General features: G+C 48.2%; 8 pseudogenes; 1 reads left to right on the top strand and 7 right to left on the bottom strand.

Moving 5' to 3' along the window:
- Positions 1-3,147: 3,147 nt before the first annotated feature.
- LOC136633859 (5S ribosomal RNA) lies at positions 3,148-3,270 on the top strand (annotated as a pseudogene).
- Positions 3,271-10,884: 7,614 nt separating this feature from the next.
- Positions 10,885-11,007, bottom strand: LOC136633893 (5S ribosomal RNA; annotated as a pseudogene).
- Positions 11,008-11,036: 29 nt separating this feature from the next.
- Positions 11,037-11,159, bottom strand: LOC136633785 (5S ribosomal RNA; annotated as a pseudogene).
- A 16-nt stretch (positions 11,160-11,175) lies between these two features.
- Positions 11,176-11,298, bottom strand: LOC136633892 (5S ribosomal RNA; annotated as a pseudogene).
- A 13,684-nt stretch (positions 11,299-24,982) lies between these two features.
- Positions 24,983-25,105, bottom strand: LOC136633887 (5S ribosomal RNA; annotated as a pseudogene).
- A 29-nt stretch (positions 25,106-25,134) lies between these two features.
- On the bottom strand, positions 25,135-25,257 carry LOC136633739 (5S ribosomal RNA; annotated as a pseudogene).
- Positions 25,258-52,944: 27,687 nt separating this feature from the next.
- Positions 52,945-53,059, bottom strand: LOC136634147 (5S ribosomal RNA; annotated as a pseudogene).
- Positions 53,060-53,280: 221 nt separating this feature from the next.
- On the bottom strand, positions 53,281-53,397 carry LOC136633786 (5S ribosomal RNA; annotated as a pseudogene).
- Positions 53,398-72,089: the final 18,692 nt, after the last annotated feature.

The following is a 72,089-nucleotide window of genomic DNA, read 5'->3' as shown; positions in this document are numbered from 1 at the left end:
CACTGCCCCACCCTGCTGGTTTTCTGGCTATAACTTTTGATAGAACAGAGATATTTGAATGTGGTTTGTTTCATTGCATTCTGCATGAAATTGTGCATCGATTGATATATAACACAATGGTATTATCAGAAAATACCAAGATTTAAAAAATTTTGGCCGGTAGTGGTGTCACGCCCCCCCTGCACATCAGTCGGTGTGGCCTGCACCCCCCAAGTAATGCCACTGCAAAGCAGAGCCCTGTAATCTCAAAGTAGACTGGTGTCTAAATGGGGGGAGCAGGCCCTCTTTTGGAGGATAACTCTGGAGGGCAGCCAGTAGGGTCCAACCCCGGCTTTCCAGGCTCCAACCTGCTCCAAGATCTGGGGCAAGCCTTTCAGCACATTGATTTGCTTGGCTCTGGCATGCCAATTAGATCATCATCACTGCAGGTGTTATTCCTAATGAAATTGGACTCCACATTGATGTTCAAATTCGTTACAAATTGGATCAGGGGAAAAGAGTTAATTACGGAGAAGAATGAGCCAGCTTTGCCTATCCTTAAAGTCCCTGCTTCCAACGTTGATCAGATCCACAACTACCGGCAATGTTAAGTGACTTGCGCTCCCTCTATTCAGCCCTCAAATTAAGATCCAGAGCCATTCTCTGAGGCTACCTCAATTGTTCCTCTACTGTAAGGTATGGCCAGGTAAGTCAAGGCAAGAGATGGTTCAGTTTTGTGGCCCTGCACTATTTAAGAGCCAAAGGACATGTGACGGAATATACACGAGTCGCATCATCAGCTTGGAGATGCTCGTGTGAACAGTGCCATCTACATCGGGACTGTGATGGGGGCAGGGTGCTGCATACATAATTTGGGGCACAATGTAGTAGCCACTTTCTTCATGGCTGATCCCCTGCCACTTCAAATCACACACTTTCCTTCTGCCTATGTGCACTGCCAGACCATCCACGCAGCCAGCTTATGTCAGTTGCGTTGGCCACAGAATGTGAGAGGTGCAAGGGGGCAGTGGATTTGGGGTACCTTTCACCCTAAATCTGCAGCCACTGCCTCTCTTTGACACACCACCAACATAAACTGCTGTGAACGGCTTCTCTCTCACTTGAGCAGGAAGAAGACCATTCCCCTATTGGCTGTGCTCTTTACAGGGACAGACCATGCTGCCCCCATGAATGCAACAGGAAGTCTTGCACTTCCAGATTTCATTGGTCGATCGATGGTAAGGCCACACCTGGAGTATTGCGTCCAGTTCTGGTCACTGCATCTCAAAAAGGACATAGTGGAAATGGAAAAGGTGCAAAAGAGGGCAACTAAGATGATTACTGGGCTGGGGCACCCTCCTTAGGAAGAAAGGCTACGGCGTTTGGGCCTCTTCAGCCTAGAAAAGAGACGCCTGAGGGGGGACATGATTGAGACATACAAAGATATGCAGGAGATGGACAGAGTGGATAGAGAGATGCTCTTTACACTCTCACATAACACCAGAACCAGGGGACATCCACTCAAATTGAGCGTTGGGCAGGTTAGGCCAGACAAAAGAAAATATTTCTTTACTCAGCGTGTGGTTGGTCTGTGGAACTCCTTGCCACAGGATGTGGTGATGGTGTCTGGCCTGGACAACTTTAAAAGGGGATTGGACAAGTTTCTGGAGGAAAATCCATCATGGGTTACAAGCCATGATGTGTATGTACAACCTCCTGATTTTAGAAATGGGCTATGTCAGAAGGCCAATGCAAGGGAGGGCAGCAGGATGAAGTCTCCTGTTATCAGGTCTGCTCCCTGGGGCATCTGGTGGGCCGCTGTGAGATACAGGAAGCTGGACTAGATGGGCCTATGGCCTGATCCAGTGGGGCTGTTCTTATGTTCTTAACTACAATTCCCAGGAAGCCTTGCAGGTCTCTTGTTATCTGGTGTGCTCCCTGGTGCATTTGGTGGGCCGCTGTGAGATACAGGAAGCTGGACTAGATGGGCCTATGGCCTGATCCAGTGGGGCTGTTCTTATGTTCTTATGTTCTTATGGCAGCATGCGAGGAGCATGGTGTTTGAGCTGCTGGAGGATGGCCACCCCCAGGGTGACTGGTTTGAGGGAAGCAAGAGAGGTTACTACTGGAGCCAGAGAAGGTTTTGGCTGGGCTCCCTCCAGTCTTCCAGCTCGTCAAGGGGTCCAGAAGCCTCAGAGATAGGCAGGGAGAGGGGGTTCCATCACCCACTGGTCGTCCATCCTGCCAGCAGCCCTGTTCAAGTCCACTGGCTGGCCAGCATCCTACCTGCTAACCAGCCTCCTCTGGACTGACCTCACCACTGGCCAGTCGGGGGTTATCTGGAGAATCCCTGCCCCCTTGCTCCATCCCTTCTTCCCTGCCAGGCTACAGCAGCCTGGCCTGACAGTCTCCCAGCTCCCCGATCCTGCAAGCACTAGCTGCTTCTGCCTCTCCAGTGCCTGGTGGTGGCAGTTCTACTCCCCTTTGCCACCAATGCCAGTTGCCCAGCTGGACTTCTCTCTTGATTGCAGAGGGGTCAGCTCACCTGCAATCGAGGAAGGCGGGGCGGGGCAGAGGAGGGCACCCCTTGACGGAAGTCACTGCAGAGTTGGTTGCCTCACCACCTGCCTTGCCATTGCCACACCCATCCGCATTCCCGTGGCGGGCAGACCGTGGAGAAGCCATCCCCAGGCCTGGCATGCCCTCCTCGGGGCTGGTCCTGCTGGTGAGGTGAGAATGCCCCCTGTTGCTATCACTACCACCGCAGGGAGGCCTGCTGGCAGGTTGTTCGCCTATGCTGGGCACCCTGGGTGAGCAGGACCCCAGGCCAGATCCCGGACACATGGTAAGAGTTTGGCGAGGGGTTGTAGTGTAGAGATGGTGGACCCAACCTGGCATCAGGTGGCATTCCAGGTCATGCTACTCCTGCTTGCAAGGATAGTGCATTGATAGAGCACCTGCCGAAGGTTCCAGGTTCAATCCTTGCATCTCCAGGTACAGCTAGTGAGGACCCTTTGATATGCCATGCAGCTGTTACCCTGCACACGCCCAATCTCGTCTGATCTGGGAAGCTAAGCAGGGTCAGGCCTGGTTAGTACTTGGATGGGAGACCGCCTGGGATTAATGGGTGCTGTAGGCTTATACCATAGTCTTTCTAGAGTGAAGGTTGCCAACCATCTCCCTATACTGAACACTATCTCCCGATCTTGTCTGATCTCGGAAGCTAAGCAGGGTCAGGCCTGGTTAGTACTTGGATGGGAGACCGCCTGGGAATACCAGGTGCTGTAGGCTTATACCATAGTCTTTTGAGACTGAAGGTTGCCAACCATTTGAAAACCAGGAGAGCAGCAGCCCAGTGGCAAAGATGAGCTAGACAGCAATTTGCTGAAGGGAATTTCATACACTCTTGGGATTATGACTCTGGCAAGCCGGGTGTATCACCAAGAGGGTATGTAACATCAGTGGCGTAACTAGAGGGGGTGCAAAGCACTAAGTTTTGCAGGGAGCCTCACCACAGCATGCAAGCAACCCCCTCCCCTTTGGAGAGATTCCGGGCGAGGGGAGCAAAACTGAGGCGAACACCTGGCTCCAAAGGGGAGGAGGTTGGGTGGCTTGCACACTGCGGTAAGGCTCCCTACAAAACTTAGTGCTTTGCACCCCCTCGCTGTGGTGAAAGCCACACACCTCATGGTGGGGAAAGAACTGCGGCAAGAGCTTTGCACCCCTTCGCTGTGGTGAAAGCCACACACCTCATGGTGGGGAAAGAACTGTGGCAAGAGCTTTGCACCCCCTCGCTGTGGTGAAAGCCACACACCTCATGGTGGGGAAAGAACTGTGGCAAGAGCTTTGCACCCCCTCGCTGTGGTGAAAGCCACACACCTCATGGTGGGGAAAGAACTGTGGCAAGAGCTTTGCACCCCCTCGCTGTGGTGAAAGCCACACACCTCATGGTGAGGAAACAACTGTGGCGAGAGATTCAACCACACCAGTACCAGTAATGTGCAGACCACACCTCGGAGAGATTCCAGAAGAGCACATGGACATTGGGTGATTATTCAGTCTCCTTCAGTCTTATGCTTTGCCATTGATTTGAGATAATCTCATTAGCACTTTGGACATTTATGCGGTGACATCATTTCAACTTATCGCTCCCCAAGGTTTGATATAAGATCAGGGAATTATCATTCATCATGATATTTATGACAAATCTAATAGCGCGGGCTGATTTGTTACAAGATGTGGTTAGTGTAAAGAGTCTCCCTAACACCACAGCCATCCCTTCAGCCGCATCTATCAACTCCTTGCAAAGTTACACACTGGCTCGGAATGCCTGGCTTTAAAAACAGAACAGGTTTTATTTACAACAAAGGTCAAGCTATTACCATGGACACCAAGAGTTTTTTTTTTTATTGTTTTTAATATATGTATATCACGTTTTTAATTTTTTTTAATTGTGAGCTGCCTTGAGTGTCCTCATGGGATAAAAAGGAGGGATTGAATTTACCAGCAGTTAGTTTAATGTCACACTGTCACTGTTCCTGCGCAAGCCCCACAATGGGAATGCCTCATTTAGTACTCGTTCCGGTAGTAAACCTATGGTAAGTTGCCAGCCCAAAGGTCCCCCAAAATAGCCAAGTGCACAAAAAACAGCCACAACTGACAACTCGCTCCCAACACTTGCAAAAAATTAAAATAAATAAAAGAGTTTCTCTAATCCCACCTGGCTTTGAAATTTATTGCCGGAGCATCTCGCCTCACCAGGTGATCTATTGGTCCCTGGGGTCCAGTAAAGCTGCATCTTACCTGCCACTATCCCTGGTGGTGCAAGGAGTCCCACGAAAGTTGGATATTAAATCATATGAGAAATGTCTCCCCTGTGACCACCGGGTGCCATGGGAGGGATGAATACCATGTGAATCTGAGATTGGTGTAGAATTTACAGGGCTCTGGGTGGGGCGGGGGAGGAAATAATTCAATGTATTGCACTTTTTTTTTTTGGAAAAGGAAGGAAAGAACAAAAAGAAAAAAAGATCAGAAATGTTATTAAGAGTGCGATCCTACCTGTCTCTTCAGCCGGCACAAGTCTCTTGCACCAGCCCGGGGGTGTTGCAAAAGTGCCATAAGGCACTTCTGCAATTAATCAGGAACAGGCTGCGCTGGTGGAAGGCTTTTACACTGGCCTGCTCCTGCTGGATCCAGACCAGCACAAGGTGTGTTCAAGCCGGCCTGGGTAGGCCAGCACAGGGGTTTGGGAAGGGAAGGGTGGAACATAGGTGTCTGAGGCAGGAAGGGCAGGTGGGTAGTTGGGTCAGTGGGCCTGGGAGGGGGGTGGGATACAGGCTGGATTCTAAACTTCCCCCCACCCCCAGCAGCCCGGCATTACACCGGGCTGCTCAGATTTGCACCAGCAATTTAGCTGGCACAGATCTGAGTAGCCCCATTGAGGTGCCTGGAGCATTAATTGGTGTAAGGGGACAAGTCCCCTTACTCAGAGTTGTGCTCTCTCCACCTCCAACCTTGTGCTGGATATAACGTAGGCCAGTTGGCCTGCCTGTTCCAGCGCAGATCAGGATTGGTATACTCAGCATCTCTACCTACTACAATTGCGCCCCCCACCCCACGCCGTGAAGCTGCCTTCCCTGCCAAGGCACATTTCTTGGGGCCTTCAGGAAGGGGGGGAGGGGATGCGGCAGAAGGGTCTGCCACCATCTCTCCCTCCACTCACACCCCACATTTCTGAGTGGCAGGAAGGCAGTGGAGGGATGGAGGCAGACGCTTTCCGTGTACTTTTGGGGTGAGCCGAGGGGTGTTCATACATCCCCAAATGGAGTTTGCAGAAATCACACCCACTGGCTACAGCAGGTCACTAAGGGCGCAATCCGAACCAACTTTCCAGCCCTGAGGTCGGGGCAGTGCAGCTCCAAGGTAAGGGAACAAGCATTCCCTTACCTTGAGGAGGCCTCCACGACTGCCCCCCAGCTACAGGATGCAGCACACACCCCATTGGCACAGCTATGCCAGCGCTGGAAAGTTGGTTAGGATTTGGGCTTAAGTCCCACAGCACCTGGAACAGTGACACTGTGATGTCGTGATGTTGTGCAACATCACAAAATCACGACCAGGTCCTCACCAAGCGCAAAGAAGCTACAGCTGTGGCTTCTTGACCCAGCCACCATGCCACCACGTTCTGGAGAGGCCACCACACTGAGCACAAAGGGTTTCCCACCCCCTGCTTGCCTGTCTGGCTATGCGTAGACGCATAGAACCATCGGGTTCAATCTGCCACCTCGACATATTCATCCAAACTTGCACCCATGTCAGTTGTTCCTGGAGAGGCCAGCAGTGTCTCTTCAGGATCCAGATTTCCATTGCGGATATCCTATGCCCACCGGTTCAGTCGAACACGTGGAGGTCAGGGCAAGGTACGGCAGCCACCATCCCAACCCTGTCATGTGGTTGGTTGGCAACCTTCAGTCTTGAAAGACTATGGTATAAGCCTGCAGCACCTGGTATTCTCAAGCGGTCTCCCATCCAAGTACTAACCAGGCCTAACCCTGCTTAGCTTCCGAGATCAGACAAGATCGGGAGATAGTGTTCAGTATAGGGAGATGGTTGGCAACCTTCAGTCTGGAAAGACTATGGTATAAGCCTACAGCACCCGATATTCCCAAGCAGTCTCCCATCCAAGCACTAACCAGGCCTGACCCTGCTTAGCTTCCGAGATCAGACAAGATCGGGAGATAGTGTTCAGTATAGGGAGATGGTTGGCAACCTTCAGTCTGGAAAGACTATGGTATAAGCCTACAGCACCCGATATTCCCAAGCAGTCTCCCATCCAAGCACTAACCAGGCCTGACCCTGCTTAGCTTCCGAGATCAGACAAGATCAGGAGATAGTGTTCAGTATAGGGAGATGGTTGGCAACCTTCAGTCTCGAAAGACTATGGTATAAGCCTGCAGCACCTGGTATTCTCAAGCGGTCTCCCATCCAAGTACTAACCAGGCCTGACCCTGCTTAGCTTCTGAGATCAGACAAGATCAGGAGATAGTGTTCAGTATAGGGAGATGGTTGGCAACCTTCAGTCTCGAAAGACTATGGTATAAGCCTACAGCACCCGGTATTCCCAAGCAGTCTCCCATCCAAGCACTAACCAGGCCTGACCCTGCTTAGCTTCCGAGATCAGACAAGATCGGGAGATAGTGTTCAGTATAGGGAGATGGTTGGCAACCTTCAGTCTCGAAAGACTATGGTATAAGCCTGCAGCACCCGGTATTCCCAAGCGGTCTCCCATCCAAGTACTAACCAGGCCTAACCCTGCTTAGCTTCCGAGATCAGACAAGATCGGGAGATAGTGTTCAGTATAGGGAGATGGTTGGCAACCTTCAGTCTCGAAAGACTATGGTATAAGCCTACAGCACCCGGTATTCCCAAGCGGTCTCCCATCCAAGCACTAACCAGGCCTGACCCTGCTTAGCTTCCAAGATCAGACAAGATCAGGCATGTGCAGAGTAACAGTATTCTTTTTCAATTGGGCTCAGTGTGTGAAGAGGTCTCTCCAACACTTTCCAAGTGGGGAAATTGCCTCCCAAAGACCACATCAGTGATCGAAATTCCAAGAGGAAAATCTTCAACACTGTGTGTTGAGCATAGACAGATTCACTTGTCTCAAGAGAAAATGATTTACAAATATTATGTAGTAGTTTAAAAAAAAAAAAGTCATTAGAGAACAAGGAAATCCAAAGTTTCAAGCTACCTGCTGTGTCAGAGAAACACAGGCTCCTTCTGCCAGAGAGATTAAATCTCAGTTAATTGCACTTATAGAGCCTGATGCAGATGGAGGGAAACCATCTGAAAATGGGCTTTTAACAATCTAATGTTTTATGCCCTAAAAATTACCTAGTCTCTTAAAAACAGAAATGCCTCATTTGACGCAACGAGTCAGACTTCCACAGGGCTGTGGTCTTACACATTCTGGCTTGGGCAGGGAAAGATCCTCAGCAGTGGTGTAGCCAGATGGGGTGCAAAGCATTAAGTTTTGCAGGGAGCCTCACCGTGGCATGAAATCGGCCCTCTCTCTTCCCCTTTAGAGTCATTCAGGGATGTGAGAGCGAAGCAGTGGATTGAACCCTGGACTCGCTGCATGCAAGACCTGTGCCCTACCACTGAGCTGCATTCCCTCTCCAAGTTACTCATGAGTGGATGGATGGATGGGCCTATTGGCAATGGCTAGCAAGCCCCAGGCCCCTGAAGCCTTTGCCCAATTCAGCAAAGTCATGCTTTCCACCATACAACTAACTCGGGATGGAACTCGAGTCAGGTGACTCAAGTCCGAGTTGCAAAAACACACGTTTTTGCTGACTCGTACACTCAAGTCATCCATGTCAATGACTCGGGCGCTGACTCGAGTCTTGAGGCCACTGACTCTCTGACACATGCAGACTGCTGTCTGTGCCTGGGTGCGCTTGCTTAATTTTTTCAGCACCCGAAACACCTCATGGGGCCATAATTCAGACTGGGTGAGCAGCAGCAGCAACGCTCCAGCTAGGAGGCAGGGAAGGATTAATGTGTTGCACTGAGCAGGGGAAGGAGACGGGAGTGTTCGTTTCAGCTGTCCATCCCGGCTCCTCCCGCCTTGCGGAGCTCAGACACCTCCCAGTCCCTTTTGGTCCTTGCCCTGGTGTGCCTGACCCAAAAGACACTGACTCAAGTCAAAATGACTCAGGAGTTTGGGGAAGACGAGTGAGCCAAGGGTGCCCATTAAGACTTACGCGTGCATGAGTCAAGTTGCGGGGGCAGAGACTCAGGGCTTGACTCAAGACTCGCCATGGTGCCAAGTTCTCATCCCTGCAACTTAATTGAAGCACAGTTGGAAGATGACCGTAACACAAATGTGTTGCAAGTACAAAATGACTCTTTGGTTTTTCCAGCTGATAACCAGCTGACAAATTAATTCATCACAAGATATCCAGAGAAATGATTCATTTCCAGTTCTTGGGTGCCTATGGAGATTGGGCTAAGACAAGCATGTCCAACTTCGAACAGGTCGTGATCTACTTTTTCCAGCCAAAAGTGCCGGTGATCTGCCACCACGAAAATTAAGAGATCCTCCCTTATCAGTATGTCTTCCATCTTCCCTGACCTTGTGAGCTGCTCCGGGTAAAACTCTCTAACTTACACCAGATAGTTCACTAATGCAATAAGTAAACCTTTGAACAACAGAAAAAAGCCAAGTACAGCAATATTTGTAACTTAATCTATTTTGGGGGCCTTTGGAATGTTTGGGGGATTTTTTGCTCCAAGTCTCTTACAGACTCCAACTTAATTGGCCTCTCATGGCCCTTGCTAAAGGAAGTTGCAGCCATGAGTTAGAGATTGTTCCCCAGCACTGTTTATTTTCCCACCCAGTAGTCAGTTGCAGGGAAAGCTGCCTATGAAATTAACAGGCTGAAAGTTTAACACAGAATTAAACCTCATGCAGCTCAAACCAACATCCATCTAGCCCAGTGTTTCTCAACATTTGTCCTTCGCTGCAACACTTCACATGGTCCACCTATTTGAAGTATCACCAGAAATAACTGGCAATGACATCATTGCTAGTTACTTCTGGGTTGGAAGGCCAGATGTGACTCAACAAACACCAGGAGGGTGCTTGGACAGGAGGGCTTTTTGGATGCTCTGTAGTTCTACTCATTGAGCCAAGCCTCCTACTACTGTTTGTTGTGTTGTGTTTCTGGTCTTTCTGCCGAGTGGCAGGGGTGGGTCCAGGGGTTCTGCAAGTACCATCAGACACCACCTCAAGTACCACTGGTTGAGAAACAGTGTTCTAGCCCAACTTTCTTTGTTCACATCAGGTGATGAAGACGATGGCTTTCCAGCCAAAACCTCATTCAGGTAATCCAGATCAATTTGCTTAGACATTGAGATCCTATGAAACCCTATTCTTTTGTCTTCCATTAGCTGAATTTTCTTTGTCTGCAATCAAAGATGGGGCCTTTTCAGAGGTGGCCCCAAGCCTGTGGAACTCCCTTCCAACAGATCCAACTAGTCCCCGCACATCTTTTCCTCTTAGGACAGCAGAGTCCTTCCCATTTAAGTAGGGCTTCTCTCTTTGTTGTTACTGCTGTGTTGTTTAGACCCACTGCTTATGCTGACAGTTCAAACAGCTGGCTGTTGTCGTTTCTGTTTTAAATGGTGTTCCTCCACTTAAATTATTTGGCAACCCACCTTGAGATAACTGAAAGGGCAGGCAGAACTATCTTAAATTTAGTTATCCAACTCTGTTAAATATTAATACAAATGAAGCTGTGAGAAAAGTTCTCTTAAGGACTTTGAAAATATTTCTTGAGATGAAAGTTCTTGAGATGACTTGTGGCTCATAATTTGGGAGCTCTGGAGAAGGGGGGGGGGTCAGGGTTTTCCTGAACTGCTTACCTTTGATTGCTGCTTCTACTTACATTGTCCTAGTGGGGATGGTACTCCCAGAATCCTCATTTCCTGGCAGCACCCATTTCTTTCTCCCAGGAGCCCCTGGTGTGATGAGGGCAGAAAGGACTGTCCTCACTCTGATCGACTTCAGAACAATGCTGTGCTTATTAAGACACACACGCACACACCCCAGAGTCAAACATAGGACAGGGATTGATGGGGAGGGGAACTAGAAAATAGGGGCAGCCCCTGGTGAATAGAGATAGCTATATATAGATGTAAAACACTTCAATGACTTGGGCAAATTCCATAAGTACTGAAAAACTGGATATTTTCAGAAATGCAGATGTCACAGCAGAAGCCTAACCAAACTCCACTATCACCTCTGAACAGGTACCTGCAGTAGGTGCTGAACCTGAGAACCTAAAGCAGTGATTCCAAAATATACCCGGCTTATGGTTGGCAACCTTCAGTCTCGAAAGCCTACAGCACCTGGTATTCCCAGGCGGTCTTCCATCCAACTACTAACCAGGCCTGATCCTGCTTAGCTTCCGAGATCAGACGAGATCGGGAGATAGTGTTCAGTATAGGGAGATGGTTGGCAACCTTCAGTCTCGAAAGACTATGGTATAAGCCTACAGCACCCGGTATTCCCAGGCGGTCTCCCATCCAAGTACTAACCAGGCCTGACGCTGCTTAGCTTCCGAGATCAGATGAGATCAGGAGATAGTGTTCAGTATAGGGAGATGGTTGGCAACCTTCAGTCTCGAAAGCCTACAGCACCTGGTATTCCCAGGCGGTCTTCCATCCAACTACTAACCAGGCCTGATCCTGCTTAGCTTCCGAGATCAGACGAGATCGGGAGATAGTGTTCAGTATAGGGAGATGGTTGGCAACCTTCAGTCTCGAAAGCCTACAGCACCAGGTACTCCCAGGCGGTCTCCCATCCAAGTACTAACCAGGCCTGACCCTGCTTAGCTTCCAATGGTATAAGCCTACAGCACCTGGTATTCCCAGGCGGTCTCCCATCCAAGTACTAACCAGGCCTGACCCTGCTTAGCTTCCAATGGTATAAGCCTACAGCACCCGGTATTCCCAGGCAGTCTCCCATCCAAGTACTAACCAGGTCTGACCCTGCTTAGCTTCCAATGGTATAAGCCTACAGCACCTGGTATTCCCAGGCGGTCTCCCATCCAAGTACTAACCAGGTCTGACCCTGCTTAGCTTCCAATGGTATAAGCCTACAGCACCCGGTATTCCCAGGCAGTCTCCCATCCAAGTACTAACCAGGTCTGACCCTGCTTAGCTTCCAATGGTATAAGCCTACAGCACCTGGTATTCCCAGACGGGCACCTCTATCTTAAACCTCATGAAATCTTGCAAGATCCAAGATGGCAGTGCCTGGGGAAAAAAAGGTAGGAGGAGTGACCGGGATCATCCCATGGCACCCCTGTGAGTGTGCCATAACGCCCTGAGGTGTCACGATTCACACTTTGGGAACTCCTGACTAAAGAATACCAGGCCCTGAACAAACTAGTATGTATATTCTCCCTCCTACACTAAAAATTATTCCTGGGGCCAACTGTTTCAGAAATATGGTTCTGTCCCATCCCAGTGAGTTTATGGTTATGGAAGAACCCTTGGGGAGCTGTCCAAAACAGGGTCAGAACGGAGATACTGCAGAATCAGCAGGGCTTTGGGACAGTTTAGGGGGCTGGGCAGTCAGACAATCCGGTTCCAGTTCTACAACTGTATTATCCTGCAGTTAGCTCAATGATCTCCGACACTCTTTCTCTCGATACCGAGCTAAACAAGCGCATCGGTAAAGCAGCTACCACGTTTTCCAGACTCACAAAGAGAGTCTGGTCCAACAAGAAGCTGACGGAACATACCAAGATCCAGGTCTACAGAGCTTGCATCCTGAGTACACTTCTGTACTGCAGCGAGTCATTGACTCTTCGCTCACAACAGGAGAGGAAACTGAACGCTTTCCACATGCGCTGCCTCCGACGCATCCTCGGCATCACCTGGCAGGACAAAGTTCCAAACAACACAGTCCTGGAACGAGCTGGAATCCCTAGCATGTATGCACTGCTGAAACAGAGGCGCCTGCGTTGGCTCGGTCATGTCGTGAGAATGGATGATGGCCGGATCCCAAAGGATCTCCTCTATGGAGAACTCGTGCAAAGAAAGCACCCAACAGGTAGACCACAGCTGCGATCAAAGGACATCTGCAAGAGGGATCTGAAGGCCTTAGGAGTGGACCTCAACAAGTGGGAAACCCTGGCCTCTGAGCGGCCCGCTTGGAGGCAGGCTGTGCAGCATGGCCTTTCCCAGTTTGAAGAAACACTTGGCCAACAGACTGAGGCAAAGAGGCAAAGAAGGAAGGCCCATAGCCAGGGAGACAGACCAGGGACAGACTGCACTTGCTCCCGGTGTGGAAGGGATTGTCACTCCCGAATTGGCCTTTTCAGCCACACTAGACGCTGTGCCAGAACCACCATCCAGAGCGCGATACCAGAGTCTTTCGAGACTGAAGGTTGCCAACAATATAACTCCGCATACAACCTTCATGCGCTTCATGTGGCCCTCATCCAAACACGTAACCCTCCCTTGCCACTTCCCTGTGGCTTTACTGATGCACCATTCAGCATGGCGAACAGAGCACCAGATGTGTGAGCACTCCCCGGTCTACAACGTTACTGCATGTTCCAACATGCCTTTGGGGATCTCTTTTCCTGCTCTGGGAAATATTGACTCAATTACTTACTCGGCTTGCCTGGACGGATTAACAATACAAGCAGAAACCTGGAAGGGCAAACGGAACAAAAGCACTCACCCAAACACAATCCCAGAAGCCACTTGGGAGGGAGCCGCAATTGGAGAGGGTCCCTGTTTGTTCATTGGCTTTTGCCGAATGCCACCCGTCTCCAAAGTTAGAGAAATGGCAGCAAAGGACTCCGGGCAGAAGGAATGCCAGGCCACAAGCCGAACCACCAAGCAGGTCTTCCCATAGCTCAGGAGGAGAGCAACTGTTTTGGGTGTAAAACATCTCAGGGTCAAGCCCTGCTACCTCCAGGTAGCAGGGGCGGCCCATCTAGTAGGCAGAGCCATGCAGCTTGCATCAGTGACATATTACAGGGAGGCAAGGGGGTGGTAGATTTGGGGCACCTGAGACTGATGCTGACTATGCCCCCTACCCCCCCGCCGTAGCCAGCTGAGGATGCATCCTGCACCGATTCACTTTCCACTCACTAAAAGCAAGCAGAAAGAGGATCACCTACCTTGCTACCTTCAAATATAGAAGTGCAGGACTTCTGGCTTGGCTTCTAGAACGAAGGAGCTCCTTCATTTGCATCGTCTCTTTAAATCAAACCAGAAGTCCTGAACTTCTGCGTTTGAAGGAGCTGCACAAGGAAAACGGGAAGTGGCTGTTTTTTTTATGTGCTCATATCATTGTGAAGAGGCAGCAGACCTGAGGCAGCTTTCCAGGTTTGAACCACTGCTGCCATATAGGACAGGGGAACATCCCAGTCTGATATCCTGGAGAGCCGCTGCCTTCAATGTAGGCAATACTAGATTCATGTTTCTCAACCAGTGGTACTTGTACCACAGGTGATGCTTGAGGTGGTGTCCGGTGGTACCCCCAGACCTTGGCAGTAAGACCAGTGACACAACGCCACAAGCAGTGGTAGGAAGCTCATCTAGCTGGGCTGAGCTCCAGCATGCACTTTTTGCACATGCCCGTTCACCCTTAACCTCTTACCGGTGTCGCCTGTGGCCTCCGTATCTGGAAGTAATTGGTGATGACATCATTGCTTCCAATTACTTCCAACAGGTGGACCATGAATTGTGGTACGGTGGGGACAAACACTGAGATATGCTGACCTAGATCAACCATTGACCTGACTCCATACCAGTCACCAGGTGACTTCTGATGCTTTCCTGCTATGCCCTCATAACCCCATAAAGGATGTTTCCCAAGACGTGTTTGCAGCCTACAGAACAATGTATGCATTAGAACTGCCTACTAAATAAGCCAGAGATTCATGTCCTACAATATTAGATCTGGAACAGCAGCCACCAGGTTGCCACTGGAAAAGCTCAAAAGTTTATCCCTTCTTGTTTGCTTTCAGCACCTGATAAACAGAAACTTTGAAGATTCCATTCCTGGCCATCATGCCCAATAGCTATTAATAGATCTGTCCTCCTGGAATTTTATCCACCCTTGCTAACTGGGTAAAACTGGGTTCCTTAAATGTGGCAATCGTCCTTCATCACCCCAGCATAACACATTTTCCAATGGTTATTTGTTGATACACAGCCCAATCCTATGCATGTCTACTCTGAAGCAAGTCTCATCAGAGTCAATGGGGCTTACTCCCAGGAAAGTGTGGATAGGATTGGGCTGACAGTCAGTTCCCATTATGAACTAGGGTTAGGTTCCTGGAAACCTTAGCGCAGTGTTTCTCAAACTGTGGATTCAGCAGATGGGTCACGAGCCAATTTCAGGTGGGTCCCCATTCATTTCAATATGTTATATTTCATATATTAGACTGGTATGTGACTGCATTTGGTGAAATGGTACAGACCTGTACTTTGAACAGGCTACTATATATGCTTTTAACAATGATAGTCACTCCTGGGTAAGTGTGAGTATTCCAGCCTAGGATTGTTAAAAATTGATGTCACTTCCAGTCATGACATCACTTTCGGTGGGTCCTGACAGATTCTCATTCTAAAAAGTGGGTCCCGATGCGAAACACTTGAGAACCACTGCCTTAGTGGACAGCGAATTTGCAGATAGTGAAGCATTGGAGTTAGGCACAAGAGGAACCCTTTGGGGGAAGGGGTACCATCAGAAGAATGCAGGAAGCCAGCAGGGTGCAACAGAAAGTGCCAAAATATCTCTGAATGCTGCAGAGACTTTCAGAATGGTGCCCACAACCAGGGCAGACCGCTTAAAAATGAACAGCAGGAGCTTCTGCCAACCATCTTAAAGGGGTGGTCACCTGCACCATTCAGAAGGTCCCTGCAACCTCCGGAAGGGCTTTGTATAGCGGATAATGAGAACAGAGGCACGGATAATGAGAGAAGGTAGCAATTCTGCCCCTTGTGGATAAATGGATTCATAGATCACAAATCTGCATATAAAGAGAACTGCCTGCAGCTCTCTTGAGTCCTTTTTTAATGGTGTGTTTGAAAGACAGAAACCACTGATTTACCTTCAATATTTGTTTGTTTCCTGAATTAACCACGTTGTGAACTTTTTGTCCAAAAGCAGTATATGATTATTCATCATAACCTTTAAAAAACAATAAATGCTTGCCAAAGAGATCCTCCAGGGAGCCCACAGACAGCATCTGAGCTCAGCTCCACCGGATCCACAGCCCCACTTTGGGCCTCCCAGCCTGATTCATGGCTGCTTTACTCCACACTGTCTGAATAGCCAGCGCAGAGTCGAGTAGCCCCATTGCAGGGCTTCTTACCTTACCTGGGGGAAAGGGATGAATGGGAGCCGTCCATAGGATGCCGTGGCAGCCATTTTGGAGCCACTGCAGCGCTGGGTGCCAGGCAGCTCAGGATTGGGCTGTTAGAGAGTGTTTCCCTTCCCACAGACTTCCTGCTGCTTTCATGGCTTTCTTTGAACTGAACTGAGGCAACTCTGCTTGCTGCCTCCCCAGCGATTGCTGATGCAGACACCCTGCCTGTTTTTCATTGGAAGCCAGTCATGATTGCTGCAAATCAGCTGTTAGCTGCCTGTCTGTGCATTGTAGTGTGTGTGTGTGTGTGTGTGTGTGTGTGTGTGTGTGTGCTGCACTGACTGTGCTAGAGAAGGAAGGAGTGGCATGGAAAACCAAGTTACTTTTTGTTTGCTTGCTGGGACTGGTGAGGCTCTGCCTCTCCTGACTGCATGCCCCTACCACAGACCCATGAGAATGATGTGATGTGGCAAGGCATTTGACATGGCAGGACCTCAGAGGCAAGGCTGTAGTCCCACCCACTCCTTCTACCTACACTTTCAGCATGGCCTCCTTCATCACCTGGTTGAACACTCTCTGGACCAGCAATTTTCAACCTTTTTCATCTCATGGCACACTGACAAGGCACTAAAATTGTCAAGGCACACCATCAGGTTTTTGCCAATTGACAAGGCACACCGTGCTGCCAATGGGGGGCTCACAACCCCATTGGCCCTACTAATCAATGATCTTCCCCCAAATTCCTGTGGCACACCTGCGGACCACTCCCGGCACACCAGCGTGCCACAACATAGTGGTTGAAAATGGCTGCTCTGGATGAAAAGTCCCAAATGCTTACAACTTTCCTTATAGGGTCAATTGCTTTTTCAGACTCCCTACACTTCTATCCAGCTTGTAGCCATCCCTCTGTTTCTTGGCTACTTGCCTTGCTTCATAAACCAAATTCCTCTTCTATCATTTTATTTTCCAGCCTTCTTTGTAAGTGTTTATTTTTCTCCCCATCTACTTGACAAAGTTGTTGTCTCTTCTTTCAACCTGGAGAAGAGCCAACTGCAGGAGAAAAGTTTTTTAAAACCCATGGAAAAAAAAAATTAAATGTACGCAAACACACAGCGGCAACGTTCGAGCCAAAGCACTTCCAAGAGAATTTAAAATTGAAGTCAAATCACAGCAAAATAGTCTCAGAGGTAGAAAAATAAGCACATAAACAAAACAGACGTCAAACGACAGAAGAGGTTTTACGGCAAAGAAATGTCACCAGTAATCCAGGGATATTTCATTTCTCCAAAAAGTTTTATGCTAAAGAAAACAAATGAGTTCCATCATGTTTCAGAAATGAACAAGCCAGACCTAATACGACTTAGAAATTCTAAAATACTGCATTCCTTTCTGACATTTTGGGGTGGGGGTGGAGAGAATTGTAACATTATTTTTTTGTTTCTTTCTTTTGGTGTTCTTTACCTAAGGTTGCAGAGCTTAAAAACTAGTGCTGCATCGCTCTGGGTTCCCTTAAGTTCCTGTATGATTTTTAAAGGGGGGTTATATAAACACCCCATTTCATTTTCTCTATGCTTGGGCTAAGAACATAAGATGAGCCCAACTGGATCAGGCCAAAGGGCTCTTTAGTTGAACGTCCCCTTTTGCATAATGACCAACCAGATGTCTGCAGGGCTCCCCAAGCAGTAACATCACTAGGGACTGCATCAACTCGTGCTGACCTCCTCCCATGCAGTGGGCACAAAAACACCCCAAGCAATTGCCCTGCTCCTTCTGTTTTTTTTTGGCTCTAACTTTTGATAGCATAGAGATAGTTCAACGTGGTTTGTTTCATTGCATTCTGCATGAAAGTACACATTGATTGATATATAACATGATGGTATTCAAAAATACCAAGATTTAAAAATTTTTGGCCAGTAGTGGTGTCACCCCCTCCTTTGCGTGTCACCCGGTGTGGACCGCACCCCGTACACCTCTCTAGCGACGCCACTATCCGCAAACCTCAGGATGACTAAAAATAGCAATTGGAACCCACTTCTGGTTTTCAATCACACTGGCACCTCCCTCCCTCTTCCTGGCTACCATGAAGTGCTTTATAGCACTTTCATGATGGCCATCTCTCTGGCATGGACACAGAGCATGGACAGAATACAGCAGCTTAAAATAAAAAATAAAAAGCTAACTTCTAACATACAAAAGGATAACTCACCAAAAGGGCAGAATTTACATTGCCTGGACTGGTCTTCATCCTACAAAACTATATCTGTCTAAGTAGGTGTCCATCCTGAAGGCATGTGGCGAAGGGGTAGTCTTTATACCTGGATTCCACTCAGCAGCCAATGAGATCATGGAACCATAACAAAGCAAGCCACTTGCTCACAGCATAGCCCTTACAGAATCCACAGCTCCAGTGCATCATCAAGCAATCAAGCTACCCATGGCCAATTGGGCAGGGATGCTGAGAAAAAAATCTGCCACCCAGAGAGCACGCTGGTCCCAGTATCTTCAGATAACATAGTGCTTCTCAGCTCTTGAATGACCTGCTTTCTCACAGCACAGAAACTTCACACAACCAGGGCCAAGACGGCTTCAGGCAGAAGCCTACACTGCTCTTAGACCAGATATACCAATTTCTGTGACCAGCACCCAAATATTAGCCCCTCTTCTTTAAAGCATGCATGCTAACACAGAGACATTCCCACTCCCTTTACCTCCTCCATCTCCACCTCCTTCCTCTTCCTCCTCTGGCCGCTTCCAAAACAGGTGGATGTGGAGGGATGAAGGCAATGGAAGAGTCCTTCTCCGCTCGCAGCAATCTCCATCCCTCCTTGCTTTAGGGGTAGCTGGGCAGTGGAGGAGGGAAGAGGTCATAGTGGTAAAGTGGCATCATCCTTTTCCAATTGTTCTAGGAAAATGGAAGGAAAAGCAGAGAAGAGAGAGCGGCAGGGCCTCGGAGAGGATTTTTATCAGGGTACAAAGTTTCTTTTGGGCCCCTTTGCAAAGGAGGAGGGGTGAAACAGAGTGGAGGAGGGTGGTGATGGGCGAGCAGACTAGGGGCGAAGCAGGGTGGGGGGAGGGTAGAGACAGCTGGAAAAGTCTTTGGAGCCCAGGTCTACCCACCCAGGTGGCATCAGTAGTGCCCCCAGTCATGGTATTGTCCCCAGCATCCCATACGGGCAACAAGTCTGAGTGGATAGGAAAATGTCAGATCCCAGGAAATTTCTGTGCCCCCCCTTTTGGCTCCTGGGCCCCCCTTTTGACACTGGGCCCGGGTACAAATTACCCCCTTTACCCCCCTCTCCTAAGCCCTGGAGAGCAGGATTGCAGCATCCACCCTACCCACTTCTCTGGCAAGCACCATTTTAAAAGAGGCATTCCAGAGAGAGAGAGAGAGAGAGAGGAAACAAAGGTGTGTGTCATTTAAAAGACAAATCCTACTTTGTTTCCCTTTAGAACACTGTTTCCCAACCTGTGATCCATGGACCACAAATGGTCCGTGAGATCCTGAGAAGTGGTCCATGAGGTCTCCAGAAAAAAAATCACCTTTGAACACTTCCCATGTCTCACCAAGCAAGAAATCTCCCATGGACCACCAATGAGGGCAGAGAATGGACTTCCTAAAGCCACAACCACTGAAGTGTCAGCTGTGGCTGTGGGCAGTCCAATCTCCATCCTTTCTGAGAGTCCATGGGGGAGCCCTTGGGAGATGGGCCACCAGAGAGGACTGACCCCCCCCCCAGCAGCATGTGGCCCACAACAATTCCAATTTTTAGCCCAGTGGTCCACGGCTTCCTAAAGATTGGGAACCACTGCTTCAGAATCACTGTCTTTTTCTTAGATCAGAAGTTCTCACACATTTAGCATCGGGACCCACTTTTTAGAATGAGAACCTGTCAGGACCCACCTGAAGTGATATCATGACCAGAAGTGACATCATCAAGCAGGAAAAATTTTAACAATCATAGGTCGCAATCCTACCCACACTTACCCAGGAGTAAGTCCCATTGGCTATCATTGCTAAAAGAATATACATAGTAGCTTGTTAAAAATACAGGTTTGTAACATTTCCCCAGATGCAGTCACATACCATGGTAGCATCAAGTCTAAAAATAAAATATTGAAATGAATGGGGACCCACCTGAAATTGGCTCACGACCCACCTAGTGGGTCCCAACCCACAGTTTGAGAAACACTATCTTAGATCATAACCATTAGCATTTGTCCAATGTTTTCTGAGTGAACCAACAAAACATTTCCCAGGTTATCACCTTGATGCAGGACTTAGAACAACTCTGAGAGGTAAGAACAATTTTCCCATGTTGCAGATAGGGGGGAAGGGGGTTGAGAGAAAGTGACTTACCTAATAAGCTCATGGCAAAGGCTAGAACTGAACTCACAACTTTGAGCCACAGTAGGCCACCTCTAAACAAACGTCTGTTCATTTCTCTGAGGCATTAATTCTGAGTCCATTTTAATTCACAGGCCCTTCCATTGAACAAACTTTGTGTCCCTAATTATACATTTAATAGAAATTCAGAGGCACTATGAATGGGAAGCAAAGAAGATTCTCAGCCCCTGCATTTGGGTTTGAGGTTTTTGTGGGGGGAGGGTTTTTTGGGGGGGGGCATTTGTGTATTTCCATGCCATGCCAATTTCCGCCTTTGTTCCATCTCCCCTTCCATTTAGACATTGTGTTCCTTCTCACTAATAAGCATATTCATGCTTGCTAGTATAATTAGAAAAAATGGGACAGGCAGTTCAGAGCTATTATCGATCCAGCACTTTATTATAAAGTTAGATATGTTTAATTTCTTGTTGTCAGCTTTCATTATGCCAGAAAAATCAATTTGCCACTGTCTCTTTCCCATTATTCAATCTTCTAATGAGCTGGCTTGCAGTCTACTCAAAATCAAATTTTTATGATGAATCATGCAACTCTTGAAGAGCTCACCAACCCAAATAGGCGGTTTGGAAATCTATACTGGGAGGGATGGACAATTGGGGTCCAATTAAAACACTGAGGCCCAAATTCTAACCAACTTTCCAACACTGGTTGCCACATCTCAAAAAGGACATAGCGGAAATGGAACAGGTGCAGAAGAGAATGACCAAAATTATTACTGGGTTGGGGCACCTTCCTTATGAGAAAAGTCTACAGCTTTTGATGCTGTTCAGTCTAGAAAAGAGGCACCTGGGGGGGACAGGACACACGATCGAGACATATAAAATTATGCAGGGGATGGATAGAGTGGCTAGAAGAGCATTCTTTTCCCTCTCCTACAACACCAGAACTAGAGGACATCCACTGAAATTGAGTGTCGGGAGTTAAACAGACAACACAAAATACATGCTGGGTAAAGACCCAGCATGTAATTCATCTGTGGAACTCCTTGCCACAGGATGTGGTGATGGTGTCCGGCCTAGATGCCCTTAAAAGGGAACTGGACTGATTTCTGGAGGCAAACTCCATCACAGGTTACAAGCCATGATTGGTATTTACAGTCTGAGATTAGCTAGTCACTCATCCTAAGGTCCAGGGAGGAATTTTTTGCTGTCATCAGAATTGGCCATGGGTGGCGGTTTTCTTGCCTACCCCAGAATGGCAAGGGAGGGATGGTGTGTTCAGTAGGTTTCATGTTTCAAAAACTGATCACTTGTGTTTAATAAAGTGGCCCATGTTAAACCCAAGCCTCAGGCTGGTGTCTTCACTGGGGGGGGGCATTCGAGGGTAAATAGAATGCCATATGTAGGGGAGGAGCAGCAATTATCTTGTGATGCATTCTGAGGCATCCAGTGGGCGCCTGTGAGATGCAGGAAGCTGGACTAGATGGGCCCTTCATGTTCTTAAAAGCAGCAGCTGAGACCTCTGTAGTTACATGACATTCAGATCCCATCTGAAATGTCATTTTGGCCTTTAAGCCTTGGAAGGGCAGCTAATAAATGTATTGCTGGAAAAAAAAAATAGTAGCAAATACTCTGATCGTTACTGGCCAAGAAGGATCGCCCAGCTTCCACTTATTTACAAATGCTCACAGTCGACTACATCTGTCCTGCCACAGTTGAAGACGAAGCAGAAGGGTTAGCAGGGAAAGAATTAAGCCTCCTATTTTTAATTCTGCATTAAAGAATCCAGCATTGGCCTGGATCCCAAAATGTGCTCGATGAAATATGAATCATGTCATATTCATTTAGTCTTTGCTCTCTGTCACTTGGAGCCATTGTGCTCACGGCACAGACAGAGGTGGCAAAAGATTGGACGGTACCCCTTTAAGACTGCAGGACGAAAGTGTCTTTAAAAATAATAATGCAAACAGCTTGTTAAATGGGAGGAAGCAGAAAAAGGGTGCTTGGAGCCTCCCTTTAGTCTAAGTGGTACAGCCCAGAATCCTACCGCCTCATTCTGTGTCAAGCAAAGAACAGCTCTCCAACAGATAAAGGCCGTCATTTTAATTTTAAATAGAGTGTATTTTGAAATTCTTTTTTTTTTTTAAGTAAGGAAACAAGTGCTCAAAGAAGAGAAGAGATTTAATTATTTCCCTAGGGGAAAACTTAACTGTTGCCTTGGCTGGGATCCAAGGGCAGTGGCGTCACTAGGGTTTGCGTCACCCGGTGCGGGAGGCCAGTGCGTCACCCCCTTGCAGTGGGCAGGGCAACACTCTAGGTGGTGGCCATGGTGATCTACCATTGCCCCGCCCCCACTGGTTTTTTGGCTGTACCTTTAGATAGAATAAAGGTATTTCAACGTAGTTTGTTTCATCACATTCTGCATGAAATTACACATTGATTGATATACAACATGATGGTATTATTCCTCCAAACTCACCCTCACCCTATACAAGGTATAGGATTGTAGCCCTAATGTGGGGCCACAGCCAATGGCCCAATAGTGAGCCACCAGTCAAAAAAGTTTGGGAACCACTGCCCTAGCCAAATAACTCCTCTATCTACCAGCCTTGTAATTGACATTTGATATTGGCAGGCATTCTGTTGGGCTGCCTACCAATATTGATGCAGAATGATAAAAAGCATCATCTTTTTTTAGGAAATAATAAATAAACTCTCTGGAATAGATCCGAAGCACAGCATTGAAAGCCTTAAACCTCCCGTCAAACCCGGTGATAAACCCAGCATGGGAGGAAGGAAGCCGTTCCCCATCACCTTATAGAAACATTTACAGGGCTACACCCCATAACCTGCCTCCCATAAATCAGAGTGCTCATGAAACAAAGCACCACACCATGATTTCAACAGCTTTCTATAGTCCTCAGCTGCACATCCTTGGCACTGCGCATCAATACTCCCGGGGGCATAAAATATTTCAAGCCCACAACTCAAGCAATTGCTCCAAGAACAGTTTTTTGGGAGCGTCCTCTTGTAAGTATTACCTGCTGAAGCTTCCAAAGGGTCCTCGAGCACGATATGGCTGCCATGATTCAAGCTTCCGAAAGCAAGAGGGGTGGACCACAGAGCAAAAGGGGTGACCGCTACAATTAATTGCTTTTAACCATTCTTCTCTGCCTGCCTAGGGCCTTTCGGCAGAGGACAGGTTAGAAGTTAATAACTTCACCACAGGTCTAGCGCTGTGCAAAAGTGTCAGGGAAAATATCTATTTCCAATTGCATTTTCACCAGGATTGGACACAAAAAAAATCCACTCATCTCATTTCTGCAGGTTCAGTGACCTCCCTACATGTCACCCTTGGAAATCCAAGGACAATCAAGCTTACAAAGTCTTAAAACACTCAGCACAGTTTAGGGGGGAAAGAACCACACACAAAAAGATTTTGTGGGTTTTCCTAAGCGGTGATCCGCTGGGTGTGAGCCTGTTACCTGAAAGCCACATCACAGCGCCCTCAGAGCAAGCTGGCCCCATTGTACAAACAACCCACCCCTCTCCCTTCAGTGGTTTTAAATATAATTGATCTTACAGAAGATAAAGCCCTTAAACTGTGGACTTGGGCAACTCAAAACCCATATGACAATATACTACTGATGCATTATGACGTGACAATAATTCTAATGATGGGTAGACGGTCTGGTGGTTGAGCTGAAAGTTATCTGAAGAATGCTAAGCAGGAGTGGTCCTGGTTGAAAGTTGAATGGGACACCGACAAAGCTGTTGTGAGAGGACAGAGCCAGGTGGCTGCATCTTGGTGCCACTCCCCTACACATGGCATTCTGAGGTAGCCTCCTTTTAACACCAGGAGGTTTGCACATACCCATCATGGCTTGTAACCTGTGATGGACTTTTCCTCCAGAAGTCTGCCCAATCCCCTTTGAAAGGCATCTAGGCCACCAGCACATCCTGCAGCAAGGAGTTCCACAGACTAATTACACACTGGATAAAGAAGAAATCATGCTTACAGTGAACTGAGGATGCATTTAGCTTTGGCGTTACCAGTAGGAACAAAAACAAATTAATGGGCTGGGGCGTGCAGGGGGGCAGATCTGTGGATACTGGGGGGGGGGGGCACCTGTAATTAGAAAAGGGTATGCTTTGGAAGGACTTCCATTGCGTGCAGATAGATGGAACATACCATCCTGAAGGTGTCTCTCTTTGCATGGAGACAGGCTGTGTTACAGCAAGTGAGGCCAGAGGCAGGGAGAAATGATAGGGTTGGGGGCAAGCAGGCAGGAAGCACCACTGTTGCCTCATCTCTCACTCCCTTGGGGAGTTTCAAGTAGGGTTGAGCTATAATGCCCCCTTTAAGATGCTGTGAGTCTCATGCCAGAGACCTTGGCAGCTGGGCTCTGTTGCTCTACTCCCTGCACCACCACCATCCAGAGCTATTGGCCTGATCTCTGGTTTGCCTCAGTGCCCCTCCTGAAATGGTCAGAACCGGTATTGCACCTCTTCCCATCCAACCTCAGGAGCCCAGCAGGAGCCCAGCTGGTTCTACAGAACCCTTGCTCCGGTCCAGGGTCCGGTTCCTCAGTCTGAGTAACAGCCATAAAGAGTCTACCTGAGCTCTTCAAGCCAACTCCTTCAGCACCAAAACAAAATGACAGGGAGGGGGGAGAGACTGAACTCCACATAGTGCTTTGAGCGAGCTGGTTATTATTGGTTGGCAACCTTCAGTCTCGAAAGACTATGGTATAAGCCTACAGCACCCGGTATTCCCAGGCGGTCTCCCATCCAAGTACTAACCAGGCCTGACCCTGCTTAGCTTCCAAGATCAGACGAGATCGGGAGATAGTGTTCAGTATAGGGAGATGGTTGGCAACCTTCAGTCTCGAAAGACTCTGGTATAAGCCTACAGCACCCGGTATTCCCAGGCGGTCTCCCATCCAAGTACTAACCAGGCCTGACCCTGCTTACCTTCCGAGATCAGACGAGATCGGGAGATAGTGTTCAGTATAGGGAGATGGTTGGCAACCTTCAGTCTCGAAAGACTATGGTATAAGCCTACAGCACCCGGTATTCCCAGGCGATCTCCCATCCAAGTACTAACCAGGCCTGACGCTGCTTAGCTTCCGAGATCAGACGAGATCGGGCATGGAAAGACTATGGTATAAGCCTACAGCACCCGGTATTCCCAGGCGGTCTCCCATCCAAGTACTAACCAGGCCTGACCCTGCTTAGCTTCCGAGATCAGACAAGATCAGGCAATTGTGTGCATTTCCAGACAGATAGACAGGCAAATATAAAACGATCTGTTCTATATTGATTTTGAGAGGTTCATTTTAGTTACTGATGCTTTGGACAACATGTATTTATTTTGTCAAATCGTAAAGTGGCCTTTCAGCTGGAGATGAACTGAGGGGAGTCTTTTTAAAATCACGGAGCAATAAACTATATAAATTCATTCTTACATTCAGCAAAATCAACAGGCTTTTCCTAGACTGCACCAACTCATGCTGTGTTGGAGGGGGGAGAGGCGGAGAGTGTTGTATGTTTTGAAAGATCCCCCCATTGGGGGCGGAGGACTCTCCCTACCCCAGTGGCATAGCTGCAGGGGGCGGCCTGGTAAGTACTGCAGGCCTCGCAATGCGCCCCCCACTAGCCATCAGTGCCATTCCTGTGACGATGCACAGGCACCCACTGAACCAAACAGCATCTTCTGTGCATTGCCGTTGCTGTCTGGAATGGCTCTGTCAGCGAGTGGGGGGGGGGCCATTTACACAACACATTGCGGTGCCTGCAGTACTTAACGTGCCACGCCCCCACCATAGCTTTGCCACTGCCCAACTTTTGAAAAGTTAGCACATCAGGAAAGAAGGTAAAGAGTCCATTAAGATCCACTTCAATCTTCCGTGAAGATCCATTGTCACCCCAAGAATGGAAAGTGGTGCAGTCCAGGCAAAAGTGGTACAGTCCAGGAAAAGTGGCTTAATTCTGCTGAATGTCTAAACCAGTAGTTCTCAAACTTTTTTAGCAATGAGGCCCACTTTTTAGAATGGCAATTTGTCAGGACCCACCCGAAGTGATGTCATTAGTGGTGTAGTGGTTTGGGAGGTGGACTCAGACCTGGAATATCCAGGTTCAAATCCCCCCTCAGCCACGAAGCTTCCTGGGTGACCTTGGGCCATAAGAACATAAGAACAGCCCCACTGGATCAGGCCATAGGCCCATCTAGTCCAGCTTCCTGTATCTCACAGCGGCCCACCAAATGCCCCAGGGAGCGCACCAGATAACAAGAGACCTGCAAGGCCTCCTGGGAATTGTAGTTAAGAACATAAGAACAGCCCCACTGGACCAGGCCATAGGCCCATCTAGTCCAGCTTCCTGTATCTCACAGCGGCCCACCCAATGCCCCAGGGAGCACACCAGATAACAAGAGACCTGCAAGGCCTCCTGGGAATTGTAGTTAAGAACATAAGAACAGCCCCACTGGACCAGGCCGTAGGCCCATCTAGTCCAGCTTCCTGTATCTCACAGCGGCCCACCAAATGCCCCAGGGAGCACACCAGATAACAAGAGACCTGCAAGGCTTCCTGGGAATTGTAGTTAAGAACATAGGAACAGCCCCACTGGATCAGGCCATAGGCCCATCTAGTCCAGCTTCCTGTATCTCACAGTGGCCCACCAAATGCCCCAGGGAGCACACCAGATAACAAGAGACCTGCAAGGCTTCCTGGGAATTGTAGTTAAGAACATAAGAACAGCCCCACTGGATCAGGCCGTAGGCCCATCTAGTCCAGCTTCCTGTATCTCACAGCGGCCCACCAAATGCCCCAGGGAGCACACCAGACAACAAGAGACCTGCAAGGCTTCCTGGGAATTGTAGTTAAGAACATAAGAACAGCCCCACTGGATCAGGCCGTAGGCCCATCTAGTCCAGCTTCCTGTATCTCACAGCGGCCCACCAAATGCCCCAGGGAGCACACCAGACAACAAGAGACCTGCAAGGCTTCCTGGGAATTGTAGTTAAGAACATAAGAACAGCCCCACTGGATCAGGCCATAGGCCCATCTAGTCCAGCTTCCTGTATCTCACAGCGGCCCACCAAATGCCCCAGGGAGCACACCAGACAACAAGAGACCTGCAAGGCCTCCTGGGAATTGTAGTTAAGAACATAAGAACAGCCCCACTGGATCAGGCCGTAGGCCCACCTAGTCCAGCTTCCTGTATCTCACAGTGGCCCACTTCAGACATGTTCATTCCTTGAGACCTGACAGCACCTTAATTGCCCCCCTGCGCACCCATTGTCACCCTCTCCTGAGAAAAATCACCTTCCCCTAAGACTACTAACCTCATTTAATTTCTCACTTTCTCTTTCTCACAAGGCCAGTCACTTTCTCTCAACCTCGCCTACCTCACAGGGTTGTTGTGAGGACAAAAGGAGGGGAGCAGCGGCGTACACTGCCCTCTGGAGGAAGGGCAGTATAAAAATGTAATAAATACAGCACAGCCATTTTCAACCACTGGTGTGCCGCAAATGGTCTGCAGGTGTGCCACGGAAGCTTGAGGGAGGGTTCCGTATTAGTAGGTCTATTAGTAGGTCCATTGGGGGATGTGAGCCCCCCACCAACAGCATGGTGTGCCTTGTCAATTGTCAAAAAACCAATGGGGTGCCTTGACAATTTTAGCACTTTGTCAGTGTGCTGTGAAATGAGGAAGGTTGAAAATCACGGGTCCAGCATCACGTCTATGAAAAACCACATGCACATTGAAATGAACGGGGACCCACTTGAAAATGGCACACGACCCACTTAGTGGGTCCCAACCCAATGAGAAACACTAGTCTAAACCATCAGCGTTCGGAACTATGACTTCTCAACCCCCCCCTTCAGCAATGGAGGGGATACTTCATGAAAAAGTCGGTCTTTTTTGGCTGTGTTCGTGTTATTTTCAATTTCCAGATTTTTTTTTTTAAGCGAAGTGTTCATTGAGGTGGTAAATTAAAAAGATCCTGAATTTATTGCCTCCAGGTTCATTGGCTGTGTTTTCCAACTCCATCCCAGGCTAGTGCCAAGAAGAATAACTTGTTCTACATATATACATTACCATCGTTCTTTTCTAATGATTGCAGTATGAATGAGCGCAGAAGTACTGCTGGGTCATCTTCCATTAACAAAGGATTGCATGGGGAAAATAAAAAGACCATCACTCCGAGGCAATGACTGCACAGGAACTTTTTAAAAAAACTATTTTCCTAATTCCTGAGGGTTGGACAAATAACTGATTATTTAAAACTTGTTTACTCAGGTTTAACAAATAGGAGTTTTATGCATATCTATTATACTTCAACAAATCCCATGTTTAATAATTAGTTGCTGTTTACTTAGCATGCTGTCCAATAACTGTCTAATTAAATATGGATTTGCAAATCTTAATTTAAACCAAAACCAATACTGACAGTCTTACCAAGCATTTTTCTGTCTCAGTGTCAATTTTGCTCCCTTCTGTAATACTGCCTTGTTTGTTTCCAAAGATTTTTTGAAAAAGAGGATCTAATTACAGCCGAGATGCGTTTGCTCCCCGAAATTGTCCTTGGTGCATGTTGAGATTGAGTCTTCTCTAGGCACGGTCTTCAACACTCAATGACACATTGAATATTCTCCAAATATTTTATACCTGGGTTTGACACTGATAAGTGAGTTTAATATTTGAATCTTTTAGAGCAGTGTTTCTCAAACTGTGGGTCACGAGCCAATTTCAGGTGGGTCCCCCCCCATTCATTTCCATGTGTATTTGATTTTTAATATATTAGGTTTTAATGAAGCAGCTGACAAGCCTAGCTGAGTGATTCCACCTGCTCTTGGTGTGAGCAAGAAGCGTCTTGGCTGCCCTCCATGTGAGAGATGGAGCTGCTTGTCAGCCTGCGTGGGAGAACTGGAGGCCAGAAGTGAGACCAAACCAGGAAGATCCATTCTGAACTGTGGTTGGTTCTTGAAAGAGAGAACCTCTATGATTGTAAAAATCCCCTTGAGGGATTTAGAAACGCCTGTCCATGTAAGCCACCTTGAATAAAGTCAGAGGAATAATCCGATGACCAGAAAGGCGGTATATAAATACCTAGTTGTTGTTGTTGTTGTTGTTGTTGTTGTTGTTGTTGTTGTTAGACTGCATTTGGGGAAATGTTACAGATCTGCATTTTTAACAGACATACTATGTCTATGCTTTTAACAATGATCATCAATGGGGTTTACTCCCAGGTAAGAGTTGATACGATTTCAGCTTTTGGGATGAATTTTTGGGGGAGGGAATTTTTTTCCAAGCAACTGCTTGGGAGGGTTCGGAGGGTTGCTCTTTACATTTTTAAACTTATTGTAAACTTTTGATGTACTTACTTAGATTTGATTTTGTCATATAAAATTGAGTAGATTGAGAGGTTTCAGAGGGCAAAGGGGAGTTCCTGGCTGATGCATTTGCCAAAGCAGAGAGAGAGAGAGTTTCGGAGACTGGCACCAGGTCACTGAGCCAGTGAGTCACAAGAGCAGGGAAAACAAGATAGCCGGTGTGATCCTTCCCAGCTCCGCACTGAGAAGTGGGGCATTGCAGGGTTGAAAGAAGGCACAGCCTGTGAAGTTACACTAGGAGCCTTCTAATGGCATTTGGCTCTCATCCTCCGACAGGTTTCTCCAGCAATTAAAATTAATGACAGGATAAAACCTGGAAGGAGGAAAGGTAAAGGAAAGAAATCTCAAGGACAAAGAGGTGCTAGATTAATGGGGTCCAACACATGCCCCCCAGCAGAAATCCTCTCTCACCAGCAGCCCTGCTTCCCAATGCAGAAACCACCACCAAATAAGCTATAGGGCTGCAAGTGATCATTTCTGTGCCTGGGGCTGCTCCCAATTTGAGACCTCCCCCAGGAACTAGCACTGGGGCAGCTCAAGGAGGGATGCGAGCCTTTCAGGAGACTGCCGCTAAGGGCCAACGTTCTCACTGTTACTACAGACCTAACAGCCTTTCGGGGGGGGGGGTGGCTTTTGTTGTTGTTGCAGTCGTTAAAAAATTGCAAGTCAGAACACTATCTCAAGTTATCTCAAGCAATTTAGTTTTCAACTAGCCAGATATTCAGAACCTGACCTGCAGGATGGGACCCACCTTCAAGAACTGGGTGGGCAAGAGGAGTGGGCAAGGGAGCAGCCGTGATTGGGCTGGGGTGGTGTCGTCTGCCCCCTTCCTTTCTTTCCAGGCCAACTGGCAAGAGAGGAGGGTTAGGGAGTGGCAGGACAGGGGTAGGGGGTACTCCTTTTTGAAAGGCCAGGAGAGACAATGAGGAAGCAAAGAGAGCTGCAGTGAGGACAGCAGGTAGATAGAAAGGAGGCTGGGGGGGACGACCCACTAACAGTTGCGGGTTTTGACCAAAGTACTCCTTGTCAGGAATATGTACAGTTTAGGCCTAGCAGCATGTGGAGCCTGAACCAAAGTAAACCAGTAACAGAGAAGTGGCTTGCAGTTCCTAGCTGCAAGGATGCGAGTAACAACAGCCAATGGAATTAACAACTCAATGGAAGGTGATGATGTAGCACCTGTGCAGACAGAAAGGCGCCCATCAAGGATGGAATGCAGCTGTGGACCTCCAATGGGGAGGGCAAGAACTAAGAGGGCCCCACTTCCGGAAGGTTCTGTCCCCAAGAGTTTCTGATTGGACAGTTTAAACAAGTAGAGTCACCTGCATCCTGAGAAGTACGAGTATAAGAACTCGTATAAGAACTAAGCCCAAGGGGTATGTGGGAGTCTTTGTCTGTTTGGTGGAAAAGGTTGTGGGTTCAACATCCTGCAGGTGGAGAGCCTGGTCCACCAGGGACATGTGGCCTCAGAGGTAACCTGGAGCTGAAAGATCTACAAAAGAAAGCTGACCCAGGTGAGAGTTAGGGAATAACAGAGATAGCCAGTTAGCTTTGTTATTTTAATGCTGAGATGTTTCCTAGAAGTTTTATGCCTCTAGCATTTGCTGCCTTTTGTAACTTTATGTAACCCTATGTACTTAATAAAGTAAAAATCCCTTTACTAAGTTGTTTCATTGTCTATTGGGGACAAAGGTTCGGAATCCTGCCTAGCCGTTCAGCGAGTTACCAAATACTCATTGAGGACTAGTAACTTGAGGACTGAGGCTTTAATTAAAGAAAGTGCTCAGTGCCTGCAAGGGATAAAATTAAGCCTAGAGGGTCTCAGTGTCCCTGGACTGAGACACTGGCACATACAGGATAGTGGCAGTACTACCAAACAGGGGTCCTTGAGGGCTCTAGGGTTCGAGAACCAAGAACTCTGAGCACCCCAAAACCCCAAGAGTGTATTACACTCCTGAAAAACCAACATCTGCAGTGGACCTGACCTCCTCCCTGCCCTGGCTACTGCTCAAACAGTATAGGCCAGAACCTCAAAGTGAAGTGGCAGAGCAGGACTGTAAGACCCCCACTTCAGGGTTTCCATCCACCTGCTGACGGAAGACTGTGATCTGTGGGTCTACTCTGTGGGTCAATTCTAATCCACCTCCTGCCTGCCCCTGCTTTGGAAGTAGCCAAATTCAACCCAGGAACTGCAACAGAACTCCTTGAATGTGGATCAAGGGGCTGGCTTGCCCATGAGGCCAACTGAGATGGTTGTCTCAGGTCACAAAAGAGCAAGGGGCTCACTCCTTCCACCCAGTGGCATAGTTAGAGGGGGTGCAAAGCACCCAATTTTGCAGGTAGCCTCTCTGCAGTGTGCAAGTGGCCACTCTGAGCCATTCAGGATAGTGGGTGCAAAACAGGGGTGTATTGGCTTGCACATCACAGTGAGGCTCCCTGCAAAACTTGGTGCTCTGCACCCCCTCTAGTTACATCACTATTTCCACCATCACAGTATATGAAAAGGAAGGAGCAGAAGAGGACACTCCAGCCCACCACAGTTCTCTCCTCTGGGTAGTAGGCTGATCCATGATTGACAGGTGCCCAAGCCCCCTGGGCTGCCTCTGGATAGTATTAAATTAATCTCCAGACGGAATGAGAGATCAACAATATGCATAGCACAGATTTTTTTTTCCCTACGATTGTTATTTATAATACCATTTTCAACCAAGTTCTCAAAGCAGATCACATAAATTAAAAAAAAAAGAATTTCCTGTCTCAAAGACAGCCACCTGGACAGGTGGGAAACAGCCACCTGAAGACCCTACTCTGCTGGGCTGGATAGGGATGGTTAAATATCAGATATTAAACCAGGGGATATTTAACCAAGGATGGTTAAATATCAGATATGGATAGGGATATGTGATAGGATAATATGGATAGGGATGGTTAAATATCTCCCCTTGTTAAATATCAGAGAACTGCTACTTAAGAGGTGTCTTACTGCCCACTCTGCAGGGGCTAAAACAGTAGCCATGCTTGAACAAATTTCCCTCTCCATCACCTTCCAGGCCGATAGGAAGAGCTGGAGCGATGAGCCAGGGGCACGTACTACAATTTGTACAGAAGTAAGGTCTGTCATCCAAGACAGAGGGCCTCATCCTATCCAACTTTCCAGCACCGGTGCAGCCGCAATGCAGCCCCAGGGCCAGGGAACAAATGTCCCCATACCTTGAGGTATGTGAAATGTCTGTGAAAGCCTCCCCACCAAAGGATGGCGTACGCAACTCATTGGCACAGCTGCACCAGCACTGGAAAATTGGATAGGTTTGGGCCCCGGAGACCTCCAAACCGCAATACTTTGATACTGAAAATCAGAGATCTGGCAGTCTCATTGGACAGCCTGAGATGGTCCTTGAGAGTAAAGTAAAACAGGTAGGCAAGCATTTTTGCAGAGTGTTTTTAATAAAAAAAAAAAAAATCACCAAAAGGGGGAATCACTTTTAATGAAAACGTTTGTAGAAAAGCACAGCCGTGGGTGGCGGTTTGACTCAGCTGTGAAATTCACAAAAGCACTTGAGAAAATAAATACACCTGGATGCTATTCAAGAGTGGTACTTTTTATTATTACTATTATTATTACGACTGTTTCACTCCATTATCTTAGACCTACAGCTGTCAGTTACGCCCATCTATAGAACTGAAGATAATACGGCAAAATGGGACAAATCCAACTCCCCGATCTGCAAGTCGGTCCACGCACAGACTTATCCCGCAGTTACCGTTTGCCATCACATCACTTGGCACTGCTAAGGAATGCTTTTGCATTACAATGGCCAGAAACAGTTGCCTGTGTATGTCTGGGGGCGGCCAATCATAGAGTTGGAAGGTACCTAAAAGGTCATCTAGTCCAACCCCTTGCCTGTAGCCAAAAATCCTTTACTCAGTGTGTGGTTGGTCTGTGGAACTCCTTGCCACAGGATGTGGTGCTGGCGTCTAGCCTAGACGCCTTTAAAAGGGGATTGGACAAGTTTCTGGAGGGAAAATCCATTATGGGGTACAAGCCATGATGTGCATGCGCAACCTCCTGATTTTAGAAATGGATTATGTCAGAATGCCAGATGCAAGGGAGGGCACCAGGATGAGGTCTCTTGTTATCTGGTGTGCTCCCTGGGGCATTTGGTGGGCCGCTGTGAGATACAGGAAGCTGGACTAGATGGGCCTGTGGCCTGATCCAGTGGGGCTGTTCCTATGTTCCTATCCTCCTGGAGCATCTCCAACAGGTACTTGTTGAGCCTCTGCTTGAAGCCCTCCAGTGAGGGAGAGTCCAACACTTCCCTCGGCAATCTGTTCCACTGCCGAACCACCATGATGGTCAGGAATTTTTTCCTGATGTCTAATTGGAATTTCTTCTCTTGCGGTTCGTACCTGCTGGATCTAGTTCTGCTTTCAGAGGTAGTTGAGACAGTGGCGTCACGAGGGTTTGTGTCACCCAGCGCAGGAGGCCAGCATGTCACCGCCATGATGGACCTCCCCCCGTGCAGTGGGTGGGACCACACCCTGGGAGGTGAGCGTAGTGATGCGGCATTGCCCTACCTACCCCAGTGATTTTGTGACTATAACTTTAGATAGAATCGAGATATTTCAATGTGGTTTGTTTCATTGCATTCCAAATGAAATTGCGCATCAAATAATATATAACAAGATGGTATTATTCAAAAATACTAAGATCAAAAAAAATTTGGCTAGCAGTAGTGTCAGCGCCCCCCCTCCGTGCATGTCACTCGATGCAACCCACACCCCTGGCACCCCCCACACACCCCCAGCAACGCCACTGAGTTGAGAAAAATTTGTCCCTCCTTCCATATGACAGCCCTTCAGGTGTTTGAAGAGCACTATCACATCCCTTCTCAGCCTTCTCTTTTCTAGGCTGAACATACCAAGTTCCCTCAATCTTTCCTCCTAGGGTGAGGAAGGGGGGAAGATAGGGAAGGGTTCGGGCCCGAGAGGGAAACAGAGATGGCAGCAGAGGCCACCGTTGTATCATATTCCCCTCCCATACCTGAAAACCCTGCACAAGTCAACTCAGATCTGTGCTAGCATCAGTCGCTGGTCCTGATCCAATTAGACCACTGGTTCCTAACCTGCGGTCCGAGGACCATGGACTGAGAAGTGGTCCATGATCTCAGAAAAAAAAAAAAAAGATCACTTCCAGCATCTTGCCATGCAAGCAATCTTCCACGGACCACCAATGAGGGAGGAGAACGGACTGTCCACAGCCACTGTGTCAGCTGTTCTCTCTGACAGTCTGTGATGGAGACAGACCACCAGAGAGGACAGAAACCAGATCACCCACAGCTGCACTATGGTTCACGACATTTCCAATTTTTGCCTCAGTGGTCCGTAGGCTCATAAAGGTTGAGAACCACTGAATTAGACCCATAGTGGTTGCTGGGGCTAACCATGAGGTAAGGGAAAAAATGTTCCCTTACCTTGAGGAGACCTTTAGCTCCCTCGGTGTCCCTCGGATACCGCAGGGTTGCCTGCCTGTGAAAGCAGAATTCAAATCCGCAAAAGCACATGCTACAATAGCCTAGTCCAATGTTTCTCAAACTGTGGGTCGGAACTCACTAGGTTGGCCACAAGCCAATGTCAGGTGGGTCCCCATTCATTTCAATATTTTATTTTTAACATATTAGACTTGATACTCCCATGATCTGCGACTGCATTTGGGGAAATGTTACAGACCCATACTTTTAACAGGCTAATATGTATAATCTTTTAACAATGATAGTCAATGGCACTTACTCCTGGGTAAGCATGGGTAGGATTGCCACCTAGGATTGTTGAAAATGTTCCTGCTTGATGATGTCACTTCTGGTCATGACATCACTTCCGGTGGGTCCTGACAGATTCTCATTCTAAAAAGTGGGTCCCTGTGCTAAATGTATGAGAACCACTGGCCTACTCTTTAACGAACAAGACTCTTCAAAGGACGCATAATCAGAAAAGAGAGGTGACTTCTTTTTTTTAAAAAAAAAAGGCACATGTCAAGAGATGCTGGTGAACATGGTGGACAGAAGTGTGGACAAGAATTTGGGAGTTTAAATAAAGGCAAGAAGTGAAATCAGACGCGCCACTGAGATTCTTGATCTGTGCAGCTCACGATGCTGACACTTTCTAAAGAATTAATGCCCATCGATTTATCCTTCTGTATTGAGTCACACGCACCCATCAGGAGCTATTTTGGAATGAGAAACTGGAGTGGATGGGCAAAGCAAGGCAGATGTTATTGAGCTTCCATGAACTAAGCGGAGCCCCAAATGTAATGCAATCCAAGATGTTGTAGATTGGAGTTCAAACGAAAATGCTAGGATATATTGGTTTTTCATAACGCAGGCTCCGAGGGACTCTGACGTGACATGAATAAAAGAAGGGAATCAGGAAAGGTGACATACCTGGCTTGCAACTGGTAGATTCTGGTTAATCTTGATTGACGTTTACAGAAATCTTCTGGAATAATCCTGTAACTCACTCTCCTTACTTTACAAGGGATGATCCAGCTAGGACCGGCCCATTCATCAGACCAACTGAGGCGGTCGCCTCAGGCATCAGTTTGGAGGAGGGCACCCACCTCCTTCAACCTACACACCTCCATCGCTCCTCCTCTTTCCTCTCCCCAGATTGGGAAAGAAAGAAGTAGTGTGGGAGAGAGGAGAATGATGAAGTACAGCATCTCTGACCTGCCTTACCTCCACATTTCCTCTTCATTCCCCTGTTCCAGGCCAGGGAGTGGGAGGACCAAAGACTTGCACATGGTAAGTGGGGACAGCGTTTGGTGCATCTCATCAAGAACTGGAAGATCTTGCTCCAGCCTGGGATCCAGGTGCACACACAGCTTGGCGCTTCCTAAACTTTTCATATCCAGGGCGGTTTTGGAGTTTTGTATTGGAGACACACTTGACTGATGCGCAAGAAGGTGCAGGTCTCTTTCCTCCATCAGTCCGCAGAAGAACAGGGAGGCATTTTCTGTGCAAAAGGGACATAAGTGTGTCTCTTCTCATTCAAGGCTCAGGGATGAAGCCAGGCTTTCTGGGCTGCTTCTGGAACAAGTCATGAGGATAGCACTACCAAAGTGGGTGCTGTAGGCTTATACCATAGTCTCTCGAGACTGAAGGTTGCCAACCACCAGTATGGGCAGGGAAGATCCTCCCCTCTATGACATTAGAGTGGTGAACATAGCAAACCAGTCCAGTATTAAGATCTTCTGCAGGGGCACTGTCTGAAGAACAGTTTTGTTCATTGCTTGAGATGCACCTCAACTCCTCTCACAGGGCGTAGAGAACCTTTCAGCACAGAAGGCATGCTTTCTACCACGGAGCAACATAACCCCTCTCCTATCACTGCTCTAGCCCGGAAACTTTCAAAGAAGCCTTTGCTTCCTTGAATTCATTTTCATTTTGCTGTGTTGTGATCAAACTCAGTCTGTGGAAGTAGACCATACATTCCCATGTTGCTTAAGCAAGTCGCCCTTGCAGACAGGTTGACAATCTGCCGGCATCAAATTAACACTGCAGGGCCTGAGTTATAGACAACATTGTCATGGGTTTTGATTTGTTTTTGGTGGAAATGCAAGCATAAAGAGACACTTCCAGGTGCAGTGACAACATCCCTCACACTTAATTCAGGAGGGAAACGGTCTCCGAACCACCAGAAAAACAATGGCAATAAATCCTTTTCATTCCGCTCTTGGCTTTGCCACGAAGTGTTTGCAGTCAGAGGTTTTGTTTTCGTGTGTACTTCTTAAGGGGGAAAACAGAGATGGGAGTGGAAGAGGAGGGGCAGTGGGTCGGAAAATCGGTGTACTGGGGTGCAACTGATGTCTAACAATCCAGTTCTATTTATTTACACCTGTCAGTGGCACATGTGAAAAGAGTCACACTGACACATAAACTGAGCTGTTTATAAAGTTATCCATGTATTGGTGAAATCCAGAATAGATTTAATACAGCGTACTGGGATATGCTTTAAGTAGGGCTGCCCTTCAAGACAGCTCAAGACCTTCAGCTGGCCCAAAAAGCCAACAGAGACAAGGCAATTGAGCACAGAACATCCATTTTACACCAGCTACATTAGCTACTATTTTGCTCTTGGGTTCAATTCAAGGGGCTGGTTATCACCTTTAAAATTCTTTATGGTCTAGAGCAGGGGTGTCCAAAGTTTTTGGCAGGAGGGCCACATCATCTCTCTGATACTGTGTCAGGGGCCAGGGGGAAAAAAGAATTAATTTACATTTAAAATTTGAATAAATTTACATAAGTTTACATAAATGAATAAAGATGAACTTCTATGAAGGAATGAAGGTCTTGCAATAGCTCAAGGCCTATAAAAGGCCTTGCACAAAGCAAGGCTGGCCTTTCCTTTGCTGCCTCTGCTGCATCACAGACATGAAACAGCAAGCAGAGGAGGGAGCCTTCATCCCACAACTCACGCAAGAGGTCAAACAGTCGCCCTCACACTGAGAGCAATTGCATCAGGCCAGTGTGGGCTCCAACAAATCTCTGGAGGGCCAGAGGCTCATTGGAGACTGGGGGCTCCCTGAGGGCCACATTGAGAGGCCTCAAGGTGGCAAACCCCGGCCCTGGGGCCACTTGCGGCCCTCCAGGACTCCCAATCCGGCCCTCAGGGACCCCCAGTCTCCAATGAACCTCTGGCCCTCCGGAGACTTGCTGGAGCCCAAGCTGGCCTGATGCAACTGCTTTCAGAATGACAGCCAACTGTTTGACCTCTTGCTTGAGCTGAGGGCTCCCTCCACTTGCTGTTTGCTGTTTCACATCTGTGATGCAGCAGCGGCAGCAAAGGAAAGGCTAGCCTTGCTTTGTGCAAGGCCTTTTATAGGCCTTGAGCTATTACAAGACCTTCATTCATTCATATAAGTTCCATCTCTAATATATACATTTATGTAAATATATTCAAATTTGAAATGTATATTAATTCTTTTTTTCCCATCCCCCGACACAGTGTCAGAGAGATGATGTGGCCCTCCTGCCAAAAAGTTTGGACACCCCTGGACTAGACCAGTGGTTCTCACACATTTAGCACCGGGACCCACTTTTTAGAATGAGAATCTGTCAGGACCCACCAGAAGTGATGTCATGACCAGAAGTGACATCATCAAGCAGGAAAATTTTTCACAATCCTGGGCTGCAATCCTACCCACACTTGCCCAGGAGTAAGTCCCATTGACTATCACTGTTAAAAGAATATACATATTAGCTTGTTAAACGTGTAGGTCTGTAACATTTCCCCAAATGCCATGGTACCAACAAGTCTAATATATTGAAAATAAAATATTGAAATGAATGGGGACCCACCTAGGGGTCCCAACTCTAGCACAGTATTTCTCAACCTTTGTTCCCCAATGTGCCACTTCTCTTGGTCTATCTCAGCAATGCTTAATTTTTGTCCCTTGATGCACCACTTTGCGTGGTCCACATATTGGAAGTACCACCAGAAGGGTGATGATGCCATCACCAGTTACTTCCAGACTGGGAGGCCAGACATATCAGTAAGAGGCTCAGGGAGGGCTTTTTCAAGCATGAGAAAAGCGCATACTAGAGCTCTCTCCATCAAGCTGAGCCTCCTATCACTGGTTGTCATGTTGTGTTGCTGGTCTCGCTGCCAAGTGGGGAGTGGAGTTCTGGAGGTTCCACATGTACCATCAGATACCACCTCAAGTATCACCAGTGGTACAAGTACCACTGGTTCAGAAACACTGGTCAATCTTAAGTACCACCAATATTGGCTGTGGTGTAGCTACTGCTTCTGCTTCCTAGGGTCAAAGAAGATTTTGTAGCCCCCCCCCCCCACAATGAAATTAAATTTAATTAAGTAAATAAATAAAAATGTGCCCCTTATTGGTTAGAGCCACTGTGCTAGGGTGAAAAGGGACAGTTATTCTCCCCCTGCTAAATATAAGAGAAGCACCACTTTAAAAAGTTCCTCTTTACCCAGTTAGCAGGGGTAATGGTACTATAATACATGGAAATGAGAGCTGACTCATATTAACACCTTAACACAGTGCTTCTCAAACTCTCCTGGAGTTCGAGAACCGCTCTAAATGTTTGCAACAGCAGGGAACGGAGGTGACGTGATCCCCAGGGGCTTTTTTCAACCTTACTTGTGTCTCTGCTGGCTTCCCTGGGGTGCGGAGAGCCCCGTGGAGCCTTCTGCAGGACTCCCTGCAGCTTGGAAAAAGTAAAAAAAAGCTAACGCGACCCACTTTCAGGTTAAGAACATAAGAACAGCCCCACTGGATCAGGCCATAGGCCCATCTAGTCCAGCTTCCTGTATCTCACAGCGGCCCACCAAATGCCCCAGGGAGCACACCAGATAACAAGAGACCTGCAAGGCCTCCTGGGAATTGTAGTTAAGAACATAAGAACAGTCCCACTGGATCAGGCCATAGGCCCATCTAGTCCAGCTTCCTGTATCTCACAGCGGCCCACCAAATGCACCAGGGAGCACACCTGATAACAAGAGACCTGCAAGGCCTCCTGGGAATTGTAGTTAAGAACATAAGAACAGCCCCACTGGACCAGGCCAAAGGCCCATCTAGTCCAGCTTCCTGTATCTCGCAGCGGCCCACCAAATGCCCCAGGGAGCACGCCAGATAACAAGAGACCTGCATCCTGGTGCCCTCCCTTGCATCTGACATAATAGCCCATTTCTAAAAGCAGGAGGCTGCACATGCACATCATGGCTTGTAAACCGTAATGGATTTTTCCTCCAGAAACTTGTCCAATCCCCTTTTAAAGGCATCCAGGCCAGATGCCGTCACCACATCCTGCTGCAAGGAGTTCCACAGACCAACCACACGCTGAGTAGAGAAATATTTTCTTTTGTCTGTCCTAACTCTCCCAACACTCAATTTTCGTGGATGTCCCCTGGTTACGGTGTTAAGTGACAGGGAAAAATTTTGTATGTCTCAATCATGTCCCCCCTCAGGCATCTCATTTCTAGGCTGAAGAGACCCAAATGCCGTAGCCTTTACTCATAAGGAAGGTGCCCCAGCCCAGTAATCATCTTAGTCGCTCTCTTTTCCATTTCCACTATGTCTTTTTGAGATGTGGCAACCAGAACTGGACACAATACTCCAGGTGTGGCCTTACCATCGATTTGTACAACGGCATTATAATATTAGCCGTTTTGTTCTCAATACCTTTTCTAATGATCCTAAGCATAGAATTGGTCTTCTTCACTGCCGCCGCACATTGGGTCGACACTTTCATTGACCTGTCCACCACCACCCCAAGATCTCTCTCCTGATCTGTCACAGACACCTCAGAACTCATTAGCCTATATGTGGAGTTTTGATTTCTTGCCCCAATGTACATGACTTTACACTTACTTACATTGAAACGCATATACCATTTTGCTGCCCAGTCTCCCAGTTTGGAGAGATCCTTCTGGAGCTCCTCACAATCACGTCTGGTCTTTACCACTCGGGAAAGTTTGGTGTCGTCTGCAAACTTAGCCACCTCACTGCTCAACCCTGTCTCCAGGTCATTTATGAAGAGTTGTGAAGAGTTATGAAGGTTGTGATGTGAATACAATACAATGTATACAATAGTTCACAGTTCCTGCTACAGTGGGTGTGGATGCATGGATGGATGGATGGATGATAGATGATAGATAGATCCATGCTTATTTTTCTTCAGTTGTGAAGATAAAAGTTGTGTCAGCTGCTTTAGAAGCCTGTGGCCAGAAACTGTCGTGCCAATTTTATAAACAAACAAAGCATGTACCATTAAAAAAAACAAAACCATTTCACCTTTTTCTCTCCAGAGTGAAACGTTAAAATGACAGGGACTGAGAAATGCAGGCTTTGAAAAGTCTGTATGGCCGGACACCATGGGTGGGAATCCACAGAAAATCGTTTCCAGCAGGGGATAAACTGATTCATCATTTTGCTCAAACCTGACAAATGATGCCCCCATCAAATTTCTCCATGCTTCTCCTTGAGCTCTTTTTTTGCTTTTTTTTTGGGAGGGGGGGGTAACAAACCCGTTGCTTCTTACCCACCCCCCTCATTTCATACCTGTGGTATTCCTCCTTTCCCTTAAGAACAGCAGGGGAGAACTTCAAAGGATGGCACATATTCCACAGCAAGGATTACTTCTTGTCGGCTCTCTCACCCGTAATTCTTACTACTCCTCGCTCCTCCATTAACTACACTTCTTCTCCCTCCTCCACTTGCATTCAACCCTCATTCATCATCTCCAGATGAAAGACAGCCAGCTCCCCACAACCCTGCACTCCACTGCTGCCAACTCCCAGGCTTCTTGTTCAGAAGCTGAACACTTCCCTCCTGTGAAGCAGAAGAGCGTGTGCTTGATGGCACTTTGGTATTCATGCATGCGCCCTTTATGCACCTGGGCATGAGAGTTAAGATGCATCTGTGCCCCCACTTAGAGATACACAGCCCAATCCTGAGCTGCCCATTGCACCAGGACTGCCACGGCATCCTGTGCGCAGAAGAGCACCTTTGGGGAAGATAAGTAGTCCCACAATGGGGCTACTCGATTCTGTAGCAACCCACCTGTTTCTCATTATCTGTGGGCTTGTTATCTGCTAATACTGTGACAGCGCAAGCTGCAAGTTGTGGATTGGGCAGGAGGTCTGGTCTAGAGGGTAGAGCCTCCGTCTGCCTGAAGATAACATCCACAAGGTCGCCAGTTCGAGGCCACCGGCACCGTGCGACCTTGGAGCAGCTGACAAGCTGAAGCCAGCAATTCCATCTGCTCTGAGCGTGGGAGGATGGAGGCCAGAATGTGAAGCCAGATCGGAATGAAACACCTTGAATGTAGTCATTCTTGAAAGAAAGAACCTTCTTTGAAATTGTAAAAATCCCTATTTAATAGGGATTTAATAAAGCCTGCCTATGTAAACCGCCTTGAATAAAGTCTTGAATAAAGACCAAGAAAGGCGGTATATAAATACCTGTTATTATTATTATTATTTTTTTTTTTTTTCCCCACATTAAACGGGCACTGGTATTGGCCCATGAGGAATCGTCAGACACATTTGTGTCCACTACCAGTCTTGCCCCACCATCTTGGGCACCGCCTCAGGGACTCCAGCTGAACCTTCAGAATCCTGGCAATGATGAGAGGTCACTGGAAGGTACCTGAGGGCTGCTCTGGGGCTGGGGCAAGCCCAGAGAAGGAGCCAAGAGACAGGTGGAGAAGGTTGATGAGTGAAGCAAACCCCTCTCCCCTGCTGAACCCTGAGGCCTTGTTGTTGGGCCAGCAACCTTCAACGAGTCAAGGGATCGCCAGCACTGAGGAGGAAACATCAGATGTTGGAGATATTGATGAGCCCTTGCTCTCACCCAGCCCCATAGATTTCAAGTTAAGATTCAGGTTCATTAAGTTCATAGAGTGTATGGGGAAGGGGGTCCCCTAGAAACTAACTCCATTTTGCCATAGGTTCAATGATTCGGTATCCACTAATTCAATACCCACTAGGTTTTCCAACAACCTAACCCTAGCAGACAACGAGAACTGACTTAACAAGTACAGTCTTTCCCCTCCAAAACTGCAAACTCGGTTTCCACGGTTTCAGGTACCCACGGTTCACAAATTCCCCCATCATGCTCATCTCAGCTATTTTGTTTGCCTGTTTGCAGCCCTCCATCCTGATTCTTCTTCTCACCTGCTTGTTAGTGCTCACAAACAGCATGAAGAGGAAGCAGTTTGGAGGGCTTGTGTGGTGCAACAGATTCGCTGCTATCCTCAGTTTAGGGTATCTGTGGTAGCAGCAGGAATGTATCCCCTGCAGATAGGAGGAGATGACTGTAATTGAGACTTGGCTGGAGCTGGACACCTCAGGCCTGGTGGGGATGCCACTGGTCCAGGGAGGCTGTCACAAGGCAATACAGCAAGTATTTTAATGGCCACAGGGAACAAGAGAGAAAAGTGCAACAACTCCAGAGAAGATCTCCTTTTTCTTGCAGTTGACCTAGTAAATCACTCAGTGCCTCGAGCCAGTCATACCTACACGTGATGTTGCCGTGTACCGAGTCTGATCCTGGGTCTGTCTAGCTCCGTGCCGTTGGCTCAGGATGTCAGCAGGTCCGGGACCAATGCCATGTGGAGCCAGGAACCCCAGAGACGAATAAGTTGTGTTGGTGACTGGTCCAGGCCGGTATTTGGAGTTTCCTGGCCTGGCCACAGACTCAGAGTCCATTCCAGGACTTTGATTGGGCTGAAGGGTCCGGGAGGATTTTACAAAGGAAGGGACAGATGCCTGTCTGTGGCCATCTGCAGAGATACAACCTCAGCAAGAAATTCTGCATTCCGGGAAGCTCCTTCTGCTGACTGACCTTGTCTCGTTTCCAGGAGTTCCTGGGCAATCCACACCTCCTCTGTTGCCCCAGATCTCTTTCCCAATGTCCACACCGCTTTGGGTGCCTTGGGGCACGAAGAGGTGATTTGCAAATGGAGCCTCACTCCCTCTGCCCCCAGGAAATATTCTAGGCTCCCTGGAACAGGGAGGAAGGGAGCAAGGCTTGGATACTTTCAGTCAATGAAGTGACTGCTCATAAAACTTAAGAGAGACAAGTGAATGCCCCTCCTCAGGCTGAACCAGGGCACACTCAGGCATCCCTGTGGTCAACACTGAAAGGCAGCCGCTCTCCAGGGCAGTGGTTCTCAAACTTTTAGCACTGGGACCCACTTTTTAGAATGAGAATCTGTCAGGACCCACCGGAAGTAATGTAATGAACAGAAGTGACGTAATCAAGCAGAAAGAGCTTTGACAATCCTAGGCTGCAATCCTACCCACACTTACCCAGGAGTAAGTCCCATTTACTACCATTGTTAAAAGAATACACACAGTAGCTTGTTAAAAGTACAGGTCTGACACATTTCCCCAGATGCAGTCCCATACCATAGGAGCATCAAGTCTAAATATATTTAAAATGATATTGAAATGAATAGGGACCCACTTGAAATTGGCTCACAACCCACCTAGTGGGTCCTGACCCACAGTTTGAGAAACACTGCTCCAGGGTATTAGACCGGAGCCTTGCCCTGCCATACTTGGAGGTGCCTGTGATTGAATCCGGGGCCTTCTGAATGCAAACAGTTGCTCTACCACTGAGACCTGCTCTTCCCAAGTCACTGTCAGCCTAGCCTATCTCACCAGGTTGACTCATCCCAACCCCTCCCCTAGCAAGTGGGTTCCTTCCAGCTAATTAAAAAAAAACCCATAGGCACTCAAACCCTCATTTCAGAGACTCATGTACCTGTTTCAGACAGTTGCCCTCTTCCAAGCAAGCTCAATTGTACCCTTGCTTTGCAAGGACCGTTGCACATCCAGGTAATTCTTGGATGTGTTTGCTTGGGTGAGCGGCTCAAGGGGACCTGAACCCTGGGGGCTGGAATTCCTAGCAAGTTTGGACAGGTGGGGGGGGGGGGGAGCATGGCTTAAGTATACATCCATGCCAGCTTGGGGTTTGCTGACACATTCCCATGAGTACAGCATCTGGGAAACTGAATGCTTCGACTAGACATGAAGCACTTTGAACCCTAAGCAAAGGCAAAGGACGATTCCATCCAGGCCACAACGTGTAGAAGATCTCAGTGAGAAAAGAGGTTTTTATCCCCCCCCCTTTTCCTCAGCAGGAGAAACACAGCATCTTCCAGCCAGCCAGCCAGCCAGGCTCCCCAGGGTTTCGATTTTCACCTCTAAACCTTTCTCCAATAGTTAGTTCTGCAAAGAGGAAAATAAAAATGACTTGCCTGATGGCCTCAGGGGCTGCCTTACCTGTACAACACATGCATTCTTGTGCTTCCAAGTAATTAAGGAGTGTGAATCCAGGCTTTCGCTTTTATTATGTGGCTGGTGTCTGTTTGCTTTGCTGTATCCCCAAATCAATTCCTGCAAGGGGTCCTGGTTTGGAAGAGCTGCAGTGGAAAAAAATGAAAATCTAATGGCATGCCTAGACCAGCCATTTTCAACCACTGCGCCGTGGCACACTGGTGTGCCACGAATGGTCTGCAGGTATGCCGCGGGAGTCTGGGGGAGGGTCATTTGTGAGTAGGGCCATTGGCAGATGTGAGCCCCCATCAGCAGCATGGTCATTTGTTCAAAAACCGATGGTGTGCCTTGACAATTTTAGCACCTTGTCATTGTGCAGTGAGACAAAAAAGCTTGAAAATCACTGGCCTAGACTCTTTGTAGAGTGGACACAGACTTTTCTGGAAAAGGCGTTGGACTTTCCCCCTCCTTTTCCCAAGCAAAAAGAAAGAGCAACGTCACTCAGGGTGGAGCGGTGCTTCATGCAGAGCAAAAGGGCAGGCTTGGTCTGGTTCAGTCCAAACCCCCAGCGACGGCATCTCAGAACATACCTACCAGTTGTTGGCAACCTTCAGTCTCGAAAGACTCTGGTATCGCGCTCTGAATGGTGGTTCTGGAACAGCGTCTAATGTGGCAGAAAAGGCCAATTCGGGAGTGACAATCCCTTCCACACTGGGAGCAAGTGCAGTCTGTCCCTGGTCTGTCTCCCTGGCTATGGGCCTTCCTTCTTTGCCTCTTTGCCTCAGACTGTTGGCCAAGTGTCTCTTCAAACTGGGAAAGGCCATGCTCAGAGGCCAGGGTTTCCCACCTGTTGGGGTCCATTCCTAAGGTCCCTCTTGCAGATGTCCTTGTATCGCAGCTGTGGTCTACCTGTAGGGCGCTTTCCTTGCACGAGTTCTCCATAGAGGAGATCCTTTGGGATCCGGCCATCATCCATTCTCACGACATGACCGAGCCAACGCAGGCATCTCTGTTTCAGCAGTGCATACATGCTAGGGATTCCAGCTCATTCCAGGACTGTGTTGTTTGGAACTTTGTCCTGCCAGGTGATGCCGAGAATGCGTCGGAGGCAGCGCATGTGGAAAGCGTTCAATTTCCTCTCCTGTTGTGAGCGAAGAGTCCATGACTCGCTGCAGTACAGAAGTGTACTCAGGACACAAGCTCTGTAGACCTGGATCTTGGTATGTTCCGTCAGCTTCCATCAGTCGTACAGACTGTGGGTACTGCTATGCTTGCGTTGAACATAGTGCATGAATACCTTTATGACTGTTAAGTCAAATCAACAAGTCATGTGCACCCTGAACAGACCATAGAGGCGTTGAACATCATGCATGACGAGGGCTTTAGGTACTGGTTGCCAGCTCTGGGTACCCCAGCTGGATTAAAAACAATGAGAGAAAGACAGAAGGAACAAACTGTAGGGGATCAGTCTCCATGGGGAGGGATAGATTAGGCCAGTGTTCCTCAAACTGTGGGTCGGGACCCACTAGGTGGGTCGCGAGCCAATTTCAGGGGGGTCCCCATTAATTTCAATATTTCATTTTGAATATATTAGACTTCACGCTACCATGGTATGTGGCTGCATTTGGGGAAATGTCACAGATCTGTACATTTAACACTCTACTATGAAGATGTTTTTAACAATTATAATTAATGGGACTTGCTCCTGGGTCAGTGTGGGTAGGATTGCAGCCCAAGATTATTAAAAATTATCCTGCTTGATGATGTCTCCTCTGGTCATGACCACTTCCGGTGGGTCCTGACAGATTCTTATTCTGAAAAGTGGGTCCCGGTGCTAAATGTGTGAGAACCACTGGATTAGGCAATGAGCTGGTCAAGCACTTACACACAAGGGGGCCTTGTGTTCTTCCAATGGCTTGGCATTTAGGTCTCCAGCCAATCTTCCTTAAGATCTGCAGTAAAGAGTTGCCCATGGTCAGGTAGCCAGGTGAGGATCTTAACAAAACTGCTAGCAGGAGATGGCAGGTAAACTCAGAAGCAAAATAATTTCCTACCATGTCTAAATCTTGCTGTTCTGAGAGTGTACGTACCCTAGTATCAGCTTGGGGACTCCTCTGACCTCTAAGGAGAGTGTAAGATGCTTTTAAACTCAAATTGAAGCTTTCTCTAAGGAAGCCAAACTGGAGCACATAAAAGTCCTTGACTTTGACTTTTAGCAACCAAAATTCAATGACGTCATTGTCTCTCATCCGATTGAATGTTTTATGACTACCTGGACATCTCTACTTGCCCTCTGACCTGGTCGGGTGAGCTCAGATGCACATGACTACCCCAACAGCTGGGCTAGCTAGGACCTATTGATCTTCAGAAAACCAGACAAAGAAGCAGTGACTTCACTAGGGCGATGTGGTGGGTGCAGACCACACCAGGGGTCATTCTCAGGGGGTAACACCACACCATCCAAACCTCCATTCGGCAATGTTTAGCCTGATCCGGGCCCAGACACACCAGGTGTCACCCACCCCAGGAATGCCTCTACAAAGAGGGTCTGGAGTTCAGAATGCCCATCTGCCTGGCTGTGCATTCTGTTTGCACAGACACTGATTTCAAAGTGCCCCAGGGAGGCTTCTTTCCAATTGAACCTTACAGAGAAGCTTTCCTTAGGGGAAACATAAGGGGGAAAGGAAGGGCACCACGGGAACTTGATCATCACAGGCAAATAAAACAGCCAATCGCTGGAGGTCCTGCACAGGACTATAGCCAGGAAGGGAGGGGTCGGAGAAAAGCACTCATTTCCCCTAGCAACTGCCCATGGCTCCTGGGAGGGTGTCTTGCCATTTGAGTGCATTGGCTTGGAGGGATTTTCTTGGCTTTCTTCCTGCCAACACACTCACTTTATCATGCAGAAATGCCACTCTGAGATTTACTGTTCGTTCCTCAGCTGCCGTATCACAGCGGAAAGCATCGGCTGACATTCAGCCGTGTTATTAAACAAATGTTCCTGCATGAAATACAGTTTGGGAGGGGTGCTTTTTTCCCCCCCACTGAGTGACACGATGGCAGCGTTCTGCTAAAACTACAGTGCAAAATGGAATTTGAGAGTCCAAGTGTATCCGGCAAGCTTCCTCCCAGAGAAAAACACCAAGTCATTTTGGGTCTGTGGCCCAGAATGCTAATGGGGTGGAGAGTGATGGTGGAGGGTGGAAGAGGCAACACTTGGACTCTTAATAAAGACAGACAATCATCCATTTCCTTTTTTTTTTTTTATTTATAGGATGAATGAGAGACTGTCAAAAGTTTATAGGCACAATTTGCACCATTAGGGCCAATTTTTTCTAGCCTTACATGCTATGGGGAAAAGGGGCAACACATAACATGAAGCTGTCGTTTTCCTCGCCTGCCTTGTGGCCCATATAAGATGTGCGACTGCCCCTTTTCACAACACAACGATATTGTAACCTCAGGCCAGCGGTTCTCAAACTTCTTAGCATTAGGATCCACTTTTCAGAATGACCATCTGTCAGGACCCACCAGAAGTGATGTCATTAACCTGGAAGGGATGTCCCAGCCAGAAGTGACATCATTGATTTAGGGCCCAATCCTATCCAATATTCCAGGGCCGGTGTAGCTGTGCCAAAAGGGTGTGCACTGCATCTTATGGTGGGGAAGCAGTCACAGAGGCCTCCTTAAGGTATGGGAACATTTGTTCCCTTACCTTGGGGCTGCATTGTGGTTGCACCGGTGCTGGAAAGTTGGATAGGACTGGGCCCTTAGGCTTCAAACCTAAGCTGTGATCAGCCAAAGGTCCCATTCCACAGCGCGCGTGTGCTGCTATTTTGTATGGCTTAGAATTCAAATACACCCTGCACATGCCTGATCCCGTCTGATCTTGGAAGCTAAGCAGGGTCAGGCCTGGTTAGCACTTGGATGGGAGACTGCCTGGGAATACCAGGTGCTGCAGGCTTATACCATAGTCTTTTGAGACTGAAGGTTGCCAACCATTCCCACTCGGAAGTCAAAGCAGAGTGCAGGCTTAGATCCTTCTCCAACCATGCAGCCCTCCCCTCTATCCTGCATCCCAGCTGCCCACCTATTCAGGGCAAAGCATCCTGCCTCTCTCTCTCAGGGAGTCCACCCTCCCCAGCAGCTCTGTACCCTCTATTTTCAGCGGTGGTTGAGCTAGGTGCTACCTGACCTGAAATTGGTCCCGACCCACAGTTTGAGAAACACTGACTTCCAAAGCCATCCTATATATGGAATGGTGAAAGGGTTACAGTTTGCACTTGAGTCCAGCATAATGTCAATTGCTGTCCTAATAAGTTGCATTGACTTGACTGGAAATGACCTCCAAGTAAATTTTACAATCACAGCCACTGTCTCATGAAGTCACTAAAATACGTGCATTTGGAATGTCATGTAGCTTGTAGCATTTTTCAGGAAGCCCCCAGCTTTTTTGAAACAGCGCAACTCTTCAGAATAATTAGGGATGCTTCCAAAATTCTTGCCATCCAAATTACTTGGCCTTGTTTCCAAATGGGAATTGATGCATAAGGAAACCTTATTACTTTTTTTTTTTTTTTAATTTGAATGTTGTAGACATGCATGTGAATGAAAAGTTTCTTTGGTTCATTCCTGTCTCTCTCCCTCTCAAGGAGTACATTGATAAAACACTGTAAAAAAAAAAAATCTTGATGCCATTGTACCTATTGCTTTTAATCAGTGAGCAGGAGTTAATGTGCGCATCAGCTGAACACCACAGAAAAAGAGAATCTTGATGCAATCGTATGTACAATCACATCAAGATGGATCAGCACCAAGGAAAAAGGAGTGGACCAATTGACACAACCAGTGGTGCAGCTGCCACAGCTTATAGGAGGAGAAGTACAACTGGAATCCCAAACAGAGCTTGTTACAGACAGACTCAAGCTGATATGAATCAATCAGACTGAGGAAGATGCATATGTCTAGCTGGTCAACAATTCCTAAAGAAGAAACCTCCGTGTTGCATTCTCGGCATGTTTGGTTTTGCCCATGGACAGTCCCAGCTATTTTACCATTCTGCAGAGATGCCTCAAAGCCCCCCGTTTTCCTCCCCTCCCCATTTTTTTCTCAGCTCCAGCAAATGCAAATTAAACATTATCATTTTACAATGATAACTGTAACCCCAGGAACCACCTAAACTACCGAGTGTGTGATGAATACAATCAGTGGATACCTAGGGTGTGGTAAGTGGGGATACCACAGCCAATGCTGCATTTTTTTTACCAGTTTCAGGGGACCTCCAAAAAGAGGGAAATGCCTGCAAAAAAATTCAAGGTGTTTCCATATACAGGTACACACCGCTTAACAACCATTCCCTTAACAACGGACCGCATATATGAAGGTGGTCAAACACAATAAAGATGCTCTTAATGAAGCAATCACCTCTCCCATAGCCTGCAGCAGAGGGTCTTAATGCAACAGAGAGGCTCTTAATGCAAAGAAGAGGCCATCAATCTCCAGTAGCCTGTAGAACCAGCTAGTGTCTGGCAGGGTATGTCTGTTTACACAACAAAGGCAATAGATTGAACTGAATGTTCACTTAATGACCTAATCCAGGGGTGTCAAACGTAAGGTCCAGGGGCCAGATGCGGCCCACGGAAGCTTTTTACCTGGCCCTCAGACTCTCAACTTCTGAGCAGTGCTGAGGTGTTACTTGTGAAAGGGCAGCCCGCATGAAAATTGGGCTCTCCCATAACTTGAAATATGATCAAGGTTTGCATTTTTTTTTTCCAGTCATTTGCAGCTAATGAGTACCTAAGTGAGAAAAAGCACTTATTTTTGGTTAGGACCCATTTAATGACATCACTTCCTGCCTAATGACATCATTTCCGGCCCTCAGCAGACAACATGAATGATATTCAGCCCACTGTATGAAATGAGATTGACACCCCTGACCTAACTGTATAACAACGGGGATTGGAAAACAAATTCCCATCATTAAGTGGCACATACCTGTACCTGAAACAGAGGCATTGCAAACGTGCAACAGTAGTAGGAAAAGGAATCATTTTTTGCAGTGCTTCCAGGATGCTGACATATAGATCCTTATCTAAACCAAAGGCAGAAGCTGATCTCACCCAAGAAAATCTTTTTTTTTAAAGAAAAACATGGTTTTACTGAGCACACAAATTCACTTTGTGGGTAGGGCCGGCTCCTGCCCCATGACCTCCCCTTCTCTGCTTGGACAGGAGTGCAATGGGGCGCCATTTTCCCTATGCCACCGAACGCATGCTGAGAGCAGGAACATCACACTAAAAAAGGGAGAACTATAATGTGGATAGTGGGGGGACATGGGCTACCGTGCAAGTGTTTTGGGGGAAAGCATCCCATAATTCCAGATCAAAACAGCAAAGTCCTAGAAAGGTGATCCAGGAACCGTTTTGCAGCTGAAAAATAAATAAATAAAAGTGTGTTGCAAACCAATGTACCAAGTGCTGGGTACGCCGAGAAACATCACAAAAATGAAAGAGGGGAGGGAGAAACAGAAATCACTCTATATTTAGAGCCAAAGCCTTCGCAGATGGTTTGCCAGGCCTCCGGTTTAATGACAATAAATCTTTATTGGTATGTAACTACATTGCCATTTGATGTTCCACCATGGCACTTTAAACCTACTTAAGCAATCCAAACCTAATTATCACTCATTTAGTCTGCCCTGTGGTTGAAAAAAAAAGCAAACTTGATTGTGTATTTGACCTGTAATAAATGCATGGCAAGAACTCTCTGATTACCCTCAGTCTAATTTTCACTGTCATGTCGTTAGTTGGGGCCTGCTTCACAGTGCACCAGTTAGGAAATTCTTCCCTCGGATAGCTAATCTGGATTCAACTCCGGGGCTGATGTGCAACTAACTGGGGTTAGGGGTCAGGAGGAGGGGACAAGGAGGGGACACACTTGCTGCCCCCATTTGCTCTCTCATGTATCAATTCCACTCAATCCCATGCTGTACTACATGTGAACTTTATTAACCCAGGTTAACAGAAACCCAAATACAATCCCAAATACAGAGCAATTCCATGCTTAATGGGAGTGCTGGGCTTTTTGCAGAAACACTAGGTGTTCCCTGCACCATGCAAGTGTGAATGGTAAACATACAGCCTTAAACACCCATGCACAGCAAATACATCTGGGAGACCTGAATGAATCCCTTATGCGGAGGCCTAGAAGTTTAAGGACACTTGAAGGGTATCAGAGTGTCACAGCCAATGCAATCCCAGAATGGTTGGCAACCTTCAGTCTCGAAAGACTATGGTACAGCACCTGGTATTCCCAGGCGGTCTCCCATCCAAGTACTAACCAGGCCTGACCCTGCTTAGCTTCCGAGATCAGACGAGATCAGGCATGGAAAGACTATGGTATAAGCCTACAGCACCTGGTATTCCCAGGCGGTCTCCCATCCAAGTACTAACCAGGCCTGACCCTGCTTAGCTTCCGAGATCAGACGAGATCAGGCATGGAAAGACTATGGTATAAGCCTACAGCACCTGGTATTCCCAGGCGGTCTCCCATCCAAGTACTAACCAGGCCTGACCCTGCTTAGCTTCCGAGATCAGACGAGATCAGGCATGGAAAGACTATGGTATAAGCCTACAGCACCTGGTATTCCCAGGCGGTCTCCCATCCAAGTACTAACCAGGCCTGACCCTGCTTAGCTTCCGAGATCAGACGAGATCAGGCATGGAAAGACTATGGTATAAGCCTACAGCACCTGGTATTCCCAGGCGGTCTCCCATCCAAGTACTAACCAGGCCTGACCCTGCTTAGCTTCCGAGATCAGACGAGATCAGGCATGGAAAGACTATGGTATAAGCCTACAGCACCTGGTATTCCCAGGCGGTCTCCCATCCAAGTACTAACCAGGCCTAACCCTGCTTAGCTTCCGAGATCAAACGAGATAGGGCATGTGCAGGGTAACAGTTGCTGCCAATCCCAGAATAAAGTATGGAGCAACTCAGAGGCATTTTTGACACATGCTGCCTAGTGTCTTGGGAGGCCACTACGAACACCTGCCCTGGCCATTATTAGCCAGGAGATCCCATGCCCACCTTGACCATTGCTAACACATGCTGGTTGCTTTCATCCTCAGTGGACTCACAGCAGTAAAAGCAACATTATGCCTGGTGCTGGCTGCCCACTGTATTTTTGAACTCACAGCACCCACTGCAGCATTGCACCTGCCACCCCTGGGGTACAGGGGTGCAGAAACCTGCATGCTTGTTGAGTCACAGTCAGAATTGTACCCAACATCAGCTCTAACACAACACTATTCAAGTGAGACGTATCATATATTAGGCCAGTTTGGGAAAAGTTTCCCAAACTGTACCACCTGTCGCAGACTCACAGGGGTGCTGCAGGATGTCCCTGGTTCCTTCCCGGTTCTCCTAGGTGCTGCCATCTTCAAAGCTCTCCTGGATGCCACCATACTGGACTGCGCAAGGTCTCACGTGATTCAGGATGGCAGCACATGGGAGAGCCAGGAAGAAGAGGGTGCTGCAAAAGAAGGGCACTGTGACCACAGTAAGTTAGGGAATCACTGCATTAGGTCAACAAAGCAAGCCCTTAATCACCCACAAGGCTGATTAAGGGCACAAAACTAACTAAGAGTTAGGCTGGTGCAAGTCCCTTGCGCCAGCCTAGGAGGGTCACAAACATGCCATAAAGCACGCTTGCGCCTCCTCGGGAGCAAGTCGCACCAGCGCACAGAGGTGCACTGGCACATGGAGGCTGCATCCAGCCTCCATAGCGGCTTGCGGGGTGAGCCTTGTGACGGCTGAGCTCGGCCGACGCAAGGCTCTGGGGTGGGTGGGGAGGAGGTGGAAGTTAGGTGTTCTGGGGAGGGGGAAGGGTGGGCCGAGGGAAGTCCCAGGGGTGGGCGGGCAGGGCTGGGATCCAGCTGTTATGCCGGATCCTAGCCCCCATACCCAAGCAGCACAGAGCGGCTTCAAGTCGCTCCGCTCTCCTCGAACTTGTGCCACCTCCTGTGGTGGCGCAAGTCTGAGGAGACCCATAGGGGCTGCAGTGGCTTACCCAGGGAGAAGGGGGAAAGTTTCCCCTTGCCTTCGGCTGAACCACTTTGCAGCCCTATCTGGCGCTGCATACAGCAGAAGCCTTCTAGCTTGGCTGTTCCAGCGCAAGATAGGATTGCGCTGCACGGTGGACACCTCAGGCCATGAACTAGCTGGCTTTTTCTGCCCACTGCCTTCTACTCCTCCTCCCGTTCCCTGCATTGTCAAAGGAAGAGAGGATACGACACTCTTGCCCAGGGTTCTTCAACCTGTGAGTCATGACTCCACTGGGGTCGCAAAGCCTCATTTGTGGGGTCGTGGCAATTTACAGGGACAAAAATGGCCAGCTTCCATGGTTTGACCAGGCTGATGACAGCGGCAGAGGAGAGAAGCCTTTACCCAGTCTCCCCAACACACAAGACTTTGCACACATGGTTGGCAACCTTCAGTCTCGAAAGACTATGGTATTAGCCTACAGCACTCAGTATTCCCAGGCTGTCTCCCATCCAAGTACTAACCAGGCCTGACCTTGCTTAGCTTCCAAGATCAAGAACATAAGTACAGCCCCACTGGATCAGGCCATAGGCCCATCTAGTCCATCTAGTCCAGCTTCCTAGGACTTCCAGTGATGTTTCTTCCAGTGATGTTTCTTCCAGTGATGTTTCTAGGCCCATCTAGTCCAGCTTCCTGAATCTGTATTTGGCCCACCAAATGCCCCAGGGAGCACATCAGATAACAAGAGACCTCATCCGGGTGCCCTCCCTTGCATTTGACACAGCCCATTTCTAAAATCAGGATGATGCGCATACACATCATGGCTTGTAACCTGTAATGGATTTTTCCTCCAGAAACCTGTCCAATCCCCTTTTAAAGGTGCCCAGGCCAGACACCATCACCACATCCTGTGGCAAGGAGTTCCACAGACCAACCACACAATTTCGTTAGTGGCCATGCATGACAGAAACAGAGGTTGACCTTACAAAAGCGGCCCAGCCTTACACTGCAGACATTGTGCATGTAATTTTGAATTAGCAAAGTTCTTCAAGTGAGAGGGAGGGGAGCAGATAGGTCCCCAGGGGTTGGGATCAGTGGTGAGTCCCAGTCTCATTATTCATTTTTTTTGTTTATTGGGGTCATGGCACAAAAAAAGTTGAAGACCACTGCTCTAGCTCACCACTCTCTTTCCCCTTTTCTTCCGATCCCATTTTTCTTTTTGAATCTGGGGAGTAGGAAGACGAATCATAGTTGTGGTGGCAGTCAGTGGGCTAGCTGCCCCAAGCACATGGAAATTTTGGGCCAGCCTGGAGAATTGATATAACGGAACTGTGAACCAGCCCATCTCTGTGATGTTTAACCAGCGTACTGTGAACTGCAGCTCACAGCAGATGAGCTGTGCGCGTTTGGGGGAGAGTTATTTATTAGGATCTCCTAATATGGATTTTAATATGGATCCAAAGGATCTCCTCTATGGAGAACTCGTGCAAGGAGAGCGCCCTACAGGTAGACCACAGCTGCGATACAAGGACATCTGCAAGAGGGACCTTAGGAATGGACCTCAACAGGTGGGAAACCCTGGCCTCTGAGCGGCCCGCTTGGAGGCAGGCTGTGCAGCATGGCCTTTCCCAGTCTGAAGAGACACTTGGCCAACAGTCTGAGGCTAAGAGGCAAAGCAGGAGGGCCCACAGCCAGGGAGACAGACCAGGGACAGACTGCACTTGCTCCCAGTGTGGAAGGGATTGTCACTCCCGAATTGGCCTTTTCAGCCACACTAGATGCTGTGCCAGAACCACCTTTCAGAGTGCGATACCATAGTCTTTCGAGACTGAAGGTTGCCAATACAATACTATAAGGACCCAATCCTATCCAATTTTCCAGCACTGGTGCAGCCGCAATGCAGCCCTGAGGTAGGGGAACAAATGATCCCATACCTTGAGGAGGCCTTTGTGACTACCTCCCCACCACAGGATGCAGTTCATGCCTCATCGACATGGCTGCACCGGCACTAGAAAATGGGATAGGATTGGGAGGCAAAGAAGGAAAAGAGGAAAAGAGGCAAAGAGGTAAAGAAGGAAGGCCCATAGCCAGGGAGACAGACCAGGGACAGACTGCACTTGCTCCCAGTGTGGAAGGGATTGTCACTCCTGAATCGGCCTTTTCAGCCACACTAGACGCTGTTCCAGAATCACCATTCACAGCGCGATACCAGAGTCTTTCGAGACTGAAGGTTGCCAACTATTTATTAGTAAGGTCATGGGGAGGGAGTATGTGAGAACCCCACCAACAGCACACTATGCCTGGTCAATTGTAAAAAAAAAAAAAAATTGATGATGTGCCTTGTACTTTGTAAGTGGGTTTTGAGATGAAAAAGGTTGAAATTCTCTGCCTTAGCTCACCTGGACTTAAAAATCACAGAGTATTAGTAACACCACACATTGCAGCATATAAAACCAACTTAATGCCACCTGCTTAGCATGGCACTTCCCTAAAAGGATGCAAAGGGTATACAATTTCATGCCAACTTTCAAAAAGATTATCGATGATGGCTACAGGGAAAAGTTACACTCAACGTGACCCTGGAAGCAACCTCCAGATTCAACAGAGATGATTGAGGAATGTGCCTCTCGGAATCCTTCCCACTAGCATAATGTCCTTTGTCGGAGAACTGTGACGCTTCACAAACCTTAATTAAGCAATGCTAGGCCTAATAGCCCAACACAAAGTTAAAGTGTTATCATTTCATTACTGACACAGAGTATCCTCCAGCTCGGAGGGAGACAAGGCGATGTTGTCGGTCGAGGGCTGGACGGTCGTGTGGCCAAGTGGCACTCAGAAGTCAATCCCGTTGAGTTCAACAGAACGTGCTTCAAGGTAAGTGCGTATAGGATTGCAGCTTGTACTTGCCTAAGATCACCTGATGACTGAGAAGCCATGCCAAATGCTGCTCCCTTACCCGATTCTATGCCAGCCTCTGCTCCTCCTACTCTGCAATGCTGAGATGCCACCCCCCCCCGACCCGGAAGTAATTGCAGTGACATCATCACATCGCCGCAATTACTTTCACACTGAGTGTTTTTCACTTGGAAAGAAGCAGGCTGGTGGGGAGCAGTGAATGGCATGCCACCCGGGGATGCTTGTCTCCACTGACACCCCCCAAGGTATGCTAGTGGAGGCAAATACGGGGTCAGAGATGGGCTCCCCTCACCAATCTGTTGGTCTCAGGGCTGGGCTGGCTGTCCTTGCAGTTTGGACTGGGCGCTGAATTAGCGACTCGCAAAGCATCTTCTAGCACGCAAACCTTTGCGAACCTGCCTGCAGGTAGTTGACACTCAAAAAGTCACCATGTTCTGTGTGAGCCTTTCAGCCTTCGCCTGCCATTCAACCAGTGGCTCAAGTTTGTGCAGGTGCCCAGTGAGAGCCTGTGCAAAAGCTTCACTCTGTTTCAGACTGGACACTGGGGCATGCGCACATCCCGGATTCAAGTGGAAGCTGTCAACCTGCCTCCTTCATTGCACAAAGGGCTCTAGGAGGCCGGAGCCAAGGGAAGGAGGGCTGTTCAAGTGATATCAGGTGAGCCTGCATTTCAGGGCAAGGCAGGGAAAGAGCAATGACGATTGATACTCAAATAGGATGCCATTCAAGTACATAGGCATTTACAATTCTGCAAGGCAGATTCCAAACATAATACAACACAGAGGTGGGGGAGGAGAAGGGTGGATCTATCTAAACCAGGGGTCTCTAAACTTTTAGGCCGAAGAGCCGCATCAAATATCTGGGACAGTGTTGAGGGCCGGAAAAAAAGTTAAATATTAAATTTAATAAATACATTAGAGATAAATGAATGAATGAATGAATGAATGAATGGGCTCAAATATTCAGGATTTCTCCAAGCACACCACACTCTTAAATGGACCCCCCCATTGCCCCACCCCACAAGCATAATTCTGGTTGTGTTTGGTCAACTGGCCCAGAGACTCTCAGGGGATCAGAGGCTAGCTGCAGGCCCAATTAAGGCTCTCCACGGGCTGCATCTGGACAGACTGGGGTTTGGAGACCCCTGATCAAAACTATAGGACTTTTGCTTCTTAAAACATTCTTAAAAATAAATAAATTGAAATCCCCTCCAAGTTTTAAAGCAGACACGACTTCTCCAGTGAACTTAACGGATCAATCAACCCCCATATGGTCAATTTCATTACTGTCCAACGCACAGAAGTCTAATTGAATCACAAGGTGGTGATAGTTATGAATCATACATGTCCAAATTAAATTACGCTTTTTGTGATTAAGATGTTTAATTCCAAAAAGACCAAAAGGATATTCACTGGAAATGCCATAACCCAATTAGCATTGAGCATACAGAACATCCCAGCTCGTAAAACAAGACAATAAAAATTCATGTGATGACTGTGCAGGACCCATTCATCTCCATTACAGCAGCCCAAGCCAAGGAAGAGGGTGGTCAATGGTATGTCTCAAGCAAAGAGGAGGAACATCTCTAGCATTCAAAGGCTGAATCAATCATTTCAAATCCAATGAGTGTTTGCTGTGCAATTCTGGGCATTGACAGCTCTGAGCCGGAGGCCGTGCCGGAGCTGGGACTTGGACAAGGCCCTCTCTGGTGTCAGCTGCCACTCAGTGGCAAAACCCCTGCCCTGAGCAAGAACTTGGAGTCCAACCCCTGAGGAGGGGGGGCGATCAGGTTGATCAGGATCAAGTCCCAGGCCTCTACATCAAGATGGAGGCTCAGCCTGCCAGGCAAGAGACCCAGAATCAGAGCCAAAATTGGAGGCTCCAAAGTCAGCACCCACCCACCCACAGCCTAAGACCCCCAAGGAATAAGTCTATCCAACAACAAGAATGGCAGGAGGCGAGGCTTGGCGGGCAGAGCTCCAGCAGTGCTGTTTTCACGCTCTTGAAAAAGCCCTCCTGACCACCCTGAGCCTTTTACCTCCCAACCAGGAAGTAACAGGTGATGATGACATCAACATCAACGGGTTACAAGCCATGATTGTGCATGTACAACCTCCTGATTTTAGAAATGGGCTATGTCCAAATGCCAGATGCAAGGGAGGGCAACAGGATGCAGGTCTCTTGTTATTTGGTGTGCTCCCTGGGGCATTTGGTGGGCCGCTGTGAGATACAGGAAGCTGGACTAGATGGGCCTTTGGCCTGATCCAGCGGGGCTGTTCTTATGTTCTTATGTTAGTTACTTCTGATAGCACACTTGATGTGCCGATATGCAGGTGATGGTACTCAGTGACTGCTACATTGAGAAACACCTGTCAAGTCCTGACAGTTTTCAACCACCTCCTGACAATTTATGGCCACTATCCTAGCCACACTTACCTGGGAGCAAGCTCTATTGACTATAATGAGGCTGACTTCTGAGTAGACATGCATAGAATTGGGCTGTCAGATTCTTCGACAGCCACTACAGGTACTCTCCAGATGAATTACCTTCTTCTACCCAAACTTGTCCATGCTACTTCTTACTGAGACTTCAGGGGTTTGATTCTAATATGGAATCAGAGTTCTCAGAGTCAGTGGCAACTGTACTAGGAGATGCAGCAAGGGCTGAAGGGCAAGGGAGTTTCTTTCCTCTCACATAACACCAGAAACAGGGGACATCCGCTAAAATTGTCTTGGGTGAGTTAGGACAGACAAAAAAATACCCAGCATGTGATTAATCTGTGGAACTCCTTACCACAGGAAGTAGTGCTGGCATCTTGCCTAGATGCCTTTAAGAGGGTATTGGACAAATTTAAGAGGAGATTGGAAAAGTTCATCATGGGTTACAAGTCATGGTAGGTACATGCAAGCTCCTGGTTTTAGAGGTAGGCTACCTCAGATTGCCAGATGCAGGGGAGGGCACCAGGATGCAGGTTGTTGTCTTGTGTATTCCCTGAAGCATTTGGTGGGCCACTGTGAGATCCAGGAAGCTGGACTAGGTGGGTCTTTGGCTTGATCCAGTGGGGCTCTTCTTATGTTCTTAGTTACACACAAGAAGTAACAACAGTGGCAGTAGAAAAGGCTTCTTCCCGTACAGTGGTTACGCCAGAAGTTCTAGTGTCACCATTAGGAGAAAGTCTTGGGGTTTTGAAATCACACAATCCAGAGCAATCATCTGAAAAGCCTTAATGCTGGCACCTCCAGCTGACCCAAACATATTTGGTGCTGAAGCCCGGGAAAAAGACAGGCCAGCCTCAGATTCAAGTCAGGAAAGAATGGCAGAGTCTCCAGAGAGACAAAAATGCAAGCAAGCAAGCAAGCCGACGAGGAATGTATGACAAAAAAACCCTTGCTGCAGAAAACAGAAGGTGAGCTAAATAAAACTGACACAGGTGGATCTCTGCTTGAGGGATGCTGAAATCAATTTTTGGGAAAGGAGGAGATGCTCGATGAATTTGACCAAGATGCTGAGGCTGGGATAACCCTAACTGACTTGCAAGGAGGGAATTGGTCTTATTACTGAAGGTCTTACTTCTGAAGCTGAACCCATGCAGTAGAAATTCTCTATTGCTTTAAATTTCCATTGGCACAGAGCACCATGCAATGCCTTCCAGCTCCTTTCATTTATGTGTCCCCTCCCTGTAGAATACAGTGGGCCCTTGATATGCACAAGGGATCTGTTCCAGGACCCCCTGCAGACACCAAGTTCTGGGGATAGTGAAATTTGCAAAGGGGCTCAGCCAGAGAAACCGGAACTGCCTTTCAGAAGACCACCTGGATGCAAATGGGAGGCACTTCTGGTTGCAACTGGACATCTGGTGTTCTGGAGAACATTACAACCAGGGGACATACACTAAAATTGAGTGTTGAGAGAGTTTGGACAAAAGAAAATATTTATTTACTCAGTGTGTAGTTGGTCTGTGGAACTCCTTGCCATTAGATGCAACGATGGCATCTGACCTAGATGCCTTGAAAAGGGGATTGGTCAAATTTCTGGAGGAAAAGTCCATCACGGGTTACAAGCCATGATGGGTATCATTCCATGCGGCATTTTACCAATGCAAAGGCACACACGTGTGTATCAGTAAAACACACTGACTACACCAAGAAAAACTTAGTGCAATCATTATCAAGAGTGCCCTTTTGTAGTGTTGAACAATGCACATCAGTTACAATGTCAAAGGAAAGATGCCAATGCTCTAAAGCAGGGGTGCTCAATAGGTGGATCGCGATCTACCGGTAGATCGCGAGGCAAAATGAGTAGATCGTGGAGGGCCGACCCCCCCCCCCTTTCAGGTAAGCTTGGGTAGGATTGCAGCATAGGATTGTTAAAAATTTTCCTGCTTGATGATGTCATTCCGGTCATGACATCACTTCTGGTGGGTCCCAACAGATTCTCATGGTTAAAAGTGGGTTCTGGTGCTAAAAGTATGAGAACCACTGCAATCGAATCCAAGGTCGAAGCAGTCCCTGTGTGAGCCTCTGCCTCACTGCTTCTTTTCTTTCTGGTCTTCCCCCAGAGCTGTGGATATTCTCAGAACAGCGTCTGCCACCAGCCACATGCGCCTTCTTATTGCCCGAGACGACGATGCCCGGTGAGGATTTCCTTTTATACCAATTGGGGAGTGGAGGGTTGTGTGCAAAGCGTGCGTTGTAGTGACTTTCAGTGAATACATTTTATTGGTTGTAAACCAGGGGTGCTCAATAGGTGGATCGCAATCTACCGGTAGATCGCAAGGCAAAATGAGTAGATCGCAGAGTGCCAACCCCCCCCCTTCAGGTGCCTCTGGGAGGAAACGCCGGGAGTAAGGCCCATTGTACTCAATGGGGCTTACTCCCAGGTAAGTGTGGCTGGGATTGCAGCCTCACAGCCTAATCCTAGGCATGTCTACTCAGGAGTAAATCCTGTTATACTTAGTGGGGCTCAAGGTACACCAACATACATTGTACACATAAATGTTATATGTTATGATGGCACGAACATTGTAAAAAAAAACTCCGGTAGATCCCCAGGCCTTGCTGGGTTTCAAAGTAGCTCTGGAGCCAAAAAATTGTGAGCACCCCTGCTCTAAAGCAAGGGTGGGCAAACATTTTGGCAGGAGAGCCACATGATCTCTCTGGCACTGTGTCGGGGCGGGAGGAAAAAAAAAAGAATTTACATTTCAAATTTGAATCAATGTACATAAATTAGAACTGGAACTTATATGAATGAATGAACTTTACTAAGCTTATTTATAATACACATGAGAACTTTAATACACATGAATACAAGTTTCTGGAGGAAAAATCCATTACGGAGTACAAGCCATGATGTATATGTGCAACCTCCTGATTTTAGAAACGGGCTATGTCAGAATGCCAGATGCAAGGGAGGGCACCTGGCTGAGGTCTCTTGTTATCTGGTGTGCTTGCTGGGGCATTTGGTGGGCCGCTGTGAGATACAGGAAGCTGGACTAGATGGGCCTATGGCCTGATCCAGTGGGGCTGTTCTTGTGTTCTTAACTACAATTCCCAGGAAGCCTTGCAGGTCTCTTGTTATCTGGTGTGCTCGCTGGGGCATTTGGTGGGCCGCTGTGAGATACAGGAAGCTGGACTAGATGGGCCTATGGCCTGATCCAGTGGGGCTGTTCTTATGTTCTTAACTACAATTCCCAGGAAGCCTTGCAGGTCTCTTGTTATCTGGTGTGCTCCCTGGGGCATTTGGTGGGCCGCTGTGAGATACAGGAAGCTGGACTAGATGGGCCTATGGCCTGATCCAGTGGGGCTGTTCTTATGTTCTTATAACACAGGCATGTAGAACCACTTGCAAACTATAAACCGTTTGCCACACACCTCTTGCACAGTGAAAACATACAGACCAAGCTAGAAACACAGGGAGACGGAAGTTATTCAGAGGCAATGGGGGTTTGTAACAATGCCCAGGGAAGTCTCAGGTGGGCCAGAGGCTCGTTTGAGACTGGGGGCTCCCTGCAGGTTGGATTGGGGGACCTGGAAGGTTGCAAATGGCCCCTGGGTTGGGGTTTGCCCACCCCTGCAATTGAAGTCTGTACCATGCTGTATCTGCTCGGATACTGGAATTTATTTTAGAATATCCTGAAGTCCAGCAAATATTGAGGAATGAAACAGGGTGGAAGGAACCTTATCAGATCTTGGGTGACACCTCAGAGTTTTTTCCTCCTCTTCAAAGTTTCCAGGGGCAGGTGTTAAAATTTCAGGGGCAGGTGCAATGGCTCCTTTGGGCTGGTTGCCACAAAGCTCATTTCCACCTTTGCTTTCTTTCTAAATGTTCACCCACCCAGTTCCTTTCAGCAGTAGCAGGCCATAGGGCCTCCACGCCAATCAGAGGGGCCCTGGGAGCTATCAGCTGTGAGTCTGCCACTGGGTGCCTTGGGTGATCCAGGGCAGGGGAGGGAAGCACGGGACGGGTAGGGAGGATGGTGATTCAGGCCCTGGAGAGATGGCAGCTGAGGCTGCCTGCTGGATTCTATCCCCTGCCCCAAGCCTAAATGCCCTATGTGGGGCTATTCAGTTCCAAGCTGACAACCCACAGTAGCTCCTGCGGCTCAACACGGGGCAAGAGAACAAATGCTCTCTTATCTCAGGGAGACCTCCAGCTGCCTCCCTGCCCACAGTGGCGGCTGTTTCAGTGCCACTAGATCATGGCACAGGCAAGATTGGGCTGTAAGCCAGAGTATGTGCAACATGATAAATATCTTCTCCTTCAATCTAACCCTGAACCCACTCCCCTTCCCTTCCTCTGTAGCAGGGGTGCCCAAAACCCGACCCAGGGGCCACTTGTGGCCCTTGGGGACCCCCAATCTGGCCCTCAGAGAGCCCCCAGTACCCAATGAGCCTCTGGCCCTCTGGAGACTTGCTGGAGCCCACACTGTCCCAACTCAACTGCTCTCAGCATGAGGGCAACTGACCTCTCGCATGAGCCGTGGGATGAAGACTCCCTCCACTGCTTGCTGTTTCATGTCTGTGATGCAGCAGCGGCAGTGAAGGAGAGGCCAACCTTGCTCCATGCAAGGCCTTTAATAGGCCTTGTGCTGTTGCAAGACCTTCTTTCATTCATACAAGTTCCTTCTCCAATATATTCATTTATTCATTCATTCATTGATGAATGAATGAATATTCATTTATGTAAATTTATTTAAATTTATTCAAATTCAAAATGTAAATTAATTCTTTTTTTCCCCAGCCCCCAAACACAGTGTCAGAGAGATGATGTGGCCCTCCTGCCAATGTGGCTTCCCCAGCCAACAGAGGGCCTTCTGAGGGCCAAAAAGAGTCACTTCTGGTTTTCTTGCAACTCTGCAAACTTTTGGAACTTATCTTTTTCACTCTATAGAACAGCTTGCACAAGAATGACACTCTGTGTGTGTGTTATGATCCACCAAACTGCTCTCTTCCCCACCACCTTAGAAGGAACCAACCTACTGCACCATTGCAAACAACATGAATTCTAGTTCTCTTCACAATCAAATCACACCCAGCTCAACAGTTGGAACTGGAGGATCCCTGGATGCAGGCAATACAGCCCTTGAACAATCTGACATAACGTCATTGATTATTGATTCACGTGATGCTGGGCTGTACGCGCCTGCGTTGGCTCGGTCATGTCGTGAGAATGGATGATGGCCGGATCCCTAAGGATCTCCACTATGGAGAACTAGTGCAAGGAAAGCGCCCTACAGGTAGACCACAGCTGCGATACAAGGACATCTGCAAGAGGGATCTGAAGGCCTTAGGAGTGGACCTCAACAGGTGGGAAACCCTGGCCTCTGAGCGGCCCGCTTGGAGACAGGCTGTGCAGCATGGCCTTTCCCAGTTTGAAGAGACACTTGGCCAACAGTCTGAGGCAGAGAGGCAAAGAAGGAAGGCCCATAGCCAGGGAGACAGACCAGGGACAGACTGCACTTGCTCCCAGTGTGGAAGGGATTGTCACTCCCAAACTGGCCTCTTCAGCCACACTAGACGCTGTTCCAGAACCACCATTCAGAGCGCGATACCAGAGTCTTTCGAGACTGAAGGTTGCCAACTACCTGGGCTCTACGATTTTCAACTAGTCGTCACAGGAGTTAATCAAAAGTCACTTAAATCTTTGGGTGACAAGGAGAAGTGGCAGGATGGACAAGACCTTTGCTCAGCCTGTTACACAGCAGGAACTTGAAATCTGCTTAGGGCCCAATCCTAAAGAGTGTGCACTGGCTTACCGCCAACGTGCACTGTCGCAAACATGCTGAAAGGCACATTTGCAGGCCCGAGTACCAGTGTAGCACCAGAGCTGCTCTGCTCGGCTGTTCCACAGACCACTGGTCAGCAGAGAGGTAGGTGGGTGCATGGGGGGAGGTGTTCCAGGGTGGGGGGAGGGCAGGAGGGAGGCAAGACCAGTTGAGCTTCGCTCGACATGGAGGCTCTTCATTCCATGCCAAACTTTGGGTCGTCGTAGAATTGAGTAGCCCCACTGCTGGGCTACTCGCTTTACCCACAGGAAAGGCATGAAAGTCTCCTTCTCCTGAGGAAGCAGCAGTGGTTGCCTGGGGCACACTGGATGCAGTGGCAGCCATTGTCGGTGCCGCCGCAGCTCTGCATGCCGGGCAGCTCATAGTTGGGCTGCCCGCCAGCTTCCCAAAAGTGGAAAAGTAGTGCTGCTGTAGTGTAGTGGCCAACAGTGGTATACCTGAGGGGGAAGCAAGGGGGGCAAATGCCCCAGGCACCAGGTTTGGGGGTGGTGCCATGCTGCCATCCAATTCCGCCGCGGCCCTCCTATGGCATTCAGTCGGCTACCAATAGCTTTAGCGTGCCAGTCTGAGGGCTGCCCCGAGGAGCTCCCTGGCCCTCAGAAGGCCTTTTAAGGCTTTCTGGATGCTGAAAATCATCGCTTCCAGTTTGCAACCGAAAACCAGAAGTTATGATTTTCAACCTGAGGGCCAGGGAGGCCACATGCAGCTTCTCCAGCCAACAGAGGACCTTCTGGGGGGCTGAAAATTGCCGCTTCTGGTTTTTGGCCAAAAACCAGAAGGGACCATTTTTGGCCTCCAGAAGGCCTTAGAAGGTTTTCTGAGGGCCAGGGAGGCTGCACACAGTCTCCCCAGCCCTTAGAACACTTGGAAGGGAGGCAGCAGGCACAGAAAGTGGCATCTCCAGGTGGGGGGGGCTTCCCTGGAGGTGTGCCCCTGGGCAGCACAGTGGCAAGGAATGCCACTGGTGGCCAACACATTTAAGGTGGGAGGAGCATACGCAGAAAGGACTTGCTGCAGTCATGGATTGTTAGAACAATAAACAGAGAACATTTCATTCCAGTGGTCCTGCATGATTTGTGGTAGGGTTCCTGTGCAAACAGACATCTTAAGGGAGGGGAGATCCCCATCCCTGATTGCTAACGAGCAATAGGCCAGAATTCTCTCCTGCTCAGCTGACAAGCTATGCCAAGAAGTGGAGTTCAGAGACTGAAGTGATGCATCTTCCTCTGAAGTTGGAACACGCTCAGCAATCTTTGTTTTCTCACTCCGAGTACCAGGAAATGGTAATAATTGGAGCACTTATGTTAGATGATGCGGGGATCCAACTGAAATTATATTTGCAAACACTCAGCAGCTTATTTCTAATTAATGGCAAATTAAAACCACTCTTGTGTACCTGAAATGGGAGCCATAGCCCAGGCGCTTACCTACTCAGACAATAATCTTCTTTATTTCAGTCTGGAGACTGCTGTACCCCCAAAGGCTTGGAGCAGATCTCATTAACATCTGAAACTGCGATTCAAGCCAAGCTGTCTGAACGCTAGAGATGACTACAGCCAATGGGGTTTACTCCCAGGAAAGTGTGGGTAGGATTGGGCTGTAACCCTCCATCACCTGGATCCAACTCCCCCAAAGTTGACCAAAAGGAAAGCTTTCCCAAAACAAAAAAATACTTTTCGGAATTGTTATTCTATTACAGCATCTCCCTCCAAACCCCAGTCTGGAGGCCAAATTCGGGGTTGGGGTGACGTCACCCCTTCCCCACCATAATCAGCGCTCACCGTCCTGGTGTGCCACCGCTACCTACGGGGAATGCCTTCCCCACCATGACCAGCACGTATTGTTCCAACACACAATGGCTCCTCATGTCCCCAGATCAAGACCATGTGATGCTCTCCAGGGGTCTCCAAAGCCCGGCCCGGGGGCCAGATGCGGCCCGCGGCCAGCCTCTTGTCCCCTGAAAGCCTCCGGCCCACTCGACCGAATATGTCCAGAGCTGTGCTCTGATTGCATCTGGAGGGTGTTCTGAGGGCCAGAGAGGCTGAGTGAATGAGCCCACTCATTCATTCATTTATTCATTCATCTAAGTTCCGTCCCTTATTTATTTATTTACATTTTATATTTAAGTTTTTCCAGCCCTCAGCACTTCACCAGATATTTCATGCGGCCCTCTGGCCAAAAAGTTTGGAGAACCGTAGGCAGTCATATCTGCCTGGAAATCCAGGCTCAATGCCTAGTTGGGCATTGTACCATATCCGTGGCTGCCCAGAGTGTCCTGTCATCCTGATCTGGGAACATGAAGAGCCAAGGTGTGCTGGAACAGTACAGTGGTCACAGTAGGGAAGGCATTCCCGGTATGTAGTGGTCCCTGGTTCAGAGACTGATGTTTTACAGTACTGCAGCAGCATTCAACTGATGAACCAGAAGCTCAGGTCAACCCCAGGGTTCTCTCTTCTGACCCTTATCATGGCTTCTAATCCCAAACACCATTAACTGCTTTTGTTTTGAATTAAAAGACGGAAGCAAAATGCCCCCTCTCCGGGTGATTAGCCACAGTGAGAATTTCCCTTCCAAGACCCCCCCCCCATGTACTCACTCCCATAGGCAAATCTTAAGACTCTAACACAGCTATTTTTAATGTTTTGCTTCTCAAGGCACACTGACCTCTGTGGTCTTCTCTACGCCTCTTGTGAAGTCACCTCCAGCTTCCGGGAGACTCTTCTGATTCTGTGGCTCTGTTTCTAGGGCAAGTGTCTGCAGTAACGAATAGTCTGGCCCACTTCTTCCACTACCTGTTTTCAGTGATTTTCAGCCACTGTGCTCCCAGCTCCTGCAACACACCTGCGGACTTTTGAAAACTGCTGCACTAGCAAAAGGGTGTGCCACTGAATTGCTTAAAGGAAGAGACACATCTCTCTGTTCTCACTGAGACAGAGAGGGTTAAAGTAGCCACACTCAGCGGGTAGATTTTCAACCTATTTCCTCTCATGGCACACTGGCAAGGCAGTAGACTAGTCAAGGCACACCATCGGTTTTTTGACAATTGACAAGGCACACTGTGCTGACAATGGGCAGCTCACATTCCCCAATGGTTCTACTAATAAATGACCCTCTTCCAAATTCCCACAACACACCTAGGAACCATTTGTGGCACATCAGTGTGCCACTTCACAGTGGTTGAAAATGGCTGGGGTAGACGCATTCAAGCCCAGCTAAGATTCAAGGACATAAATATTCATATTTATATGAAATACAGACATCTACATTATGATCTCAGTTAAAAAGCAGTTACTGACCAGGGCAATACCAGAAAGTCAATGGAACCAAATTACAGATCCAGACTAGTTATACACAGATTTTTTTATACACGGATTTGACTCAACACGAATGGCCCCTGCAAATGAGAAGGAATGTGCTGATCCCTGGAGAAGGGGAAAAGTGCACCCCTTTAAAATCAGTTTAAAGAACTGAACAGTCCATTAACAATAGTCTCCTTCATGAGAGAGAGAGAGAGAGAGAGAGAGAGAGAGAGAGAGAGAGGGTAGCTGGCTGACAATCCATCAATCCTCCTCTCTCCAGGCAACCCCCCCTTTCCCCTGAGCACGTGAAAGAAAGGTAATCAATTTGCATTGGTGAAGGGAAGGGCTGAGTGAAGCGCCTTTGTAAGCACTTGTAGGAGGACTGATTGATGATAGTCTTCTTAATGACTCTTATCTTCCATCACAAAGGTCAGCAAGGCTGTTTTTAAATCACCAAAGAAACTTTGTTTTTAAATTGATTTGCTATAATGTGTTTTTTGCCATCCACCTGAGTGCTTGGAACCCACGTGAATAATGAGGCTCAACCTGTAAATGCAAAATCTGAATCAAGTTGTAATTTGACCTGGTTCCCAAACTATGCTGTAACACAGTGGTTCTCAAACTTTTATGCACTGGGACCCACTTTTTACAATGACAATCTGTTGGGATCCACCAGAAGTGATGACACTAACCTGGAAGTGATGTCATGGCTGGAACTGACATCATCAGTTTAGGCTTCAAACCTAAGCCATGGTCAGCCAAAGGTTCCATTATTGTTGGCAACCTTCAGTCTCGAAAGACTCTGGTATCACACTCTGAATGGTCGTTCTGGCACAGTGTCTAGTGTGGCTGAAAAGGCCGATTTGGGAGTGACAATCCCTTCCACACTGGGAGCAAGTGCAGTCTGTCCCTGGTCTCTCTCCCTGGCTATGGCCTTCCTTCTTTGCCTCTTTGCCTCAGTCTGTTGGCCAAGTGTCTCTTCAAACTGGGAAAGGCCATGCTGCACAGCCTGCCTCCAAGCGGGCCGCTCAGAGGCCAGGGTTTCCCACCTGTTGAGGTCCACTCCTGAGGACTTCAGGTCCCTCTTGCAGATGTCCTTGTATCGCAGGTGTGGTCTACCTGTAGGGCGCTTTCCTTGCACGAGTTCTCCATAGAGGAGATCCTTTGGGATTCGGCCATCATCCATTCTCACGACATGACCGAGCCAACGCAGGCGTCTCTGTTTCAGCAGTGCATACATGCTAGGGATTCCAGCTCACTCCAGGACTGTGTTGTTTGGAACTTTGTCCTGCCAGGTGATGCCGAGAATGTGTCGGAGGCAGCGCATGTGGAAAGCGTTCAGTTTCCTCTCCTGTTGTGAGCGAAGAATCCATGACTCGCTGCAGTACAGAAGTGTACTCAGAATGCAAGCTCTGTAGACCGCATACTATTATTTTGCATAGTTGAAATTCAAACTTTCCAGTCTGGAACTCAAAGCAGAATTTAGGCTTGGATCCTTCTCCAACCACGTAGCCCTCCCCCCTTTCCAATGTCCCATCTTCCCACCTCTTCAAGGCAAAGTACCAGGCCTCTCTCCCACCTGCCCAGCAGCCCTCTACTCTGTATTTTCAGCTCTGTGTTTTCAATGGTGATTGAGCTAGGTGCTACAAGACCCACCTGATATCGGCTTGCAACCCACCTAGTGGGTCCTGACCCACAGTTTGAGAAACGCAGTTTAATGAACCTACCCTGCTTCCACTTCCATGACAGTGCAATATTATTAGCAGGATTATTATTAATCAGCATCATCAACTCTGCCACACAGTAGCTTGAATGTTCTACTGCAATAGATTGTTTCATAAATGTCACTAGGAAACACCCCCAGGGCTATCCCACCAACTGGATCCAGCGCTGCCACTGCCTTCCTTCCTCCGACTGGCTTACTGCCTTTTTAAGAGAAAGGAGAACTGGTCTGTGGAACCCCTTACCACAGGATGTGGTGATGGCATCAAGCCTAGATGCCCTTAAAATGGGATATGACAGATTTCTAGAAGAAAAGTCCATCACAGGTCACAAGCTGCAACACTCGCTAGGACGAGTGTCATGACAGGCTCTTGCGCTTGAAGATATCTGTTATCCTCTACTGTTGGGTTCCTGAAAAACCTAGTGGATGCTGAATTAGCAGATACTGAATAATTGAATCTATGGGGAAAATGGGGTTAGGTTCCAGGGGACCCCTTTCACCATACACTCAATGAACTGTATGAGCCTGAATCTTAACTTGAAGTCTATGGGGCTGGGTGATAGTGAGGGCTCATCTATATCTCCAACATCTACTGCTTCCTTCTCCATGTTGGATATCCCTTGATGCATTGAAGGTTGTGGCAATGGTGATGCCCATTTCTCTGTACCGGCTATCCCTCGACTCATTGAAGGTTGCTGGCCCAACAGTGTGCCCTCGGAGTTCAGCAGAGGGAAGGGGGTTGCTTCACCCATCCTTCTCCACCACCTATCTCTTGGCTCCTTCCCTTGGCTTGTCCCAGCCCCAGAGCAGCCCTCAGGTAGCCTTTCCATCATCAGCCTCCCATCATCAACAGGGTTGTGAAGGTTCAGCTGGAGTCCTCAAGATGGTACCCGAAATGGAGGGCAAGTCTGGAAGTAGACCTGTATGTGTCTGACGATTCTCCATGGCCCAGTGCCCATCTGATGTGGATATTCATGGATAACGAGAACAGAATCGCAGATAAGAAAAGATAGGTGGCAGTTCTACCCCTTGCAGATAAGTGAATTAACAGATAGCAAATTTGCATATAAAGAGAACTAACCGTACCTCTACCCTTCTGCCATAAAGCACACAGGCAGAGATTCCTGGGTCCATCAAGCTGATTCCAGCACTGTTTTTCCACACACTGTAAGAATAAGAGCAGAATAGCCTCTCTCCAGGAGAGATGTCTGTGTTTCATCTAATCAGGTACTAAATGCAAGCCGGAACCTTTAAGAAAAAGAAGTGGTTTGCTCCCGAGGCCTCCGTGATAGGGTGGGAGGGAAACAAATTACAAATACATCACCCTCTTTCCCTCCCAGCTTGACAAGGTATTAAAAACTACAGGCAGGAGTTGCTAAAGCCTTTGGGGGAGGG

The sequence above is a fragment of the Tiliqua scincoides genome, chromosome 13, assembly GCF_035046505.1.
Source record: "Tiliqua scincoides isolate rTilSci1 chromosome 13, rTilSci1.hap2, whole genome shotgun sequence".
Lineage (NCBI taxonomy): Eukaryota > Metazoa > Chordata > Lepidosauria > Squamata > Scincidae > Tiliqua > Tiliqua scincoides.
Note: the sequence above shows the minus strand (reverse complement) of the source record. Positions and strands in the feature narration are given on the sequence as shown.